At 37.1% G+C, this 72089-nt stretch overlaps 2 protein-coding genes and 1 long non-coding RNA gene across 6 annotated transcripts; 2 read left to right on the plus strand and 1 right to left on the minus strand.

The window, feature by feature from the left end:
* The first annotated feature begins 14789 nt into the window (after positions 1-14789).
* On the plus strand, positions 14790-23267 carry LOC110903156. Of its 3 annotated transcripts, XR_002571701.2 has the most exons (4): positions 14790-14954; positions 15435-15488; positions 22401-22454; positions 22957-23267. It is a non-coding gene; the product is annotated as an uncharacterized LOC110903156 (long non-coding RNA). The 3 variants fall into 3 exon arrangements; XR_004875698.1 differs by lacking the exons at positions 22401-22454; positions 22957-23267 and adding an exon at positions 15991-16301 and having other exon boundaries at positions 14797-14954; XR_002571700.2 differs by lacking the exons at positions 14790-14954; positions 15435-15488 and adding an exon at positions 21769-21920.
* A 14138-nt stretch (positions 23268-37405) lies between these two features.
* On the plus strand, positions 37406-40260 carry LOC110903157 (replication protein A 70 kDa DNA-binding subunit-like). The gene is made up of 8 exons (XM_022149304.2): positions 37406-37650; positions 37726-37810; positions 37885-37997; positions 38080-38161; positions 38309-38402; positions 39297-39460; positions 39546-39895; positions 39987-40260. Exons 1-8 carry the CDS (start codon positions 37500-37502, stop codon positions 40022-40024), a joined length of 1077 nt encoding a protein of 358 aa, XP_022004996.1. The 5' UTR covers positions 37406-37499; the 3' UTR covers positions 40025-40260.
* A 1476-nt stretch (positions 40261-41736) lies between these two features.
* LOC110899107 (berberine bridge enzyme-like 8) lies at positions 41737-50117 on the minus strand. Of its 2 annotated transcripts, XM_022145984.2 has the most exons (3): positions 48971-50117; positions 46206-46211; positions 41737-42388 (listed from the first exon to the last, which is right to left on the minus strand). In XM_022145984.2, exons 1-3 carry the CDS (start codon positions 50096-50098, stop codon positions 41906-41908), a joined length of 1617 nt encoding a protein of 538 aa, XP_022001676.1. In that variant the 5' UTR covers positions 50099-50117; the 3' UTR covers positions 41737-41905. The 2 variants fall into 2 exon arrangements, with proteins under 2 accessions (XP_022001676.1, XP_022001675.1); XM_022145983.2 differs by lacking the exon at positions 46206-46211 and having other exon boundaries at positions 41737-42418; positions 48995-50117.
* Positions 50118-72089: the final 21972 nt, after the last annotated feature.

A 72089-nucleotide genomic window follows, 5' to 3' on the forward strand; every position in this document is an offset into this window, starting at 1 on the left:
TTGGTGGCCTAGCATGAAGGCCCGCATAGCAACTTACGTCAGCAAGTGTTTGACTTGTGCGCGAGTCAAGACAGAATACCAGAAACCCTCAGGTTTACTGCAACAACCAGAGATACCACAATGGAAATGGGAGCAAATTTCCATGGATTTCGTTACTGGCTTACCTAGATCTCAGCGCGGAAACGATACTATTTGGGTGATCGTGGATCGACTCACGAAATCCGCACACTTTTTGGCAATTAAAGAAACGGATAAATTCTCCACTTTAGCGGAGATATACCTCAAGGAAGTTGTTTCGAGGCACGGGGTGCCCACCTCCATCATCTCTGATCGAGATGCACGTTTTACCTCAGAACTGTGGCAAGCAATGCACAAGTCCTTTGGCTCACGATTAGATATGAGCACAGCGTATCACCCACAGACGGACGGGCAGTCCGAGCGCACTATTCAGACCTTAGAGGACATGCTTCGAGCATGCGTAATCGACTTTGGTAACAGCTGGGAAAAGCATCTGCCACTTGTGGAATTCTCGTACAATAACAGCTACCACACCAGCATTAAAGCTGCTCCGTTTGAGGCATTGTACGGACGTAAATGCCGGTCACCTCTTTGTTGGGCAGAGGTGGGGGATAGCCAAATCACAGGTCCGGAACATGTGGTAGACACTACTGAGCGGGTTGCTCAAATACGACAACGCATGGCGACCGCTCGTGACCGTCAGAAAGCCTACGCCGATAAGGGCAGGAAACCACTTGAGCTCCAGGTTGGGGAGCGGGTATTACTCAAAGTTTCACCCTGGAAGGGTGTGGTTCATTTTGGTAAACGAGGCAAACTCAACCCACGATACGTTGGACCTTTCGAAATCATTGAGAAAATAGGCAAGGTGTCCTACAGACTGAACTTACCAGCGGAACTCGGTGCGGTTCACAACGTTTTCCATGTGTCGAATCTGAAGAAGTGTCTGTCAGATGAGACCCACGTAGTTCCTCTGAAGGAACTCACGATCGACGAACAGTTGAAATTCGTCGAAGAACCAGTCGAAATCACGGACCAGGATGTTAAGGTCCTCAAGAGCACTAGAATACCTCTCGTTCGAGTTCGTTGGAACTCACGTCGCGGCCCAGAGTTTACCTGGGAGCGCGAAGATCAGATGAAACAAAAGTATCCCCAACTGTTTGCAAACGGTACGACCACTACTGAGGCTGAAGCTACGGAATTTCGGGACGAAATTCCAGATCAACGGGGGGAGGATGTGACACCCCAGGAAAACCGGGAAAACCATACAACTTAACTAGCTTCCTCAGTGAGTGCCATCAAAATTTCGGGACGAAATTTCTTTCAACTTGGGGATGATGTGACAACTCGAAACTTAGAACCTTTCGTTGTGTCTCGATGTAACATGCTTGAACGTTATGTGATTAGTTAACTTGTTAACTTAATAATAAATGTGAACCTTTATGTGATGTTATGTGTGTATGTCACGAATATATATGTATGAATGAGTGTGAGTATGTGAGTCGAGAACACAAGGACCCGACTCGAGACCATGTGGTCTCGAGTGAACAGTAATCGGTTGGGCCATTTGGGCCGTAAACCCCTTTAGCCGACTTATAAGCCCTTTAGGGTGAATCATGAAGAACTAGTATATATACTACACTCATGGCCACACTCACCATTTCTTTTGACAACACCCATACTCCTCTACACACACTCTTCTACTTTCCCTCACAAACACTCCCTCATTCTCGGATTTGGACTCTTGGATCGGCTCACACACACAATCGGTTGGAAGCTCACACACATCCTCGAAACCCATCAACCGGTTAGTGTTTATGATGTTTATTGTTGATGCTAGTATGTTAGAATGTTTATTATGTTTGTGGTGTTAAATGATAGTATGAATGATAAGGATGTTTGCTTGATAGAAAATAGTTACTTGATATCATATGTATGATGATAATAAATCGGTTAACATGTCTTGGTTTCGGTTATATTGCATGATGAATTGATGATATTTTGTGTCTAAATGAAGCTTAAACCACTAGTTGTTGATGTTCATGAAACCGGTTTACATGTGTCATATAATCGGCTTAGTATAGAACCGAGTTTGTAGTGTTATGTTAAATGTGTTGATTTGTTATTCATGATTATGTTGGTGATTGATGCAAAATGTGTTTGAATAAGGGTTGTTTGTGATTTGAACATTTGAAGAACATGATGAATACATGAAGAACAACTTGAATGTGCTTTGAAGGTGCTTTGAATATTTGAAATCTGAATTGTTTGATCCATTTTTGGTAAATGTTAGACAACAAAACATGTTTAGTGGATAGTACATAATTCTGCATGAATTCCATTGGATAGTACAATCTGCGAAGGATCAGCAGCTGCTGGGGAGTCGAAACCTCTGGTTGCGACTCGAGACCACAGCCTTACAAGCCGAGACCACAGGTTGCGAGTCCTGTTGCGACTCGAAACCACAGCATGATGAGCCGAGACCATAGTTACGACATAGATTGCGACTCGGAACCATAGCATGACGAGCCGAAACCATAGTTGCGACATAGGTTGCGACTCGCAACCACCTATGATCAACACAAACAGCATGACTCGAAACCACGCTTGCGAGTCCGGTTGCGACTCGAGACCACACTTATTGGGCTTGCTTAGTTATGGGCCCAAGTTAATGGGCCGGCCTTATGGACTCCTTGTGCTACTGTTTAATGCATGTTTTGGGCTTAAGTAATTGGGCTGAACATATGGGTCATACGTGCTACTGTTATTTGAGTATGTTATTGATAAACTGCCATGCCATGATTTCTACTTGTATGAGCACTGCTTGGTTCGAATCTGATATAAGTGGTATCTATGTTAGGACGTAGTTGACTACTTGCAACTTGATTGACCTTTCTGTGATTAACTGCCGAGCAAACCAAGGTGAGTTCACACCCTCTACAAAGCATGGGATTCCCTGGGTTGGGAATGGGGTTAAGGAACATGGGTTCCTCGTCCTCCTTGGGTAGGACAGCAGTGGTTCAGGAATGTGATTCCTCGTCCGGACGGACGGATAACTCGTACTAGACCAAAACTCTATCACGAAGTCCCTCCTTTTTATATCGACTTAATCGCCGGGCCAATGGCGAGCGGGTCATTAGTTAGATAGCGCTATTTAGGTCTGACAAACCTCACACCGTGCCGCAGAGGACGGGCGTGAACTAATGGATCTGGGGCACGTCAATGATGATAGACATTGACAGTTTCAGGGCACATAAACATGACTACAGTCAGCAGTCGATATGGTAACGAGTCTAGTGTACGCATGGGGTAGCCCCCACGGCCGAAATGCCTGATAACTAACATGGGGTAGCCCCCACGGCTGGAATGCCAGAGTAACTGGGAATGAACAAGACACGTTTTTTAAACTATGGGGTAACCCCCACGGCAGGATGCCAGTTAAAGGAAACTGTTTTCGAAACAACTAAAACGAACACCCAACTGTGAACTCACTCAACTAGTTGTTGACTCGTTACTACATGCTTTGCAGGACCTTAGGTACTCAGCTGGAGCTTGCATGGAGGAGAGTCGTTGTGGGACACGGATTGCTGCGTACTATGTTAAACTTGAAACCATTTGAACTTATGTTTTAACTTTAAGACTTATGCTTCCGCTTGCAACTTAAACTTTGTTTGTTTGAAACACCAATCGTATTGGTTAAACTTTTATAACTGTTTATATGCTTGTTCAGTATGATTGGTGGCTGGATCCTGGTCAGTCACGCCTCCAAGCGGTAGTACTCCGCAGGTGGGATTTTGGGGGTGTGACAACTGTGGTCATATCACCATTGGCTGCCCCAATGAATGACGTATATCACTGTTAGGGCTTATTTGCCTAACCTGTGTTAGGGCTTATTAGCCTAACCCTGTGATACTTCACTATTAGGGCTTATTTGCCTAACCTATGTTAGGGCTTATTTGCCTAACCCCGTGAGAAATTAATATTGTGCACAATACCCCACATACCGGCTGTAACTTGGTGATTACAAAGACTTAATCCCTGTAATTATAACTTTGAAAAATAACTTGGAGTATTGTAAAACAGTTGATAAAAAGAGAATGACTCACTTTATAAGCATGCAGGATTGAGTTAACAAGATTCTTGATTCTACTTCTTCCGATAATTAAGCATGCACTTTATTATTCTGGATCTTCTGATGATTTAATAGTTTGTTTGATTGTGAGTGTGTAGTGGGAAGTATTTTCGGTAGTTAAACATATAGTTTAACAGAATGGAATACGTATTTGTGTAAAACCTAAATCAAACCTTAACGATAGTCACGAGATTCGAACCTTAACGAACTTCACAAAGTGTAGTCTTATTCAGACAGTACTTTGGCATCCGTTTAACGAACTCACAAAGTATAGTACTTTGGATTCCATTTAACGAACTCACAAAGTATAGTACTTTGGATTCCGTTTAACGAAATTCACAAAGTATAATACTTTGGCATCCGTTAGTTGGTTCCTGAATCGACCGAACAGAATATCGTATCGATGATTATTGGTTAGAACACCAACGTATAGAGAGAAGAAGAAGAGAAATGAGCAAAGAAAAATGAATCCTAAGCTTCTTATTTATAGCAAGCAAGCAAGCACCTCAAATAATCTTCTTGATCGATGTGGGATAGATTTGACGTGCCTACCTACCTGCTTGACATGCTAGCTAGCTTGCTTATATATATATTAATTCAGCTGCTTCACTCGTTTTTCTCTTATAACTTTTAAAATATGACGTTTTATAAAACGACGAATAGGTCTTTAGAACGAGCATATTTTTATCTACGTTTTAACCTAAGTTTCATTAAAAACGGAGTAAGGAAAAAATATATAATATATTTAATTATTAATATTAAACGTTCTCATACGACCCCATATATATCTATTTTTAATAAACCTTACTTAGTTTAATTAATCTTGTTAGCTTAATTAATATTGATTAACTGATTAATTAATCATACTAAACTTAATTAACAAATTAATTAATCTACTCAGCTAACTTAACTGCTAAGTTTATTTAACTTATTAAGTTTTACTTAGCTTTTAAGTATTTTAGCAGCTCCCTGCTTACGAGTTCTAATTTCTAGATACAAGGGAACCCGTATTAGTGTATTAACTCAATTCAACTTTAACGATAATCACGAGATAGAAACCCTCACAACGATTTACAAGTGCAGTACTTAACAATTCAGCGGATTCACAACGAATGACAGAGTATAGCCCGAGTTCGGACAACACTCAAACATTCAAGTCGAAATCACGATGAATAACAAAGTATAACTCAATTTGAGCAGCACTCAGACAATCGTTGGATAGTTATAATCGATCGGAGATTGAATCGTAGCAGCGATTAGAGTTATTACCCTGATAACGAGCAGAGTTTAGGGATTTAGAGGGTAAAATCCCGAGCTATTATTTACAAAAATAAAAGCTGACGGAAAGAAAAGAATTGAACAGCGATCGAGTTAATACCCGGCATCGTAGCAGCACTTCGTGACCCGTGTGTGTTTAATTGCACTACTACTACTCTAATTCGACGTACATAGTGAGAATTGACGTCGTTTCAATCACAGAAAGCAAGTGCCAATGTCTGCTATTTATACACGAAATTTGGCAGGCTTACGGACCGTAAGCCATATCCCTTACGGTCCGTAAGGGAAGCACTCTATTTATAGGCTGCCTAGGTTCGGGACTAGCCTTGCTGACTTGATGATTTTGACAAATAAGAATTAAACAACGTTTTATATTGATAATCGTTAGCTGTGGGTTACCCCCTTTGAGTTTTAGGGGCCCTGATCCTGATTCCGATTGTTCTGGAAATTTTAGGGTTTATGCAGAATCACTTGGGTGTCTCAGTTAGGGTTTCCTTATTGGATAATTATCATATTAAATATTAATTTTAGTGAGAGTTGTTACATCCTCCCCACCTTAATAAAAATCTCGTCCTCGAGATTTGGACTAAGATATTTTCTTGGGGTTATGTTTCTTCTTTTAATTAAGAGAAGCAATGTATCGTGGAATGGAATCAAAAGATATTTTGAGGGGTATGAATTTTGAAAATAAAAATGATTTATAGGAACAATTGGATTCAATATCCGAAATGAATTTTCTTTGATCAATTGAGGAAGGTTCCGAATTGATAAATATCTATTTGTGAATGGAAGTATGGAAAATGATTTGTTAATGATTATCTGAAAATCAATATCGTTTACTTAAATGGTACTGGACAATAGAATTTAGTGTATCGTAAACTGAGTACATAATTATACCAAGAATATGACAAATCAAACGAATGGCGTATGAATAGGATTTAGCACAGGCTACAAATCTATTCGGACGCTACAAAGTGTTTGTAATGATTGAAAGAATTCAATGATGACCGAATAAATTTATCGTTTTCGAATTTGAGAGTTTCAAGGAAGCGAATCTAGATATTTCGAAAGATGAGACATTCCGATGAAATGATATAGTTTCCAAGGTGATTATGTTTAAACCAAAAGATATATGATCTATAGATTTTTAGAATGAATGTGAAGAACTTTTTGAAATTAGTAAAATTCTTTGTTAGAAGAAAACTTACCTTGATTGGTACCTAAGGAAGACTTAAGATTGACTGGGTCAAAATGAGATGAAAACATGAAAATGTTTTGTCAAATATTGAATTATGATATGAGAAAATCAATGTGCTGAGATGGGTGATTTGTAAGAATACATGAAAAGATAATAAAGTTAGTGTATTTTTTTTTTATTCAGATGACTTTCATTAAAATGTTTGATTAAAGATAGGTGATATTTTGATTTATTCAATACCTTTTCTTTTTATGCTATCATAAAGTAGAATAATAAATAAATATAGATAGGTTTAAAATATCAAAACCCGTGGTAATTTTGACAAAATAATGATATATGTTTTTATAAATAGGTTTACCCAATATTCTAGAACTCGCGATTATCATTTTTTTTAAAATCAAGTATGTTTAACTATAAGATTTTGTAATAGGGTATTTTAAATCGTAAAAGTAAAATAATAAATGTTTATTTTACTATCAAGCATACTTAAATATTGGCTTGCGCAAATAACATTTGATATTTTAATATATATAAAAGAATATTTCTATAAGTATTTAATGGTTGTGAAATATTAATCAAGATGAACATTTATTTATAATATGTCTTGTTTATGAATACTTAGACGATTATTTAGATAATTTTATTCGTCCTTTTAATTGTTTTATGAAAATATGTTTTCTCTTTACAGTACGAAGTATATATATATATTTCTATATATATAATATAAAAATATTTTTATATATAACTAAAATTTACTAAATAAGTATGATGACTTAATTTATATACATTAAATAGTTATTATCATGGTTGAATATTGGTTAGTGCTGCCTTGTTTAAGCATAGGTGGCCAGTCCATGCCTAACTAAGGCTAGGCTATTCAATACATGCCCCTGATAATAACTCTAGTATCTAAAAATAATACTAACACTATTACTATTTAATATATTATTACTAATAATAAAACTAATATTAATCGCCAATAATAAATGCATAAACTTAAATGAGAATATACGTCAAACAAAATTTTATACGTAAAAATATAAATTCTTTATCTTAATGGTTTTAACAAAATTTTAAATACAGGAATACTATATTGTAAGTTTCTATATATAATCAATTAAGTTTATATAATGTTTTGATCAATGATGATAAGGTAAGAAATATCATGAAAGGCTCGATTGAGGTTGTAAGGACTACGGAATTAGGACATGAAATGGTGGATCATTATCTTAGCACACAATTGTGTTAAGATTGCTTTTATAAAATAAATCAACAAAGCGGATTCAATAGAAATAAATAAATAAATAATTAAATCCTAGATTAGCGCAATCTTCAAATTTGTAAAAATGTCATCACGAAGTGATCGTGATCAAAGAAATGATTTGATTAATTCGAAGACTAAACAAGCATGTTATAGTTCAAGAGAATTGAAGTGCTTGTTGGGACTATTTTGAATATGATGGTTTCAATCCATCATATGGGACTTCGAATTGAGTACGTATTGTGAGCAAGTTAACTGGGTTTGGGTAAAACGAGTTTTAATAAGGAAGTTCGGACATGATCACAACAGAAACCATGTATACCCTTTTTTAAAAAGAAAATCGAGTTTATTTTTTTTTCAAGAAATTCATTGATTTGATATTAAAGAGTTATCGCTTTGTAAAACGCGGTTTACAATGCAAAGATCAAGTATAGCAAAACGAGATTTGAACTTTTGATAAAACAACAAATTGGAATAAAACCCTCCTATGGTCTTTGTAACTCAAATGAACCACATGTACAACAAACAGTGCGTGTGTACCTTGTAGATTTACCAAGAAATGAAATAGATCAATATTTGCTACTATGAAAGAAATCTTTATGGTATGATGACCATTAAAAGAAGTAGAAACATGAAAGTCAACTTATTTATAGGCAGAAGTCAGAATTGCAACGAAGGAAATATAAGAACTTTATCTGGAATTTCGTGTGATAACTTTGGTAAGTGACATTACCAAGGAATGTCGAATGAAGTGAAATGAAATAGGGGATTTGCAAAGGTAGATGACTTCTTTTGTAGTGCCAATAATTATGACTATAATTAGACTGTGCACCGATGGTTGTGAAATATTGTTCCAATGTACCTCAGCGATATTTTGATTGTTTGTAAGATTATGTGGCAAAGTGCCGCTTTTTGATTAGGAGTTCTTTTACTGACGGAATTAGTATTGGTATCATTGTGCCTAATTTATATTTTTCAACGGTCTTGCCTTGGAAGTCGTGTGTGATAAACTTCAACGCCTGTGGACATATAATTTAAGTTTCATGTGTTTTCTTGTGCATTATCACAACTTTACATGCTTCTTACTGGCGTTAATAGTTTATGGTAATGTATTGGAAATTCTTATATTTTTGATGGTGTTCCAGCTTATAGAGTTTCCACTGTTTTATGTTGACGCTCGAGTTACGAGGTAGATGATCAAACGAAATAATGTTTGATATCGATATATGTAAGAGATTCTTGATAAAGGAATCTAGATTTGTTATTGACACATATACTTGTGCTTTATCAATTTTTATGGCTTTTGGAATTTCTTATAGATATACATATCTATATAATCGTATATTTCACATGCTGTAATATACATACCCTTTATAAGGTTAATGTATTTATCAGATTCATATTTCCAAGAACCAGTCAGATATTTGGTCATGATACTATTTAGGGAAATCTTGTCACTTGTTTGACATACTATGTACCCCGTCTTATCCGGTTCGCGCCGGAGAGGTAATCTCAGTATATCCGGACAAGCTGGAGAGTCTGCTACTCTATACCCAGTTTTGCCGGAGAAAATTTTCTATTTCCCATAAATAGTATCTTTTCAAGATTTTTAAAAGTGCCTCTTTTATTAGGACTTTTATCCAGAATCAAGGAAATTTGTAATTCCAAAACATATCTTTATTCTAGACCAAGTAATATCAATAAACAAGAATTTATTGTTTCTTTATCATATCTTGCAATACTCTAATTACTATTCTTATGGTATACCAATATCCATTACATTATACTTGTATAAGTAATTTTATTTTGAAGCTTATATTAAGGCAAAGTTCTTAAGTTCAAGTCTAAATATTATCCTGAGTGCTACCAGATAATATTAAGTTCCTAATTCTCTGTTTAAACTTAGGTATTATTATAACACCTAATTGCGTAAACCGGTGGCTTAGCTTATACTAAGGCATCTTTTCTTATGTTCAAGTCTAACTGCTATCAGCTGTGCTATCATTTAATAGTAATCTCCTAACTCTTTTATTTAAGCTTAAGTATTGTTATCACAACACTTATAGGCTTAAAGCAGTGGCTCTGATACCACCTTTACTGTCACGGCCCCCGACCCCATCCTGGCCGGAATCGGAAGCCGCGAGCAGTCAAGTGGTACCGGTGATTATTTTGAAAAATATTGCAGCGGAAATTTCATCAGGACCGTGAGTTAGGAAAAATATCAGAGTTTAGAAACACCGGATTTAATTTAAATAGATGGAATAAATTCCATGTTTTACAAAGGTAACTTTTAATACGGGATAAACCCAAAAACAATATTTCTTAAGTTGATTTAATTAATAAAATAAGCCACTTCTTGAAGTCCTTTAGTGCTGGATCCAATCTTTACTCCAATCTACTGTAATTACCTGAAACGCGTTTTAAAAAGGTTTTGTCAGCGGGAAATACTGAGTGAGTTCATTCAGGTTTGATAAAAACAGATTTGTTATAAGTTACAGTATTAAGAACGATTACAATGTTTCTGACATCAACCAACTACCCACAGTATTTGTCACTCGACTGGATCTGTGACTGTGGTCATATCACCATTGGCTGCCCCAATGAATGACGTATATCACTGTTAGGGCTTATTTGCCTAACCTGTGTTAGGGCTTATTAGCCTAACCCTGTGATACTTCACTATTAGGGCTTATTTGCCTAACCTATGTTTGGGCTTATTTGCCTAACCCCGTGAGAAATTAATATTGTGCACAATACCCCACATACCGGCTGTAACTTGGTGATTACAAAGACTTAATCCCTGTAATTATAACTTTGAAAAATAACTTGGAGTAATGTAAAACAGTTGATAAAAAGAGAATGACTCACTTTATAAGCATGCAAGATTGAGTTAACAAGATTCTTGATTCTACTTCTTCCGATAATTAAGCATGCACTTTATTATTCTGGATCTTCTGATGATTTAATAGTTTGTTTGATTGTGAGTGTGTAGTGGGAAGTATTTTCGGTAGTTAAACATATAGTTTAACAGAATGGAATACGTATTTGTGTAAAACCTAAATCAAACCTTAACGATAGTCACGAGATTCGAACCTTAACGAACTTCACAAAGTGTAGTCTTATTCAGACAGTACTTTGGCATCCGTTTAACGAACTCACAAAGTATAGTACTTTGGATTCCGTTTAACGAAACTCACAAAGTATAATACTTTGGCATCCGTTAGTTGGTTCCTGAATCGACCGAACAGAATATCGTATCGGTGATTATTGGTTAGAACACCAACGTATAGAGAGAAGAAGAAGAGAAATGAGCAAAGAAAAATGAATCCTAAGCTTCTTATTTATAGCAAGCAAGCAAGCACCTCAAATAATCTTCTGATCGATGTGGGATAGATTTGACGTGCCTACCTACCTGCTTGACATGCTAGCTAGCTTGCTTATATATATATTAATTCAGCTGCTTCACTCGTTTTTCTCTTATAACTTTTAAAATATGGCGTTTTATAAAACGACGAATAGGTCTTTAGAACGAGCATATTTTTATCTACGTTTTAACCTAAGTTTCATTAAAAACGGAGTAAGGAAAAAATATATAATATATTTAATTATTAATATTAAACGTTCTCATACGACCCCATATATATCTATTTTTAATAAACCTTACTTAGCTTAATTAATCTTGTTAGCTTAATTAATATTGATTAACTGATTAATTAATCATACTAAACTTAATTAACAAATTAATTAATCTACTCAGCTAACTTAACTGCTAAGTTTATTTAACTTATTAAGTTTTACTTAGCTTTTAAGTATTTTAGCAGCTCCCTGCTTACGAGTTCTAATTTCTAGATACAAGGGAACCCGTATTAGTGTATTAACTCAATTCAACTTTAACGATAATCACGAGATAGAAACCCTCACAACGATTTACAAGTGCAATACTTAACAATTCAGCGGATTCACAACGAATGACAGAGTATAGCCCGAGTTCGGACATCACTCAAACATTCAAGTCGAAATCACGATGAATAACAAAGTATAACTCAATTTGAGCAGCACTCAGACAATCGTTGGATAGTTATAATCGATCGGAGATTGAATCGTAGCAGCGATTAGAGTTATTACCCTGATAACGAGCAGAGTTTAGGGATTTAGAGGGTAAATTCCCGAGCTATTATTTACAAAAAATAAAAGCTGACGGAAAGAAAAGAATTGAACAGCGATCGAGTTAATACCCGGCATCGTACCAGCACTTCGTGACCCGTGTGTGTTTAATTGCACTACTACTACTCTAATTCGACGTACATAGTGAGAATTGACGTCGTTTCAATCAAAGAAAGCAAGTGCCAATGTCTGCTATTTATACACGAAATTTGGCAGGCTTACGTACCGTAAGCCATATCCCTTACGGTCCGTAAGGGAAGCACTCTATTTATAGGCTGCCTAGGTTCGGGACTAGCCTTGCTGACTTGATGATTTTGACAAATAAGAATTAAACAACGTTTTATATTGATAATCGTTAGCTATGGGTTACCCCCTTTGAGTTTTAGGGGCCCTGATCCTGATCCCGATTGTTCTGGAAATTTTAGGGTTTATGCATAATCACTTGGGTGTCTCAGTTAGGGTTTCCTTATTGGATAATTATCATATTAAATATTAATTTTAGTGAGAGTTGTTACAATGACCATGTCCCGGATATCCTTGGCATCATTCAAAGAAATGGCCACGACCTAAGCACGGGGTGTAGGCGTACACTTGACAGATGCATTATGTAAAAACTGGTATCCCACTTTAAGGAATCGACCTTGTGGGCATTATACCTGTGGTGTGTCAGTTAACTTAAGTCCGACCTTACAAACCGGCCCTAATGGACGACAAATGAGTAAAACTGTATACAAGATTATTTTAATTGCCCCAAGTTATAAAAATATTTTGCCGAAGTGCATTCAAATCAATTTTTAAACTCTTTTCAAAATGAGTCAGTTAAGTTGTATTTACCAGTGTAAACTTGACGTATTTTCCAAAAAGGCTAAGTGCAGGTACTAGACGAAATAGGCTGGCTACTCCAGGCATCATTACTCAAGTCTCGCAAGCTTTAGATGTCAAAGTCTGTTGAACAATTTTCCTTTTTATTTGATCCGCCTGTGGTTCTGTTTCGACTGTTTTGTGATACTTAACATTACAATTTATTCAGTTGAAATAAATCTATCTTTTGCTTCCACTGTGCATTTATATGTTGTGTTGTTTGACTATGATGATATCAACTACGTCACGATACTCCCCACCGGTGAGACGTGGAAAACAGGGGGACTAGTTTCATGATTGATCGGAAAAATGGAAACGCGGAAACTATGTCAATCATCGAGGAATCAGCGATCAATTCAGAATGGAAACTTGGTTGACTTTGCTTTGGAAATCTCTTAAAATCTTCCGAAATTGAAATGAAGAAAACTTTATAGGATGATTGTTGAATGAGGACAAGGATATGGCATTGTTCATGATTGATACAAAGTTGGAAGGCTTCAATTACTTCAATCAAGAATCAGGAAAAAGGAAAGGATGGAGCTGTTAACGATTTTGGCGCCAAAAAGCTTAGGAGGTTAGTTTCATTACCTATTTTTGTTCAAGACAAAATAGTGATGTTTTAAGAAAGGGTTGTTGGTTAATTTAAAATAAAAGAAATGGATTTCTTAAAGTTGACTTATAAATCTTATGCTTTATGGTTTCGAAAAACTTGAATATTTATAAATCACAAATAGTCATAAGTTCATTTTAATAATCCTTATAAATGGGTTATCAAATAAAAAGTTTGTTTATTTTTTTTAAATCCTAAATAGAATAAATTTGTATAATAGTTTGTTATACTTGTATATATATATATATATATATATATAAGTATAACAAACTATTATACAAATTTATTCTATATATATATACGATAACTCTGATCGACATGGTTATAGAAAAAAAAATTCTCAATGTTCAAAGGTTAGGATTCGGATTTCAAAACGGGTCGGAGTTCTGGATATTCGTTTTTTGACGGATGTTACAGTCTCTCCTACTTTAGGAGATCTCGTCCTCGAAATCTAAGAGGAAAACTTTTGAAAAGATGACATCTAAAGATTCAAAAGAGAGAATAGATGAGACTTGATCATAATGTTTTGTTTAAGAAAAATTGTTTTCATGAATGCGTCAGATAACATATAGTTTCACATAACATACAAAAGGTTCAATTAGTTTCACGTAGCATATAAAAGGTTCAACTAGTTTCACATAGCATAATCATGAATTTCATGTAGCGTAACATATATAATGAAAGCATTGTAAAATTAGTTTGTTCGCGAGGGAATATTATTATTTTGTTAGATTGCGAAGATAGTGCGATTCATGTTTCCAAGCTTGAAACGAAAGTAACGTTCAAATATAAAGTTTCGTTGAGAAAGAAGAGGAGTTGGTAACTACCTCCGAGGTAAGGAAATCACCCCTAGCTCATTGGTGAAGTTGTAAAGTGAGCGGAGCTAATCGTCAAGTTAAGGAAATCACTCCTATCTTTACGATAAGCTTCCATTTTTGGAAATATGAGTATTAGCATAAAAATTTAGAACAATCCACATCACATACTTAGTTAACAAGATTAACGTATCACTGGCATGTGAATAAACAGGTCAACCCATCGTGTACCGCAATTGAAAGACTTAACATGACCTCACGTTCACGGTGTAACACCCCAAAATATGCTATTCGTTTATGCTGCTTTAAGTGTATAAAAGTGTAAGAAAATTTAACCCAGTTAAATTTAAAGTGATACTAGTTAATAAGAAAGAAAGTTAGTGTGATAAATGCCAACACTTATAACCATAAGGGCTGAATTTGTAAGTTGTAATAAAAATCTTACTACTCTAGAAAGTTCACAAAAACAAACACACTGGTGTGTGTTGTTGTTCGATCAGGCAGAGACCAAAAAGGGGGAAACCCTAGCTCTTAGAGATTATCAAGGTTAAGGAGAAATTGAGAGCCCAAACCAATGCTAGAACCCGAATTTTCATCCATCTAAGCTTGAACATCAAAAGGTAAGTCGAAATTCCTGTTTTTGGTGAGTGATGAAAAGTGGGTTTTTAACCCAAACGTGAATTAGGTGAATTTCTGATGCAATTGTAAGTAAGGAACTCATAATAGGTTGAGAATTCTGTCTAAATTCGATTATTGAAGGGGTTAGGGTTTATACCCATTTGATGTAAGATCTTGATGAATATGATGATTACTACAATATACTTACAATTGTGATTTGATGCATGATCTTGTATGTGATAGATAAATTAGATGAGTTAGCATAAAATGAAAGAAAAGATATGAATTAAATTGATTTTGTTAGACTAGGAAGTAAACAAAGTAGAATCCATGCTATGAGTACTTGTACATTATGCTTGTAAATATGATGCCCACCAAGTGTTTGATAAAATGCTTAAGAGATGATTATTTGTGTGGTATGAAAAGAAAATGCTGAAATGATTTGAATTTGACTAAGTAAGCAAACGAATGTTATATTGTAGGCGTGAAGGAAGAAAGCACGAACACTAATAGGGCGGAAGGTGTACAAGACCGAGGTATGATCCGTTTCATACGAAAGTTTACTTTTTATTTATTCGTTAGTAATTATATTGAACGACCCTTGTTACAAGAATTATCCTATGTTTTTAGTTATTGCGGTGTTAGTAAAAGAATGGTGAATCCCTTGCGGATTCGTTTATGCTAAAGAAGGATTATGCTAAGTTATGCAAACCGACCGGTTCTTACGACTAGGTCGGGTAATGATATGAGACATCCGTCTAGAACGGGTGGTCATGTAAGCAAAATCGTATGCAAAAAGGTTCAATCCGTTATACGGATAGAACGAAAGATTTTTAAGTTGAAAGCAATTAACCTGATGTTATCGGGTCGGATGAGAAATGCTTAAATCTCATTATGAGATTGTATGCCATACCCACTAAATGGGTAATCGAATGCGTATAAGAAATGGAAGTATTTAGATGATTGTAAATACCATGTTGGTATTGTGGACTAAATAAACGCCTTTACTAACTTTTTAAAGTTTGATGTTTAATGTAGGTAAATCCTCGACTTAGGCGATTGGACGGCTTGGAACGAGCACACTTGGTTTACGCCCGCCTCACGCTTCCGTTATAAATTACTTTTGAAAGGGGTCAATTTTGTGGTCGTATGTACTTTAAGTCCATGTAGTATGTTGTTGTCTTGTTGTAGGGTAAAAACTTAGTAGTTGTAGTCATATCGGGTCTAATGTAAGCTTTGCCCGTTTAGGGAATTGTCAAGATGGTTAGACTTTGAAGTTTTGTTGTGTAAACAGGTAGTTAATGGTTTTAAACAAATGGGTCATGCCGAAATTTACAAAAATTTTCCTATTTATTTTGAACGTCGTATACGGTGGAAATTGGGGCGTAACAAGTTGGTATCAGAGCCAAGGTTTGAGGGATTCGAGCGAGGATGATAATGCTTGAACTCAAACTATTGGCTCACGCAAAAGTGTGCTCGCTCCGAGATCGTCAACGAGGTAAAGCTTCGACTATTCGTTTAGTATAAGAATGTATAATGTATTCACGGTTTAAGGTTTTAAGCTATGCAAGCTATAAAATGATATTGGGGTAGAATAAGAGGTCTCCAGACCAGCGCGGCTGGAAAACGGACTCAAAAAAAGAACCAAAATGATAAAAAAAGAAGCTGCAGCGAGTTAACAAACGGCTGGCCGTCGCCGACGGCCAGACACCCGTCGCCGACGCCATGCTCCTGTCCGACGCCTTAACACCCTGCCGACGGGTAAAAGTCCCCGACGCCCATTTCACGAGCCCGTCGCCGACGGGCAACCTAGCCGTCGCCGACGGCTTACACAATGTCGAAAGCTGATTTTTTCTTGTTTTTCATATTTTGTGATGCCGGGTAATTTAAGAACTTATTTGATGATTAAAAAGAATTCGTTAAAGACCTGTTGGGCGTGTGAAATCACAATTAGTGAATTCAACAAGAATGAATTCGTGAAAAGTAGGAAGCGATGAGCCGAATTATGTGAGGTGGATTAAGTAAATGTGGACTAATGTACAATGATATACTAAAAGTTTGCAAACTGTACTAAACAAAAATATGCTGTTGTATAGATGGCTGATGCAAGCAACGTTAATGATGGTGATGATGCGATTAGACAAGAAGCACTTGAGAACAAAGTCACGGAAGTAGCTGAAGGGGTTATAGAGGCCAATCTTCCACGATTAGCTCAAGAGGTAGAAAGTAGAGTCTTGGGAATTGTAGATGCTATGATGACCAGTAAGATCGAGGAATTGAAAGAACTAATGGAGGGGTCTAGGAGTAAAGGCAAGGAACGACGATGCACGTATAAAGACTTCATGGCGTGCAATCTGGCAACGTATGATGGTAAAATTGATCCGATCGCATGCCAAAGATGGATTTCAAACATGGAGGCAGTGTTTATACGAAGCCGGTGTGATAGAGAAGATCAAGTGATGTTTGCTACGGGTCAACTCACCCTTCAGGCGAAAGATTGGTGGGATGCGCATAGCAAGGAAATAGGCGAAGAAAGACTCCAAACGATGACCTGGCAAGAGTTTAAGGATCCCTTCATGAAATATCACTGCCCTCAGTCAGCCATTGATAAGATTCAAGAGGATTTCTTACGCCTCCGACAGAAAAACGAGACGATAAATGAGATATCAAACACTTTCTTGGATAAGATGAAGTTTTGTGGAGAGTTTGTGCAAACTGAAAGGATGAAGATTAACCGCTTTTATGGCGTATTAAAGGCAGAATTTAGGGAGTTCATCACTCCCTCGAAGTGTGAGACTCTTGATGAGCTCATCAATCTAGCGCGGGATAGAGAAATTGAGATCAAGAGGCGAAGAGCGTGGAGAAAAGAGACCAAATGAAAAAGGTGGAAGTTCGACCCCGACCAAAAAGGGGAAGTATCAAGAGCAAGGAAGGAAGGATAAGTCGAAGAGTGGTATCACGCCGTGTAAGACTTGTGGAAAACTTCATACGGGGGAATGCTTGTTAGGCAAGAAGGGGTGTTATAAATGCGGTAAGGAGGGACACTCATCTTATCAATGCCCGAATAGCCCAAAGACTTGCTTCAACTGTTTCGAAAAGGGGCACATCAAATCTGAATGCCCGAAACTCCAGCAAGAGTCAAAGAAGGAAGATAAGAAACAAGATAAGAAACAAGAAGGTCCTAGGGCCAAGGGTAGAATGTTCCAAATTACATCCGAAGAAGCCAAGTCTCATCCGAATGTGATTTCAGGTATCTTTTTACTAAACTCCATACCGGTTTATGTTCTGTTCGATACCGGAGCTACTATGTCATTTATTTCGAATGAAATTATACAACATCCGTCCTTTAGGATCGAACGAATGTCAACGCCACTAGAAGTAGAAATAGCCGATAGTAAGATCTACATGTTACACGAGGTTTGTAGAAACTGTAAATTCACTATAGAAGATGAGGAATTTGTCATCGACCTCATACCTATGGTTTTGGGGGAATTTAAAATGATTGTGGGGATGGATTGGTTGGCGCGACACCATGCGGAGATTGACTGCGAAAATAAGGTAATGTTCATCCAGGCACCAAGTGGAAGACAGTTGAGTATTCAAGGAGAAAGAAACGTGGAAACCAAGTTGTGTACCTTGGTCCAAGCTTACAAATACGTACTTAACGGGAGTAAAGCATACTTAGCTTATGTAGGAAATGCCCGACAAACCCTACCGAAGCTTGAAGACGTTGAAGTCGTGAACGAATTTCCGGATGTATTTCCGGAAGAATTGCCGGGACTTCCTCCCGAAAGGGAGATAGAGTTTCGCATCGAATTAAATCCGGGCGCGGAGCCAGTTGCGAAGGCTCCCTATAGACTTGCTCCCACCGAGATGCGAGAATTAATGACACAGTTGCAAGATCTCCTAGATAAGGGCTTCATACGCCCAAGTGTGTCGCCTTGGGGAGCACCCGTCCTTTTTGTTAAAAAGAAAGACGGATCGATGCGTATGTGCATCGACTATAGAGAATTAAACAAGCTGACCATAAAGAACCGCTACCCTTTACCTAGAATTGACGACCTTTTTGATCAATTACAAGGGGCGAGTTGGTTCTCCAAAATAGACCTGCGTTCGGGGTACCATCAAGTTAGGGTACGGGAAGGGGATATTCCAAAGACTGCATTTAGAACCCGTTATGGGCACTACGAATTTCTAGTCATGTCGTTTGGGTTGACGAATGCGCCGGCTGCATTTATGGATCTTATGAACCGGGTGTGCCGACCCATGTTAGACAAATCAGTAATAGTATTCATAGATGATATCTTAGTTTATTCGCGAAGCAAAGCTGAGCACGCAAGGCACTTGCGTGAAGTACTCGAAACTCTCCGCAAGGAGAAACTTTACGCAAAATTTTCAAAATGCGCCTTCTGGCTCAGGGAGGTGCAGTTTCTAGGCCACGTGATCAATGCGGAAGGTGTTTTAGTGGATCCATCAAAGATTGATGCTGTAATGAAATGGGTTTCCCCGAAAAGTCCGACTGAGATAAGGAGTTTCCTTGGCCTCGCGGGATACTATAGGCGGTTCATACAGGATTTCTCGAAGATAGCTCTACCTCTAACCAGACTGACGAGAAAGAAAGAAAAGTTTGTGTGGGGTAAGGAACAGGAAGAGGCTTTTCGTATACTGAAGGAGAAATTGTCGAGTCCTCCGGTCCTGACATTGCCAGATGGAACTGAAGATCTGGTTGTTTATTCAGATGCTTCCCACCAGGGGTTAGGTTGTGTTTTGATGCAAAGGGGAAAGGTTATTGCTTATGCGTCGCGGCAACTAAAGCCTCACGAGGTGAACTACCCAACACACGATCTGGAATTGGCAGCAGTAGTGTTTGCCTTAAAGATTTGGAGACACTACTTATACGGTGCGAAATGTACGATTTACTCGGATCATAAGAGCCTCAAGTATTTCTTTGAACAGAAAGATTTGAATATGAGGCAACGAAGATGGCTGGAACTCATCAAAGATTATGATTGTGATATCCTTTATCACCCGGGAAAAGCAAACGTGGTAGCCGATGCGTTAAGCAGAAGAGAGTACCCGTCTCCTCTCCGTGTAAAGTCCATGAAGATGATAGTTACGCCACGATTACTTGAAACGATACGTGAATCTCAAATTAAGTCGCTTGGAGCGGAAGATTTAAAGAAAGAAAGGTTAAAAGGCGTAATCGATAAACTAGAAGAAAATTCGACCGGGATCAAGACGCGATTCGGCCGAATTTGGATACCCCGATTTTGTGAAGTCAAGGTCGCACTACTCGACGAAGCACATAAGTCACGTTATTCGGTCCACCCTGGGGCTACGAAGATGTATCGAGATTTAAAAACCAATTATTGGTGGCCGGGCATGAAACGCGACATCGTCAAATATGTCGCAAAATGCTTAACGTGTTCTCAAGTGAAGGCGGAACACCAAAAGCCCTATGGAGAATCTCAACCATTGGGGATACCGTTGTGGAAATGGGAAGAACTAACGATGGATTTAGTAACCAAGCTTCCAAGAACGAAAAAGGGGCATGATACAATATGGGTAATCGTAGATCGACTTACGAAAAGCGCCTACTTTCTACCCATCAAAGAAGCCTATTCTTCCGAGAAGATGGCGGAAATCTACATGAACGAGGTCGTGTCTAGACACGGGGTACCCGTGTCAATCATCTCGGATCGTGATACTAGGTTTACCTCTCGCTACTGGCAAAGATTTCACGAGAGTATGGGAACGAGATTGCACATAAGTACCGCCTACCACCCTCAAACTGACGGCCAGTCAGAGAGAACCATACAAACACTTATCGATATGTTGAGAGCGTGTGCCTTAGATTTCGGGGGAAATTGGGATGACCATTTACCACTAGTGGAATTTTCGTATAACAATAGTTACCACAGTGGCATTCAAATGGCACCATATGAATTACTATATGGGAGGAAATGTAGAACTCCCGTATGTTGGGGTGAAGTGGGGCAGAGGGAGCTCGCGCCAAGTGAATTAATAGCAATAACAAATGAAAAGATTGAATTGATTAGGGCTCGCCTGAAAGCAGCCCAGGATCGGCAAAAAGCTTATGGAGACAAGAGAAAGCGTCCCATTGAATTTCAAGTTGGAGATTTCGTTCTGTTGAAGGTGTCGCCATGGAAAGGCATAATCCGTTTTCGTAAACGGGGCAAATTAGGCCCTCGGTATATTGGGCCGTTTAAAGTCTTGGCTCGAATTGGAAGGGTTGCATATCGATTAGAATTACCGCCTACTCTAGACGGAATTCACAATACCTTCCACGTATCGCAATTGAGAAAATGTCATGCGGATGAAACAGCATTAGTACCTCTCGATGATATCGAGTTAGATGAGGGGTTGAATTATGTCGAGAGGCCAATAGCCATTAAAGACGCAAAAGTAAAGAACCTTCGTAACAAAGCCGTTAAACAAGTGTTGGTGCAATGGCAGCACCGAAAGGGGTCGGAACTTACGTGGGAATCAGAAGATGAAATGCGAAGATACTACCCTTTCCTCTTTGGTATGTCAACATTTAATTTGTTATGTATTCAGGTTTCGGGGACGAAACCTCTTTTAAGGAGGGTAGAGTTGTAACACCCCAAAATATGCTATTCGTTTATGCTGCTTTAAGTGTATAAAAGTGTAAGAAAATTTAACCCAGTTAAATTTAAAGTGATACTAGTTAATAAGAAAGAAAGTTAGTGTGATAAATGCCAACACTTATAACCATAAGGGCTGAATTTGTAAGTTGTAATAAAAATCTTACTACTCTAGAAAGTTCACAAAAACAAACACACTGGTGTGTGTTGTTGTTCGATCAGGCAGAGACCAAAAAGGGGGAAACCCTAGCTCTTAGAGATTATCAAGGTTAAGGAGAAATTGAGAGCCCAAACCAATGCTAGAACCCGAATTTTCATCCATCTAAGCTTGAACATCAAAAGGTAAGTCGAAATTCCTGTTTTTGGTGAGTGATGAAAAGTGGGTTTTTAACCCAAACGTGAATTAGGTGAATTTCTGATGCAATTATAAGTAAGGAACTCATAATAGGTTGAGAATTCTGTCTAAATTCGATTATTGAAGGGGTTAGGGTTTATACCCATTTGATGTAAGATCTTGATGAATATGATGATTACTACAATATACTTACAATTGTGATTTGATGCATGATCTTGTATGTGATAGATAAATTAGATGAGTTAGCATAAAATGAAAGAAAAGATATGAATTAAATTGATTTTGTTAGACTAGGAAGTAAACAAAGTAGAATCCATGCTATGAGTACTTGTACATTATGCTTGTAAATATAATGCCCACCAAGTGTTTGATAAAATGCTTAAGAGATGATTATTTGTGTGGTATGAAAAGAAAATGCTGAAATGATTTGAATTTGACTAAGTAAGCAAACGAATGTTATATTGTAGGCGTGAAGGAAGAAAGCACGAACACTAATAGGGCGGAAGGTGTACAAGACCGAGGTATGATCCGTTTCATACGAAAGTTTACTTTTTATTTATTCGTTAGTAATTATATTGAACGACCCTTGTTACAAGAATTATCCTATGTTTTTAGTTATTGCGGTGTTAGTAAAAGAATGGTGAATCCCTTGCGGATTCGTTTATGCTAAAGAAGGATTATGCTAAGTTATGCAAACCGACCGGTTCTTACGACTAGGTCGGGTAATGATATGAGACATCCGTCTAGAACGGGTGGTCATGTAAGCAAAATCGTATGCAAAAAGGTTCAATCCGTTATACGGATAGAACGAAAGATTTTTAAGTTGAAAGCAATTAACCCGATGTTATCGGGTCGGATGAGAAATGCTTAAATCTCATTATGAGATTGTATGCCATACCTACTAAATGGGTAATCGAATGCGTATAAGAAATGGAAGTATTTAGATGATTGTAAATACCATGTTGGTATTGTGGACTAAATAAACGCCTTTACTAACTTTTTAAAGTTTGATGTTTAATGTAGGTAAATCCTCGACTTAGGCGATTGGACGGCTTGGAACGTGCACACTTGGTTTACGCCCGCCTCACGCTTCCGTTATAAATTACTTTTGAAATGGGTCAATTTTGTGGTCGTATGTACTTTAAGTCCATGTAGTATGTTGTTGTCTTGTTGTAGGGTAAAAACTTAGTAGTTGTAGTCATATCGGGTCTAATGTAAGCTTTGCCCGTTTAGGGAATTGTCAAGATGGTTAGACTTTGAAGTTTTGTTGTGTAAACAGGTAGTTAATGGTTTTAAACAAATGGGTCATGCCGAAATTTACAAAAATTTTCCTATTTATTTTGAACGTCGTATACGGTGGAAATTGGGGCGTAACACACGGGTGGTGCGCTACTCCTATAGCACTACGCATAGTGCTATACATGTTAAGGTGTGGGTTCAAGGACAAGTTCATCACATAAGAATAACCCAACGACACGAATCCAATATAACGTATTGGCATGCATGTATTAGATTGAAATGACATATCACACAAATGTAAAACACATTAAAATTGAGATAGCATAAAAGAGATTTATCGTAAAACATGGATTGTCACGGAACGTAACATATGACTATTCCAAAGTAAATCGAAGTCCTTTTCGAATTAAGGAAGCGTGCTTTGGCCTAATAGACAAATACTCTCATCGAGGAGCGACTAACGATATTTGTCCTTCCAGTTACTACACGTCCTTAATCGATTGGGAAAATCAAAACTTTGGCGAGATTGAAAATTGAAGAGTGGGACTAGTTAACAAGATGCGAGTTTCACCTCTAACTTGATAACATCGTACCCTAACGTGGTTGGTACTTATCAAAAGATAAGGGTCCACTAGAGTATGAAATGGAAAACTCCCTTCGAGATTTGGACATCACTCCTAACTTGAGGGTAGATTTCGTGCAAAAATCAAAGTATAGCTGAGTGAAAGTCATCACCAAATGTGGAAATCACCCCTATTTTGGTGAGTCATTTCGATTGTGTTATAAGAGTGTCTTCAAAGCCTCCAAGTGTGTATTGTGTTAGCCTTAGGAAAGGCATGCATGTTAAAAGACCAAGGAGAATAGAGAGAAGCAAATGAGATAGAAAGGAAATTGTTTTAAACAACATATAAGGATAAAGCCCCTAAACTATAGACTAGGTAAAAGCATCCCTACTTTTCCTAATTCCCTATAGTTATGGCTCTGATACCAATCTGGTATCAGAGTATTCCTACTATAGACTAGGGAAAAGTATGGCAATCTTTCTAATTCCCTATAGTTATGGCTCTGATACCAATCTATCACACCCCAACCGATGGCGGAAACATTGGGATGAGACGAACAAATTGCTCAAAACAACATAACACTAAATGTGACAATATGAATTAAATCATTTTATTAAAACTAAAGAATAATACATTGTTTCAAATAGTAAACATAAATTCAAATATTGTTTAATTGCTAAAATGGGTATCTAAAGCCATCCTAGCTTGTTTCTTGAGTCTTGTACTAATCAACCTGCAATATGTATTAAAATAAAATCAACAAAATATGTTGGCGAGTATACAAGTTTGATACATAGCATAATAAAATGTTTGAAGTTGCTCATATCCAACGTGAATAACATGATTACACATTAACAGTATATACCCGAAACGATGTTACTCTATGTGTCCAAACCAAAGTTTAACGCAATTAAAGTGGAAACGCGGAAACTATGTCAATCATCGAGGAATCATCGATCAACTTAGAATGGAAACTTGGTTGACTTTGCTTTGGAAATCTCTTAAAATCTTCCGAAATGGAAATGAAGAAAACTTTACAGGATGATTGTTGAATGAGGACAAGGATATGGCATTGTTCATGATTGATACAAAGTTGGAAGGCTTCAATTACTTCAATCAAGAATCAGGAAAAAGGAAAGGATCGAGCTGTTAACGATTTTGGCGCCAAAAAGCTTTAGTTTCATTACCTATTTTTGTTCAAGACAAAATAGTGATGTTTTAATAAAGGGTTGTTGGTTAATTTAAAATAAAAGAAATGGATTTCTTAAAGTTGACTTATAAATCTTATGCTTTATGGTTTCTAAAAACTTGAATATTTATAAATCGCAAATAGTCATAAGTTCATTTTAATAATCATTATAAATGGGTTATCAAATAAAAAGTTTTTTTATTTTTTTTTAAATCCTAAATAGAATAAATTTGTATAATAGTTTGTTATACTTGTACTTATATATATATATATATATATATATATATATATATATAGGGGATGGATCATGAGAAAACTAGTTTAAATGAGAAAATCAAAAAACTAACTAAAAAAGCCTAAAAAAACGTAAAAAAACATACCAATTTTTTTTTTTTTTTACAATTTTTTTATAGAAAAATCACTACTTTTTATGTATGGAAAAAAATTTTCAAAAAAAAAAAAATTTTTTTTGGTTGTACTGCACATGTGCACTAATACGGAAAGCCTAAACCACTTAACCCACCCCCCACTGACACCCCCAAAAAACCTAAACCCCCCCACCCCCCAAAAAACCTAAATTCTCCCTCCCACCAAAAGCCTAACCCCCCCACCCCCCAAAAACCTAAACCCCCCACCCCCACCCTCCCGAAAACCTAAAACTAAACCCTAAACATAAACCCGAAAAAAACCTAAACCCCCCACCCCCATCCCCAAAAACCTAAACCCCCATCCCCCCCCCCCCCCCACACCCAAAAACCTAATCCTAATCCTAAACCTCCAAAAAAACTAACCCTAAAAGCTAAACTAGACTCAAAAAGCTAATTTTAAGCATGTAATACACATTGTAGTACATGTTTTATTGCACATGTGCACTACTATAATAATAGTATTGAAAACAAAACGATGCCATAAATCTTTTTTTATGTCATAAAAAATATACTCGAATGAAAGATAAGAAAATTTGTGATCTTATGGTGCCATTTTTGTTTTAAAATGATAACGTATGGAGAAATGGGAAATGTTTGAAAAGTTATATATTTTTTGTTCCAATTTTACCCCTCCTTCATTAAAAGAGCCCCCTCCTTCATTAAAAGTCTCCACCCTCCTTTTTAGTGGCTTTTAGTTAGTTTTCTAGTTTTCTCATATATATGTAGTTTTCTCATGATCCTCTCCCTATATATATATATATATATATATATAGTGAAGGGTTCAAATGAGAAGAAAAATTTTGTAAGAATAAAAAGAATAACTTTTGAACCAATAGAAATTCTCCATTTTACTTCATTTAATATGTATATTTAATGTTATTTATAAGGGCATATAGGTAAATTTCTAATTGTAATTAATTAGCTAACTAAATAAAGTTGTAACTCACTTTTAAATATACTCTCTCAAGATAAAATAATTTAGGGTAAATGACAATTTTCGACATGTGTAGGATAAATTTTAGTATATGTGTAGGATAATTTCTTAAATGTGTAAGATAAATTTAGATATGCGTAGGGTAAATTTCGGTAAGTGTAAGATATATGTAGGATAAATTTTGAATGTGTAGGATAAAATGTTTTTTGCTTTATTAATTAGAGATAACATAATTAATGGAATGAGTTACAAACTATTTAATGTTTTACCATTATGCCTTTTCTTCTTTTTCTTCTCACATTAAATTTCTTCTCAAATGAACCTCCCTCCATATATATATATATATATATATAGGGGAAGGTTCAAATGAAAACCACTAGTTAACGCGAAAACTCGAAAACTAATTAAAAAAAGCCAAAAAAACATGCAAAAAAATTTTTTTTTTTAAAATTTTTTTTTTCAATCAAATTTTCGCAGGTTTTTTTATTAAAAAAAAAAAAAAATTTCAAAAAAAAAAAAAAAAAAAATTTTTTGTGTAGTGCACATGTGTAATACTGCACATGTGTCTGTGTACTACACATGTGTATTATTACACATGTGCACTACACAAATTTTTTTTTTTTTTTTTTTTGAAAAAAAGTTTTTTTTTATATATAAAAACTAGCGATTTTTATTAAAAAAATTGAAAAAAAAAAAAAATTTTTTTTTGTGTGTTTTTTATGCTTTTTTTAGTTAGTTTTCGAGTTTTCGCGTTAAAAGTGGTTTTCATTTGAACCATCCCCTATATATATATATATATATATATATATATATATATATATATATATATATATATATATATATATATATATATATATACGATAACTCTGATCGACATGGTTATAGAAAAAAAAATTCTCAATGTTCAAAGGTTAGGATTCAGATTTCAAAACGGGTCGGAGTTCTGGATATTCGTTTTTTGACGGATGTTACAAGTATGTTATCTGAGGATGATCTAACATGTTATATGGCAATGAAAGTATTATGTGCAATATCGTATGCTTGCTCTTGAGTAGCTATAAGTGGAATGTTTATATGGGCGTGAACTATTAAAGTGAGTGCATGTTATGTAGTATATACGTGTAGGAACTTTGTGCTCTATTTGAAACCACTAAATGACTAACTAGTAATCATATTAGGACGTGATTGACCAACCTTGACTGGTAGCTATTTTTGAGAGTCAAACCGAGCAACCAAAGGTGAGTTCACACTTTCTACAAGGCATGGGATTCCCGGTGGTTGGGAATGGGTTAAAGAATTAAAACGGAGCCTACATATCCTCCTTGGGTAGGATATGTACCTCCATCCTCCATGGGTAGGATGCCAATATTAATCCTGCGTATTCTCCTTGGGTAGAATACGTACGTTCGTCCTCCTTGGGTAGGACAACAACCTTAAAACTCACTAGACAAAACTCTATCATGAAGTCCGTCATTTTTATATCGACTTAATCGCCGGGCCAATGGCGAGCGAGTCATTAGTTAATAGCGCTATTAGGGTTGACAAGCCTCACACCGTGCCGTTCGGACGGGCGTGTACTAATGGATATGGGCAAACTGTCAATGATGATAGACATTGACGTAGGGCACAACTATTGTTCGTCAGTTGTCGATATGGTAACGGTCTAGTGGTTCACATGGGGAAGCCCCCCCACTAATTATGGATATGGTTTGGGGGAAAACAAAGATACTGGTTAACACGCGGTTTATGAAACAACTTACGGTTTTCAAAACAAACTTGCAAAACTAAACAACCAACTGTGAACTCGCTCAACTTTATTGTTGAGTCGTTGTTACATGCCTTGCAGGTCGTTAAGTATCTAGATAGAGCTTGCACGAGAAGGAGTGGTCGTTGTGGGACATGGACTGTAGAGTTCCATATTAAATAATTAAACTTTATGAACTTATCGAACTTACATTTTCGTTTTACGTCTTATGCTTCCGCTGTTTAATTTGAACTTGGTTAACTAGTTTTTGAACACCAATTATATTGCGTGGTTGGATTTTATCTACTTAAATACATTGTTCAATATGATTGGTGGCTGGATCCTGGTCATGTCACACCTCCAAGCGGTGATACTCCGCGTGTGGATTTTGGGGGTGTGACATGATCAGTCCATGCCTAACTAAGGCTAGGCTACCCAGTACCCGCCCCAACAATAACCCTAGTACCTAAAGGTAATACTAACTAACACTACTACTAATAATATATTACTACTAATAATAATAATACTAAATTAACTATTAACTATTATAAATTAGCATCAAAGGTGTGCATTTGTGTGTTGTAACTTGTGCAGAAAACGTTTCATGGACTTCAAAACTTTATAAGGTGGGATTATCAGTTGCCATGTGTCCTAATGAGGTGTCTTTTCCTCCCCCTTTTATTTGCTTTTGTTGGGTTTTTATTTTTCTTCTTGCATTTCTACTGAATCGGTGTCCAAAGTCCAGGTAGTTCGCCCGATGTATAATTCCAGTTCTTCTTTAGCATTGCAGGTTTTTTATGGTCTAAAAGGGTCGCTTATCTCTTTTTTTTGGTTGTTGTGCAGGAAAATGGTTTAGCTTTGCTTGGACATTGTTCTGATTTGTTGGGAGTGTTAATTTGGTGAGTTTCTTGGTTTGTTGTTTGTGTATTTGCTTTTGTTTATTTGAGGGTTTTTGAATTTTAGGGTTATATTTGATGCATGTTTGCTTGGCTATTTTTTTTAGATGTATCTATTTTTTTACCAATCCTGTGTTAGAATTGTTTCTTCCATTTGGAGTTTAAATGGATTTTCACATATCCCACTGTAGATGCTTGATTATTTTGTGAAATTTGTGATATGTGTTAAAGTTTAATTTATGACAATTTTTTGACTTTTGTATGTCAGTCGACTGAGTTAGTCTCCTTCCTCTTAACTAATAATCAAAATATAAATGCCATCGTTGAATTCATGTCTAGAATTCATGTTGCTTAGTACAAGGATTAACCATAAGACCTAAGCTTATGCAAAGAAGATAGCACATAGGTGAAAGAATGGAACAATTTATGGATTTGGGGTTATAGATAGATATGGAAGATGTGGAAGTTAGAAGAATGCCATTGGAAGGGTAGGATGGTTGTTCACACAAGGGGTAAATCTGAATTGCAAAGTGATGTACAAGGGTTTAAGCAAATTGTACAACACCAAAAGGCATAGAAAACACTTTAAACATAACATACAACTACAACAGGGAAAGTGTTGGGGTGCTTGCTTGGTAAAGTTACAGAGAGAGTGGGTTATGACTTTATGAGAGTGATATATGATAATCCTTCAACAATATACAATTTTGATGTTTGGTACTTTCTTTTAGGAAAAAAAAAAACAAATTATGAAGGGTATACAATATATTATAAAGAGCCAGTGAATGAAGGGTGAGAGCAGAAATCATGGAAGGGAAACCTGGGGTTTTATAGAAAAGGTTGAAAGATGATGGGTCGATGTCCTCATGAGAGTTTGAAGTTTTCTAAATAAATTAAATTAAAAATAAAATTTAAAAGACAGACATAGATGACGATAGTGATGGGTGTGGACTTATGGTTAACAATGTGTAACGGTAGCAGAGAACTTCGGCAAAGGAATATGAATGGTTCTAGGAGTTGGCACGTTACAGCGGTGTGCCTATCTTTTTTCGATGCATAACGTTGGTTCCAGAGTCTTACTAGCGTCGGAAATGATGTCGGAAGTGATGAACAGGAACATCGCTTGCTGAACGGGTCACCGTTAGGGAGACTATAGCGGGAGGCCCCGGCGAGAGAGACCGAGAGTTTTTTAAGGGTTGTTGCCCCTCTCTTGCCACGTCATCATCGGATCTCTGATCTTATGATGCTGAGCCCATGATTTCATCCCCATTTTGACTTAAAATTAAGAATTCCGCGATTGCGGCAAAATGCCAGTAAATCAGAAGCGTCGAAAACGATGTCGGAAGTGATGACCAGGAACATCGCTTGCTAAATGGGTCACCGTTAGGGAGACTAAAGCGGGAGGCCCTGGCGAGAGAGACCGGGAGTTTTTTAAGGGTTGTTGCCCCTCTCTTGCCACGTCATCATCGGATCTCTGATCTTATGATGCTGAGCCCATGATTTCATCCGCATTTTGACTTAAAATTAAGAACCCTTTCCGTCCTTTTCTTTTCCTTATGATCTTGTGGTGTACCAATAAGATGACCCTTTAATTAGTTATTTGTCCACTTCTCCTTTGGTATCTACCTTCCCTGTTATGAAAGTATATATGTTACTGTTTGTTTGTTTGTTTGTGTATGCACAAATTCTAAGATGAATATGAGAAGGCGATGATGATGATAATGATTTCTGTATCCGAGCATCGTAATCAGTCATGGGGTTAGACCGTAAACACTGTATATCTCATAGAGCTCTTTTAACAAGTTTTTGCACAGTCCTAAAACATTTCAACAGTATTGTGAAAAAATTATTTGCATGTCTCATCCTACCACACAAGTACACAACTTGGATGATGGTGACTGTGGTCCTTATATAGTCTATCACTATGTGACATTTGTCACTATTTTTTATAAGTGGAATAATGTTATTATTACAAGGCTATGATTTTTTTTTATCAAATTAATGAAATATATCTAGAGATATTAACAGGGATTGCAATGGGTATCGTGTCATTCAAATGGCACCATTTATAAAACTGTAACTGTAACTTAAGTTTATATCTCCATCTCCATGTTTGTATGATGAGCATCTCAATCTTTGATCATTTTAATAATTAGAAATAAGTGCATTTTAGGTTGAAAAATGCCTGCTATTTTGTAAATTCTTTGCTGGGTTGTGCGAAGGTGTATAGTGGAATAATGTGTTTGTTTTGATGGAACGTGAATCTGTTTTGATGGGTACCGATACCGAAAATACACGGTACGGTTCGGTACGGGAAATTCGGTAGATGAAACGAGAGTTGTTGGTAATGTTTACCAAACATGAATAACGGTTTGGGTTTGTTTTCACCCGGTTTTTTGCTAAAAAAAGGTTTTTTAACCGATTTAAGCTGTGTTTTTAAAACCAGTTTTGGTTTCCGAACCAGTATATAAACTGCCGGTTTGGTTCGGTTTTGGAAATGGTTTAAAAAAAAAAACACTTTTGATTCTTTGGTACCATGCCGAACCATACGGTTCGGTACGGGAAATTCGGTAGATGAAACGAGAGTTGTTGGTAATGTTTACCAAACATGAATAACGGTTTGGGTTTGTTTTCACCCGGTTTTTTTGCCAAAAAAAGGTTTTTTAACCGATTTAAGCTGTGTTTTTAAAACCAGTTTTGGTTTCCGAACCAGTATATAAACTGCCGGTTTGGTTCGGTTTTGGAAATGGTTTAAAAAAACACTTTTGATTCTTCGGTACCATGCCGAACCATACGGTTCGGTACGGGAAATTCGGTAGATTAAACGAGAGTTGTTGGTAATGTTTACCAAACATGAATAACGGTTTGGGTTTGTTTTTAGCCGGTTTTTTGCCAAAAAAAAAGGTTTTTTAACCGTTTAAGCTGTGTTTTTAAAACCAGCTTTGGTTTCCGAACCAGTATATAAACTGCCGGTTTGGTTCGGTTTTGGAAATGGTTTTAAAAAAACACTTTTGATTCTAAAGTTGATTCTTTTATAACTCTAATTGACTCAGTGAGATAATTCAGCTTTCGGTTTGGTTCGGTTTTAAAACCAGTTTAAAAAACCCGGTTATAATAATATGTTTCGCTTCTTAGTTTGGGTGAGCACCTCTACTTGTGTGGACAAAAGTTTTTACACTTAGACGTATTTAAATAATGAGAAAATAGTTTTAAAAAGTTTGACCTTTTTTTCTATAGATAATAATTATCAGTATCAAATTGACTCCTTTGGTGTGTGTTGTTTAGGTAGAGTTGTATGTTTATATATGCCTTCTTTTTTTTATAGCTATTACTCTTAGACTAATGGTTTTTTTAATGCTTCTCTATATCACCTGTTTTCTTTATAGGTATCTTATACGCTGCTGAATTTCTATATTTAGGAGAAGTTTGCTATCCAGGTTAGTATTACTATTTTTTTACTTTTGTTTGGTGTTGTTTGTATATGGTTTTCTGTTTTTTTTAAGATATTGTTATAGTTCTTTTAGGTTGACTTATGTGCCTTTGTGTTTTTTTTCCACGTTTTAGAGTATTAGTTTTTTAGAATAAGATGTTTAGTCAAAAAAAAGAGAAGACTGTCGTCAAATGTTACTTTTGATATTGCTTCTACGTCTGCTGAAGCGCCGGGTTTGCCGTCTTATGTAGACAATGGTGATTGCCATAATGTGTGTGAGTTTTGTGGTGCTGTATTTTGGTCTGACGAACGTGTTGCTTCAAGGTCTTTTGTGGGTGGTGTTGGTTATACCCAATGTTGTCGTGCTGGGTCAGTCGCAATGCCATTTCCTCGCAGGCCTTATACTACTCTTATGCATCTTTACGAGCAGCCAGATTTCTTAGCAAACATTCGGGCATATAACTCTATGTTTTCGATGACATCTTTTGGTGCCAATATTGATGATCGTATAAATATAGGTTCTGGACCATACGTATTTAAGATTGCTGGGCAAATACACCATTGGATTGGTAGTTTATGCCCTGAGAATGATGACAAACCAAGGTTCCTACAAATGTATATCTATGATACTGAGAATGAAATCGCTAATAGACTCCGTTTCTTTAGTAATGAAAGTCAGTCTGTTTTGTCCCCTCAAACTATAGGTCTTATTCTTAATGTATTAGAAGGTTGCAATCAATTAGTGAAGCTTTTCCGGACAGCTAGAGATCTATGTTCATCTGCTGACACCCCGTCGTTTTATGTTTGCCTTTATGGATCTCAGTTTGAGCGTTGCTACGAGAGGCCTTCTAACGATTGTATAGGCGCCATTGTCACTGACGCTGATGCTATGTGTGGCAAGTTTGATATTATCATTCGTGAAAGAGATGGCATTCCGAAGCGTATTAGTAAGCTTCACCCGCTCTATATGCCTTTGCAATATCCTTTGCTATTGCCATTTGGTGATAAGGGTTGGTCGCCGGATTTATTACTTCGTACAAAGGATGGTTCACGTCAAAAGATGACAGTCAATAAGTAATATAGCTATGTGTTACACGACCGTGCTAATATATACATGTTACTTTCGCGTGGAGGTAAGCTTTTCCAGCAGTATATTGTAGATGCATATGTTTGTATAGAAGAAAGTCGACTTGATTACGTGAGACGAAATCAAAATGAGCTACGTTGTGAGTTCTCACAAGGCATTCATGATGCTATTGAGCGTGGTGATACTGAGGGCCGCGAAGTAGGTAAACGAACTTTTCTGCCATCTTCTTTTGTTGGTGGTCCGCGCTATATGTACAAGCATTACCAAGATGCTTTGGCTATTTGTCGAGTACATGGGAACCCGCAGTATTTTGTCACATTCACATGCAATGTAAAATGGCCAGAAATACAGAGATATCTTTCTCAGTTCCCGAGTTTGAAAGCTCAGGATAGGCCAGACATCATTGCACGGGTTTTCCAAATCAAGGTCAAATCTTTGATAAAATTTCTTAGGAACTCTCGAACATTTGGTGATATAGTTGCTGGTACGATACTGTTCATTTCTTTTTGTATTTTAGTCTTTGCGGGTTTTGCTTAGTTAAAGATTTTCTTACAGATCTTTACACTATCGAGTTTCAAAAAAGAGGTCTTCTACATTGTCATCTTCTGTTATGGGTTGCCCCGAGTGACAAGATTCGTGAAGCTTGTGAAATTGATGAATTCATTTCCGCAGAGATTCCAAATCCGATAACTAAGCCTGATTTGTATAAGGTGGTCACCGATCTTATGATGCATGGGCCGTGTGGAATTGCGAAACCTGATTCGCCATGTATGGAGTCTGGCACATGCACTAAGAACTTCCCAAAGGATTACCATGAACAGTCTTCGTTCGATAGTAACGGTAATGCGCATTACCGAAGGCGTTCAGTTGGTTTTAGTGTGAACAAAAGTGGCATCGAATTAGACAATCGTTATGTTGTCCCTTATAATCCGGTTTTGTGCTCTAGATTTATGGCACACATAAATGTAGAGTATTGTGGCTGGAGCATGCTTATCAAGTACCTATTTAAGTATATTTCAAAAGGTGCAGACCGTGTTCACTACAAGATTACAACTTCTCCTACGGACAGCTCAGCTGGTGACCATAGCAATTCTGATGCAAGGAACGAGATACAAAACTTCTTAGATGGTCGTTTTATATGCCCACATGAGGCTGCTTGGCGTATTTTTAACTTTTATATACATGATAGAAACCCGCCTGTTCAAGTTCTTGCAGTGCATCTTGAAAACATGCAGAATCTCAGCTTTCGTGACAAAGATGTCCTTGATAATATAGCGACAAATCAGTTTAAAAAGCGTACCACATTGACAGAATGGCTGTCCAATAATGTTCATGACAGTAGTGGTCGGCATTTATGTTATGTCGACTATCTTAAAGAGTATAGATGTGATTTGGCTTCAAAGCGTTGGTTTCGACGAGCAACAAACAGGATCCCTGCAATTGGAAGACTAATATATGTACATCCTACTTGCGGTGAAATATTTTTCTTACGAATGTTACTAGGCCATCAAAAGGGTTGTCAATCATATTCACACATCAGAACTGTTAACGGTCAAGTATACCAGACTTACCGGGCTGCCTGTGAGAAGTTGGGGTTAATTGGTGATGATAGAGAATGGTCGTCCACATTCGAAGAAGCATCAGTTTGGGCCACTGCCAAAGAGCTACGATCTTTATTCATACAAATACTATTGTATTGTGATATTTCAAATCCTACCCAACTTTGGGATCAACATTGGTTTAAAATGGCAGATGATGGACAAAGAACTTATGGCTTACTTAATGACGATGACATGATGCAATACGTTTTGTATGAATTAGAACTTCTACTCCGATCTGGATCGCCAGATTCATCATTAGTAGACTTTGGCTTGCCATTGCCTAACCCAACAATGCTTGCACAACTAACAAATAGACTACTAATGGAAGAGAAAAACTACGATAGGCATCTTCTTGCATCTGAGCATCAATGTTACCAAGCAAAGCTCAATGCTGAACAAAGATTGGTATATGATCATGTTATTTCTGGTTTTACATCAAATGAACAAACTCTATCATTTGTATATGGCCACGGTGGTACTGGGAAGACATTTTTATGGACAACAATACTTGCAGCTCTACGTTCTTTAGGCAAGGTAGTCTTAGCTGTTGCAGCCTCAGGAATAGCGTCACTTCTATTACCCGCAGGTAGAACTGCTGATTTTAGGTTCAAGATACCTTTAGATCTAACAGAAGAATCTGTTTGTCATATTAAGAAAGGCTCACAACTTGGTGCGCTATTAACCGAGACTGTTCTAATCATTTGGGACGAGGCACCAATGAGTGATCGTCGGTGTTATGAGGCACTAGACAGAGCTCTTAAAGACTTAACTGATAATACAGAAAAACCTTTTGGTGGAAAATCAATACTATTGGGTGGAGACTTTAGGCAAACGTTACCTGTTATACCAAAGTCCAGTAAGGCAACTCTTTTGTCTTCAACGTTGCCAAGATCCTACTTATGGAGGCACTTCAGGTTATTCAAGCTTAATGAAAATATGCGTCTACAAAGGCCTAATCTAAGTTTTGAAAGACAAAGTCAAATATCTTCATTCTCCTCATGGCTGGTAGACATAGGAGATGGCCGAATTGGCGAGACAGATGTCAACGATCCAGTTAACACAAAGATTGTCTCTATACCGTCTGAACATCTAATAAGGCATACAGAAAGTGCGTTAACAGAGCTCATACGCTTTATCTATGATGAGAATACTCTTGAGCATCCAACAGCAACGACATTATCAACTAAGGCAATTGTATGTCCAAAGAATGATATAGTGGATGAGATTAATACAAAGATAGTGGCCATGACAGCAGGTTCCTCAACAACATATCTAAGCATCGATTCACTCATTCCTACCACAGTAACTAATGCAGAAATTGAATCTCTTTATCCACCAGAGTACTTAAACCTTCTCAATTTCACCGGCCTACCACCTCATACTCTTCAACTAAAGGTGAATGCACCTATCATTCTACTTCACAATCTGAACCCACTAGAAGGGCTATGTAATGGCACTAGAATGATAGTTACACAACTGCTGCCACGGATCATCGAAGCACAAATAATGACCGGCAAATTTATCGGCAAACGTGTTTTCATTCCAAAAATCTCTTTAATACACAAGGATAACGAATTACCATTCGAGTTTAAAAGAAAGCAATTCCCTGTTAGGCTATGCTACGCAATGACCATTAACAAGAGTCAGGGACAATCACTAGACAAAATCGGTGTGTATTTACCTCACCCAGTTTTCAGCCATGGGCAATTGTATGTAGCCTTATCAAGAGCTACCGCACCCGAATCTCTAAGAATTCTTATAGTTCCAGACGAAAAAGGAGACATTAACACAACAAAAAATATTGTATACACTGATTTTTTAAATGAAGTTAGCAATATACATTGACATTTTTGTTCTTGAAAGATATATTTGTTAAAATTGACATCATACAATTCACAGAGAATATACTGATTTTTTTATATAAACTTAACAGTACACATTGACACCTTTATTCTTTTAAAACTCTGGTAAGGTTTACAACTGTTTCCTCTAGGTTATTTAACTACATAGATATACAAACTATTGAAGTTTCTAACATGTTTCGTTACCTTTTATTACTCAACTTATAATTCTGTCTACTGACCTTTCTTATTTCTTATTGATCAGGTTTAAAGGCAACATGTTGGTTATACCTCTAAGAAATATCAGGCCTAGCCAAAAAGCAGAGTCAATTGAAATCAGAGTCGTAAAAAATGGATTGCAGTAAGTAAGTCGGGTGACCGTGATGTGAAGAAGAGCGATCTGTGTTACCAGTTTGTGGACATCCATGTAAGTGACAGAATCAATTATATGGCCTCGCTGGTATGCACAACTACTCAATGTTTAATTCCAGACACAGGGTGACGGGATATAAGCTGTAGGAAAGGCTGGTCAGGTTGAGTACTTTGACTCCATCATAAGGTTACAGTCATGTTACAAAGTAACCGGATACGTTTGCACCAAGGCACGTGATTTTATGGCTACTGTCAACCATTCTGCATCGCTCATCATTGGTAAAAAGGCACGCTTCATACCCATTGAAGGTCAAGAAATACCTAAATTCTGCTTTGGTTTTGCGCGCTATGAGATGCTTCAAAACAGAATTAAGAACAACAAAGTTCTAACAGGTACATTTAATTGCATATACACATAAGTTAATAAACATATAATTATTTGCTAAAGTGTTTGCAAAATATACACAGATTACATTGGTCGTGTTGACAAGAATTACTTACAGCCAACTACAACAAACAAGATTTTGAGAAAGGTCGCCATGACAGATGAATGGTATGAATCCATCTGGTACATTTGTGATTAACACATTTTATTTCTAACGTCCCAAATTAAATATCGTCAAATAGGAAAAACAAAGTTGAAATTACTCTCTGGCCAGAAATGATGCATCTCATTGGGGACGAAGTTGTAGTGGGAGACATAGTGGCAATCATGTGCGCACAAATCTCTAAACACAATGGTATGCATTTGTAGTTTAAAAGTTTAAGAAACTGCGCATTTCTACAATTATTTATCAGTCAGCTATGTATTATACCAAACAGGTCGGTTTCAATTAGAGTCAACACACCTAGCCACTGTTGTTGTTAACCCAGAATGCCCACACATCGCTGATAAGATAGCCAGGTTCTCCGTCCAATACATTTTTATTGTTTTTCGCTCAGCTCACATAGAATTTGGGAGGGTTAATTAAAGCTTAGTATACATTACACGTTTTTACCAAAATCAGTGTTTATACTAACCAAACTGAGTTTTGCCTTCATCGCTTATTAGGTTGAAAGCTCTTCCACCCCTAGACGAAGCAGATAACAACGATCCACTAATCACACTACAAGAACTGAAATCACCAACTAGCCGAAAGCATGAGGTAACTACCTTATTTCAATACAAATATATACATCAATAGTATTACTAATTTTATTATCATCTTCCATCTGTGCACCTATGCATCCTAAAAGTTGACCATATGCTATTTATTTCAATATAAGTTTGAGTTGCTGAAGAGTTTTTTAATGATATCTAAAATGATAAGGCGCCTACTAAAATAAAAAAAAAGTTACAACTTGGTCGATAATCATGTTAAATAAATACACTATCATTCAGATTAATGCCAAAATTATATGACTTGGTTTCTTTTTTATTATCATATAGCTGAAAAATTAAATGGCAACTACATGAACTTAGTGGGTATTTTGTATGAAGTAATTGAGGGAATGGAATAATCCATTCAAGGTTAATGAAAATGTAGATTAACAAGCACATATGTAATTGCCGATTAAATAATTTAAAATCACATTGAAATCTTAAAGTATGTTGAAAGGGAATGGTTTTGCATCAATATTGATGAGATACTTTTTGCGTGACAATGTGACCATTGATCAAGGGCGGATCCAGTTGTGTTGGTAGGTGAGCGAGCGCAAAAATTAGTGTATTTTTAGGCAGAAAAATGTTGGATTATTCGAGTTTGTTTACGGGTCACAGGTCGGTGCGTTATCGGGTCGCGGTTTAACGGGTCACTAGATACGGTTCAAAAGGGTCATATATTTAGATCAGTAGGAAGTGGTGAGATTTGACTGAGTCTTTAGCACACGTGATTATTGACATAACAAATAGACCACCATCAAGAGCTACATAACTGCCATGGTAGTTATGTAGATAGGAGAACAATTTTCACAGCTTTAAACCATTAAGTGGAACATTGTTTCATTGATCTATATGTGTTTATTACCATAATAACATGAGTATATGTACTTTGATCCAGGGAGTAACCCGCTTCAGGTGTCGTTCATGGATGGAAAGCATCGATATAAATCGTCGTTGGTACTACGTCTATTGCTCAACGTGCGATGAGAAAGTATATCCGGAAGAAGACGGAGAACTTCACTTCGTTTGCAAAGATTGTGAGGATGTCACGCCAATATTCAAGTACAATTTCCTTCAATTACCTATGTATACAAACAATAATCCTATTAAAAAACCTAACATTGTCCAACCCTTTATGTGTTTACAGGTATAGTGTTAACGCCATTATTAACGACTCCACCAAACCCATAGAGGTCGTTTTCTTCAACGAAGGAATGGAAGCACTTTTGAAGATAACCTGCAAAGACCTCATAACAAAGCATGGTTGCACTGATCCCAAAAAGCTGCCCCAACAAATGGCATTAATGATAGGCAAGTCAAAGATCATGCACCTATCACTCAGAAAGGAAAACAATGTGGTGGTAACAAATGTCTCGGAATCAGAGACAACTGTCCAAGTCGATTCACCGGCTCAACATGTCGCGTCCTCAGCCTTGCCTCCAGCAACGCCGAATCTGAAGGCCAACAAGTTCAAACGTCCGCATGCTGAGTCAGGAGGTAAGTTACATTATATCTAATACTTAGTCACATAACAATGAAATAAAACCTCCACTACTAATGAAATCTTGCTATTACTTATTACTCACAGAATCAACTCAGTGCGCCAAAAAAACGCACGAGGACTGATTTACCAACAGCAAGCATTTTGATCAGCTGCACATAATGAAGACTAGGCAGCCAGAAGCATAACCAAGTCATTGCCTTAATGAAGCCTATACACAACTTTTGTACAACTTATCCACATAACACACTAGGTGTTAGTATGCTAAGTTATAGACAACTCTAAACTGTTTTGTAACACACTAGGTGTTAGTATGCTAAGTTGTAGATAACTCTAAACTGTTTTGTACATCTTTGATATGTAGGCTAGGCAATGTAACTAATGCTATGATATATATGATATGTTAGTTTAGTAACCAGGTGTGGACCTTATCCATCCATGTGCATTCGCCAAGCTATTCTTCATGTTTTCAAGTTTACACAAGTTTCTACGCCGTGATTTTACGCCGCCGCAACGCGCGGCGGGTAACAAACCTAGTAAAAATTAAATAATAACATAAAATTAAACGAGGACATACCTTAAAACTATCCACGACACGTAGATGTAGAGTTTCCCTACTCCTGCTCCTGCTCCAAAAATGACTACTAACAACACCCAACGGGGTATTGTATGCTCGTGATTCTCTTTATACTAGAGCGTTCCCGTTAAAAACTAAAACTCTAAATAACAACTGGGACTTCTATTTATAAGGAAGCAAGCAAGCACCTCAAACCATCTTGCGTCGATGTGACGTGTTTGCCTGCTTGACCTGCTTGCTTGCTTATATATATTAATTCAGCTGTTTCACTTGTTTTTCTCGTATAATTTTCAAACTATAACGTTTTATAAACGATGAATATGTCACTAGCAGAAGCTCATTTTTATCTACATTTTAACCTAAGTTTTGTTAAAAACAGGGTAAGGTCAAAAATAATATATTTTATTATTAATATTAAATGGTCTTCTATAATAGCCAAAGCCCGTCAAGATATTTTATATTTCACATAACCATCTTACCTATTACTTACTCGTTCGACAACATATGAATTAAAAGTTTCATATATTTTTTATTTTGTCTACAGAACGGGGGTGTTACACTTTTGTTGTCGTTAGTTCGTTTCCTTTATAATTTTTGGGTATTTACAGCGATGCTGACCCCGTTCTGTAGATCATAAAAACTTTTTCCGTTAAAAAATATAATGTATAAATACTTGGTGATGGACCGGCGACTAGTGTTCATTGAGTCTTTCAATATGTCAACTTTAAACCCATAGAGTTATCTATTCTTCTAGTTAATTAATTTATTGGGTATTAACATCGAGATAGTTGGTAAACGGGTAAAAGTTGCATAACTGTCTCTTTTTGAATAGTAAAACTAAATCTTTTAAAAACTACGTCCGTAGATCTCGGGTCATAACATTACCATGCATGACCCTTTGAACTCGACTAGGTAGGTCCACAGCCTTTGACGCTATCAAAAGCAAATGGGATAACCACGTGCTGGTTGTTACTTAATTAGTTTCACTCTTTAAATAATTATAAAAAAAGTCATATATTTATATTTAAAATAATTCACTATATGTAATAAGTTAGACAAGTAAACTCATATTCTAGATACGGTTGTTTAGTTGTTTAATTCCTGAACGATATGGAAGGATCAAGAAGAACCTCTTAGAGAAAAAATCGCGAAAATGAACAAGAAAAACGAATCAATCTACCACAAAAGAATGATTTATTACAAATATTATTACACGATTACAAATTACAAAGAGAAATTCAAACAAATAATCAACATCAATACGACAATACTAATATGTATTTTTCAGAATTAAAAAGAGAAATTCGGAGAACCATACAATTTTGATTGTATAAAATACAAGTCAAAATTCTATCATAAATATCTGAATATCACTTTGACACCCTGAAAATACCATGCACAAAGGTATTTATTTATATATGTACGTTCTTCAAGATGACAAAGTTGGGATGCTTTGCTCATTCCTAAAGAAGTTGTCAGGATCAACTTTAGTCTTCACACTTACTAGCCTCTTGTAATTTGTCTCTTTGAAATATTTGTGCCCATAAACCATTCCTTCAGTATAAGCATTCCTGCCATGGCTGTTGATACCAATATCCAAATCCCTATAGTTCAAAAATGCTTCTCTAGGGTTTTTCGACACAAATGGAGTCATGTAATCATACATCAGCCTTGTGAAATTCAAGTAACGATTTTCGGCTTCATCGCTAAGATCCTCCCAGTTTACTTCGTATTGAATCTTCGCTATGTTACCCGATCTATGTGGGAAAGGCTTTGCGAATTTGGATATTTCACTCATTCTACCACCATATGGGTTGAAAGCCAACATTTGGTTTTCAAGTTCTTTCATCCTTTCGAAGATGAACTCGAACTGTCGTTTAGAAATAGGATTTTGCACATAATCGGATTTGATCTTGAATGGGTTGAGTCTTTGAGGAGTACGTGTAAGATTAAATATATTATGTTTAATATTTAATCTATAGCCATCTTAATCATTTACATTATAGAGATCAAAATATATTAGAACCTATTATTTAATTAGTTGGTAATTGTTGATGGACCATATTACCCTTAGTAACTAATTAGGTTTCCTCCTGGTGCTTATATAAGGAGAGTTATGTGGAGGTTTAAGGGTTACTCAGTTGCACAATTCACACACCCCATTAGCCATAACATCATCACGAAACCTCCTCTCCATAACCGATACCCTTTTCGGTTTTCTAAGTCCCCATCATCAGTCAGCACCCTAAGGAGGAACCAGATCAAGATGACAGGCATGTCGAACTCTCTCACAGGATTCTCCTCTGCACTATCTGCTGTGACAGGTATGATTTATATTGTTTTCCTTCATGAACAAACAGAACTGAACCAACATGTGGTATCAGAGCATATGTTGATTAGTCAGTTCTGTTTTCGTATCCATAATTCTGGGATTGAAACTTGGAAAACGGATTATTTTCTTTATAATTTCAAAACCGTCACAGCCGGTTTCGAGTCATGAAAATCGACTCGAAATCATGATTTTCGGAAAAAGATCAATGATATGTTCATTCGGAATTAACTTGTTTATGTTTAACCGAAATCTGTTTAGAAAAAAAAAACTATTAAAATTCAGGTTTCGGGTTCCAGAATTTATGTTTTATGTTTTAGGGTTCATCATGTTCTTGAGAAAATTCGAAGTATTCTGTTATGATTTGGAATATGATTTGGATTATTAAGTGTTTTTCCTGGTTTTGATCTAATTTTGTCCTCTAAATTTTTTAGAAAATTGTTAAAAGATAAGTAGATTACAATTTCGAAATATGTTGATAAAATTAGATCAGCTTATAACAGGAAAGCATATCTCTTAATCCCTTAGATTTCGAATTTTCGGTTATGATATCACAATTAACAGCTGTTAGCGAGGTTGCTACTCGAGACCATGAGGTTGCTACTCGCAACCATGAGGTTGCTACTCGCAACCATAACGTCATTACTCGCAACCATGAGGTTGCTACTCGCAACCATGAGGTTGCTACTCGAGACCATGAGGTTGCTACTCGCAACCATAACGTCATTAGTCGAGACCGTAGTTGCGACTCGCAACCATAACGTGATTAGTCGAGACCGTAGTTGCGACTCGAAATCTCATTATTTTAAGCTGTTTAAATGTGAACTAAATGGTTTTGTAATTTACTTAGTTAATTAATCAGAATCAGATAATGTTTTGCAAAACCAGAATAGCTTAACTTGAATGAGCTTTTGATATATCATTTCTGGCCAAAGCTGACTTGATACATCTACTTATCATTCAAGTATTACGAAAGCTATGCTAAGTGTGCATCATAAGCATGAATGTTTTTAATATCTGGCCAAAGCTGATTTAATTCTTTCATAGATGGCATACTTAGCAAGTGCATAACTAAAGTGATTGTTTCAATTTCTGGCCAAAGCTGATTTGTTACAACCACTTTGCACAAATGCTTAAATGATTACACTTCTGGCCAAAGCTGTTTTGTTTTCGTTTAAGTAGAATTTTTTTAGTTGAGTCTATTATTTTGATGTTAGTAATAGACATTATCACAGCTTCATTATGTAAAATGGTCATTTTTTTGCCTGCCTTAGTTTAACGTGCCCATAGATCACATTAGAATTTCTTCCTTAGTATCATAACTTGCTCATCTTATTTCCACTATCAGCACCCAACTGCGGGATTCCACCTTTGACTGGTGATAACTTTGCTGCATGGAAGGATGCTCTCATGCTTACTCTCGGATTGCTTGATTTTGATTATGCTCTAAGAGAGAAAAAGCCAGCGGACCTTACCACTCAAAGTACTGCTGCTGAGCAGTTAACTCATGAAAAGTGGACTAGGTGTAACCGCATGTCTCTCATGTTTATGAAGCAATCCATAAGCAATGCAATCAGGGGAGCTATTCCTGATTCTGAAGATGCTAAAACCTACTTGGAACATGTGGAGGCGCAGTTCAAAGGGACGTCTAAGGCGCACGCTAGTACCCTTATTCTCAAGCTGGTGACAACTAAGTATGATGGGAGGAGCGGCATTCGCGAGCACATCATGATGATGAATGACATGGCCAATAAGCTGAAGGGGCTGGAAATGGAAATCAGTGATGGTTTCCTTGTTCATTTCATCATTACTTCGCTTCCTTCATCCTTTGAAGCATTTAAGATCAATTACAACACTCAGAAGGAAAAATGGACGATGAGTGAGCTGGTCGCCATGTGCGTACAGGAGGAAGAGCGCATGAGGATGGATCGCACTACTGATGTTGCCAATTTCACTACCTCCAATCCTAAGAAAAGGAAGCACAATTATCAGAGGAAGGATGCTTCTAAAGTCCATAAGTCTAATCCTAACCCTAATACAAGTGCACCTTCCAGCTCTAAGAACTCCTTAGGCAGTATCCGCTGCAAGTTCTGTAAAAAGACAGGACACATGCAGAAGGAATGCCCTGACTTTAAGGAGTGGCTGGCTAAGAAAGGTAACGATTATTTTATGATACTTGAGTCCTATAATTTAAGTGTTCCTGCTAATTCTTGGTGGTTTGATTCTGGTTCTATGGTTCATGTTACCAATTCTACTCAGGGATTCCTTTCAATCCGGAAGCTGGAAAGAAACCAAAGAACGCTTAAGGTTGGGGATGATCGAGAATTAGAAGTGAAGGCCATTGGAACATTACAATTAGTTATGAAAACTGGTTTATGTATTAAACTTTATGATACCTTATATGTTCCTGAGGTAACTCGGAACCTTGTATCAGGACCAAAGTTAGACATGGACGGTTTTATTGTTTCCCATGGTCATCGCAAACTCTCTATCCATTATGATTCTGTTCTTTATGGTACTGGTGTTCTGGATGGAGGTCTCTATAGATTAGAACTAGATGATGGCTTTTCCAAATCTTTGTTGTCATATAACATTAATGAATCACTCACAAAGATGGAAGAGAAACGAGACTTAGAGACTTCATCCATGTTGTGGCATCAGCGTTTAGGCCACATTTCAAAAGAGCGATTAAATCGTCTCGTAAAGGATGAAGTCTTACCTCCTCTCGATTTCTCTGATTTTGGAACATGTGTCAAATGTCTTAAAGGTAAAATGACATTAGCGAATAAGAAAGGTGCCACTAGGAGTTCTAATTTATTAGAACTCATTCACACTGACATTAGTGGTCCCTACCAAATCGCTGGCATAACAGGACATACTTCATTTATCACTTTTATTGATGATTATTCTCGTTACATGTACTTGTATCTTATTAAGGAGAAATCTGAATCTCTAACAACTTTTAAAGATTATAAGGCTGAAGTTGAAAAGCAATTAGATCGTCAGATTAAAGTTGTGAGATCAGATAGAGGCGGTGAGTATTATGGAAGACATACTGATGTGGGTCAAGCTCCTGGTCCATTTTATGAGTTTTGTAAGGGCCAGGGGATTGTGAACCAATACACCATGCCTGGTACACCTCAGCAGAACGGTGTCGCTGAAAGAAGAAACCGTACCCTTATGAACATGGTGCGCAGTATGTTAGCCAACACTAACTTACCATTATTCCTCTGGACTGAAGCGTTAAAAGCAGCTGTTCATATACTCAATAGAGTTCCTTCTAAGTCTGTCCCTAAAACTCCTTATGAACTTTGGACAGGAAGGAAACCGAGTCTTAAATATATGAAAGTATGGGGCTGCATTGCTGAAGCAAAACTTTACAATCATTTCCTAAGGAAACTTGACCCTAAAACAGTTACCTGTTTCTTTATCGGGTATCCTGAGAACTCTAAGGGTTATCGTTTCTATTGTCCTTCCCATGTCACCCGTATTGTTGAAACCAAGCGTGCCGCGTTCCTGGAGGATTTCAAGGTTAGTGGGAGCAGTACCAACCCTTACGAAGAATTGCAAGAAGTACAAGACGCGGGGGGGAGAGACTCGTCGCTTACCATTACTCCGATTACTCCTCTTGTACCCAATGCAATTATTACACCTGAAGCTACTGCACCAACTCCAAATTCACCTCTACAATCAGAACCCATTATACCTCATGACGAAGGCACATCAAACGCTCAAAACCAAGACAACGCTGAACCCGATAATCTACTCAGGAGGTCATCCAAGCAAAGAAGGCCTCCTAATTGGGATGATTATGTTACCTACCTGACTGAAATGGATCTCGGAAAGCTCAATGATCCTATCTCTTACAATGAAGCCATTAGCAGTGATCAGTCTTCTGAATGGAATAAAGCAATGATTGATGAGCTTGATTCCATGAAGAAAAATGACGTTTGGGATTTGGTAGAATTACCCAACGGAGTCAAACCCGTAGGATGCAAATGGGTGTTCAAAACAAAACTGGATCCGAATGGGAACGTTGAACGCTACAAAGCGAGATTGGTTGCAAAGGGCTACACTCAGAAAGAGGGAATTGATTATCAAGAGACGTTTTCACCTGTCTCTCGTAAAGATTCATTAAGGATCGTCATGGCCCTAGTAGCTCATTTCGACTTAGAGCTGCATCAGATGGACGTTAAAACTGCTTTCCTTAACGGAGATTTGGACGAAGATGTTTACATGAAGCAACCTGAAGGCTTTGAGCCTGAAGGTCAGGAGCATCTAGTCTGTAAGCTGAAGAAATCCATTTACGGGTTAAAACAAGCATCACGTCAGTGGTACCTCAAGTTTGATGAAGTCATGAAGAAGCAAGGTTTTATGAAGAATCAAGTGGATCAATGCACCTACCTCAAGATGAGTGGGAGCAACTTTACTATACTTGTCCTTTACGTTGACGACATTCTATTGGCAAGTAATAGTTTAGACATGTTGCATGAGTCGAAGCGGTTACTCTCGCATAACTTCGACATGAAGGATCTCGGAGATGCATCTTACGTCATTGGCATTGAAATTCACCGAGATAGGAACAAAGGGATCTTAGGATTGTCCCAAAGGGCCTACATAGATCGTGTCCTTACACGGTATAACATGCAACAGTGCAAACCCTCCGTCGCTCCAGTAGTTAAGGGAGATGTTTTCGGTTCGTTTCAGTGTCCGACAACAGAGGTTGAGAAGGAGCAAATGAGCCAGATACCTTATGCATCAGTAGTCGGGAGCTTGATGTATGCTCAAGTCTGTACTCGTCCAGATATCGCTTATATTGCTGGAATGCTAGGCCGTTATCAGACTAATCCTGGCTTAGATCACTGGAAAGCAGCTAAGAAGGTACTTCGATATCTGCAAGGGACGAAAGACTATAAGCTGACTTATAGAAGAAGTGATCATTTGGAAGTGGTGGGCTATTCTGATTCTGACTTTGCCAAATGCAAAGATGACAAGAAATCCACTTCGGGCTATATCTTTATGTTAGCAGGCGGCCCTATCTCTTGGAAGAGTCATAAACAACAGTTGACCACAACTTCCACAATGATGGCAGAGTACATTGCTGTCTATAACGCAACCTGTCATGGAATGTTGATTAGAAATCTGGTCACTGGACTCAAAATCGTTAATTCCATTTCTAGACCATTGAAGCTTTACTGTGATAATTCAGCTGCCGTTAGTTTCTCGAACAGTAACAGTTCGACTGGAGCTGGTTTATATCTCGATACGAAATATCTATTTGTACGTGAACGTGTTGAGGAAAATAATCTTTGTATCGAGTATATTAGTACTAAGGATATGCTTGCGGATCCGATGACTAAAGGTCTCCCTCCTAAGGTTTACGAAGAACATGTTCGGAATATGGGATTATGTAAAGACCTTATTTGAGCATATTGTACTAGCTTATGTTTTATGTTTAATGAAATTTCCTCAAGTTTGATTTTGTATGTCTGTTAGAATATGTTCAACCGGTATAATGGCATATAGACAAATAAAAGTTACAAATCAAACAAAGGGCTTACGCGTATTTTGATCATGATGATTAGGTTTTAAATTAAGGCTATAGTATGATTAATGGGGGTCCTGAGTCGCATAATGATTCAACGGCTGTATTTTTCTGCTATAGTACTTGTTTAAGGCTAAAATGAGTGTTAACTCCTGATCAGGCTTAGCTAATACTCATAGTAAATGATTACTCGGCTAAGTGGGAGAATGTAAGATTAAATATATTATGTTTAATATTTAATCTATAGCCATCTTAATCATTTACATTATAGAGATCAAAATATATTAGAACCTATTATTTAATTAGTTGGTAATTGTTGATGGACCATATTACCCTTAGTAACTAATTAGGTTTCCTCCTGGGTGCTTATATAAGGAGAGTTATGTGGAGGTTTAAGGGTTACTCAGTTGCACAATTCACACACCCCATTAGCCATAACATCATCACGAAACCTCCTCTCCATAACCGATACCCTTTTCGGTTTTCTAAGTCCCCATCATCAGTCAGCACCCTAAGGAGGAACCATATCAAGATGACAGGCATGTCGAACTCTCTCACAGGATTCTCCTCTGCACTATCTGCTGTGACAGGTATGATTTATATTGTTTTCCTTCATGAACAAACAGAACTGAACCAACAGTACGGCTTAAGAGCGCCGTGGTTGGAGTACCACTGGGGAAGCCCGTGTAGTAAAGCACAGACTCAACCCAACTCATTTCAGTACAATCCGATTCTTGCAACCCTAACTCGGGGAAATCTTTGTTCAAAAGTGTAACAAGATTCCTCGAGTTTCCAAGGTACAACGTTGGAAAGATAGCACGGACTGTCTTTCCACCGTTGGTATCGTTTATGACACTAAAGGTCATTCGAAGAAAAAGATCTCTATCTAGCTTATCAGCAACTTGTACCCATCGTTCCGCGATGGTGCTGAGGTTTTGTTCCTCTCTTCTTTCAATGGTAAACACGGTCACAACCTCCGGAACACGAACTAGTTTGATTTTGTAGGCTAGAACCACACCAAAACTAACACCACCACCGCCGGTGATCGCCCAAAACAAATCCTCACCCATACTCTTTCGATCCAAAAGCTTGCCATTCACATCTATTATTTGAGCATCAACAATATTATCAACCGACAAACCATATTTTCTCATCAAATTACCATACCCACCACCACTAAAATGCCCACCAACGCCAACCGTTGGACAAACCCCTGCCGGAAAACCATGCTTGTTACTTTTCTCCGCTATTCGATAGTACACTTCACCAAGAGTCGCACCGGCTTGGACCCATGCGGTTTCTTGTTCGATATCTACGTTTATGGACCTTAAATTGAACATGTCCACAATGAAGAAGGGTTGGTTTGTGTTTGTAAGGTAGGAAAGACCTTCATAATCATGACCACCGCTTCTGGTTTTCAGTAGCAACCGGTTTTGTTTGCCACAAACCACAGCTGCCTGAATGTGGGAAACATGTTCGGCTGTGATGATTAAAAAGGGTTTTGGTGTGGTAGTTTCATTGAACCGAAGGTTTCGGATGTAGTTTTGCAATACGGTGGGAAAAGATGAGTTTCCGGGAGTGTAAACCTCTCCGGTTATCGGAAATGAAGGGTCGGCCCGGTTGTGTAAACATTGAATGAAGCGATCTGTAATGGAAGCGGAAGTTGCAGAAGATTGGGTTGAGAGCAAGAGAAGAAGGAGAGTAAGAATGGAAGTTTGCATGTTGAAAGAAGATGTGATATTTGCCATTTTGCATGGTTTAGGGTTGCTTGATGCATGCAATTTATAGGCAATTGAAAGTCGTAATGTTTGACCTTCAAAAATGACATACCAAATATAACTAAATTCAAAGTTGAAAATTCATATTGGGTACTCATCATATCGTGTCATTGGTCATATGTTTTGAGTGTCATTACCTAATTTGGATTTTTATAGATTAGAACATTGATTTTAAAATAATTTCTCCTAACAAGAAATAAATTTTAAGTGAAGGTGCATAGGTACATAATTACATATGCTTGTAACTTGTTAAAGATATAAAGAAACAGAAATAAATTAAAATCTGGAGATATACATATGGATAATCGAGAAAATAGCAAGTTGCATAAGGCCTACTTTTCAAAAAATGAAACACGTTTTCTTTCAACTTTTCAATTTCGAGTTTGCGTATATTTATGTATAATTTGAAAAAATACACATGTCAGCTATTTCAAACATATTTTTGATTCAAAGTAATTTAAATCCACGAAGACTTTTGAATTATACAAGTACATATCAACTAAAAAGAATTAAACAAAAGTAAAAATTTTGGATAACCAATGAAATCATTTTAAAACTGTATTATATGGTACCTTAAACAGAATCATCTATATATACTATAGTGTATAGTGGAAGGTTACTCTAGAATGATTGTTTTGTGTATGATAATAAGTATTTTAAAAACTCAATATTAGACTAAAAAGAACTTCGACTCCAGCATTGTTGGAATCAACTCATTGAATCTTGAACCGTAAACTCTAAATCTAAACCCCAAGGCTAAAATCATAAAGCTTAATTCCAAAAGCTAAACACTAAAGGCTAAACGATAAAAGCTAAACCCTAAAAGCTATGTTGGTTTTGACGAGCCGGTTCATGACTCTGAAATGAGTTCAATCAGAGTTAATTTAAGCAAATTACGATAAAACTAAAAATATACTTATTATAATACATCTAAGGAGGACAAGAAGGTAATTTAATATATTTCCAAGACTTTAAGTAATAACAAGTTTTAAAATACATGGTACAATTTCTTTAAAATTAAATCTTCCGAGTACATATAAGTCACATGCAAGTTCAATTCAACCAATAATTTTTAAATGGTCATAATTTTTTCACGCCTTAAAATTTTTTCTTTTTAAAAGTAGACCATAAAACGAGCATTTTAATCCCTTTAGTTTGATTATGGTATTGAAATAATTATTTTCTACTGTAAAAAAAATAACATGTTATGTTATGTGATTATATATCATTACATTATTACACCCTTTTGCCAATATATGTTTATGTCTTGTGTTTCTTACCACAACACGAAAACAAACCTATGATTAATTCATATGTAGAAAGGTGAGGGTGATAAAAAAAAGTGAAGAAGCAGATCAATATATAAATTGTAGAAAACATAAATAAAGCTTTCGTAAGAATGAACTTATTTTCGATTCATTATTTGTTTATTTTGATTAATTAGTTTAAAATTTAAGTTGATTAATTATAACGGAAATTGATATTTTAGCTACATTTTTTAATTTATTTAAACGTCTAGTCAATACGACGGTTACTGTGACAACTGGTACTAAACCGGTAATTTCCGTACAATTTAATTAATACTTGATGACTGCAATTATGTGCTTAAATGTCAACATTGTCTGATACATACCACACAAGTGAATTCATGCACATTTTATACTACAAGAATTACTTTATGCATTAATGAACAGCGTTGCGTCAAAAATACTAGTAAACTCACCGGTAAGACACATTGTGTCAACAAGTCTGCAGAAAGCAGTTAGACAATATAGTTGGGGCCTAGGTGTAGGACCAACGACAAGAATACATTAAAACTCAAGAGAATATACAAGGGTTAACATATAGACGTTCCGAAAGCTAGAATATGCACTAAAAAGCACCCGAAACGCACTTTAAATGCAGAAATCTGCATAATTCAGCTATAATCAGCTTTTTAACATATAAATATTATGCAGAATTCATGTTTTATTATCCAGAATTCCATCCTAAGTGTTGGGAATTAAAAAGGTTACAAAGGATACTTAAAGGACACTAAACGGTGCAATTTAGCACTTTAACGAACCGGTATTTAACCGAACAACCGGACATTACCCGGAACATCAAAATATTACTAGAAGCATTGTTTTAATGTTTCTGAACTAGTTATGGTCCCCGAACACCATAACACCCCTTATAACGTAATAACACATCATGTCCCTAAAAATTACACTTGAAAGCTAACTTGTTTATAAAATTAAAGTTTGAAGTTACACTTCCCCCCCCCCCCCCATATTGTTCACGGTCACAAGGGGTGGACCCACTTTTGATTTGTGAAATCTTACTAAATCCTCCAAAATCTTGCCAAGATATCTTGTAATCTTATAAGATCTCAAAAGATTTGTAGGAAGATATGCAAGTACTATAAGAAGATATGAACACACTACATCTCATTTCACCACTCAACACCACACCCCTCCTCCCTTCTCCCATCTACGGCCGTGAGCCACCACCCACACCACCACCATCTTCAAACTTAGTTCATCCATTCCAAGCTTAACATAAGGTGCTAGAAGGTGATTAACGAAGTGTGGAGCTTGTAGATCTTGAAGAACCTTCTTCATTTGCTTTTACCCACCATCTTTGTCATCTTCATCTTCAAGTGTCCTTCCCTGGCCCTTGTGCTAGTTGTAAGGTTCTTATCACTTGTTTACTTCTATTTTGATGGTTAAAAGATGATGAACAATATTAATCTTGAAGAACACAAAAGAACATGATCATGATACTTTAACATAAGCTTAAATACATAAGAATACATGTAAATATTGTTGATTTGCTTCTTGATGAATGATAGCTTGTGTTAGTGATGTTAGACATCATAAGAAACCTACTAGATTGTGATTAAACACATGGTCTAGTAAGTTAAAGTGGTGATCTTGTGAAAGACCAAGATCTTCATGCTTTATGTCTTCATGAACTTGAATAATGAAATGGGTTTTCTTATGTAAAGATGGTTTAAACAAAATATAAATCTTGTAAATAGATGATTACAAGAATAATTTTCCCAAGAAACCAAGTTTATTTACAAGACTTTCAAAGTTATGATCTCTAAATAAACTAGTCATATTTTCAGTGTTTAAATAAGACTAGAAACATGATTGTAACAAGAAAAATATAAAAGAAATATTTTTAGAAAAATCATCTTACAAGTTGTAAATGACCAAATCCTTTAATAAAGTGATTTACAAACAAATAACCGTATTTTTAAGGGTAACTAAACCTACTAAATGACATGGTAAGTTACTACAAGTTTTTACAAAAACTTCAAGTTCATGATGTAGTGAAATTACTTGATTTTGACACTCGGAAAGTGTTGAATAAGTTGATGATTGTTGTGTTGATTTTAAAAGAAAATAAACACATGTTTTGAAAACATGGGAAACCACCATTTTTAGGGGAAACTATACCAAAATTTTTATAAATTTTGACACTTAGAAAAATATAAGTTTTTGAGAAACTTATTCCCTAAAAAGATTTACCAAGGTTTCCCTAATTTTTGTGTAAACTTCAAGTAAAGAAATAATGATTTCTTCAAGATAAAAATTGATATTTAGTATGTATATTTTTGAGAAAAATATATATATATTTGTTGATCACCAAATTTTGTGCTAAGTGCATGTAGTATGTATTATACGTAATAGTGTATTAGGACTTGAAAATACACTAAGTACTCCCAAGGAGTAGAAATACAAAATACACATACAACATGCTTAGACAAATACGAGAAAATATATTTATGAAAATATATTACTAGATAGAATAAATAACTTGGGCAAGTTATAAACATGAAATGAAGTTTTGGACAAAATACATAATTCGGGTGAAAAATACAAGATACTTATATTTATTTTTGAGAAAATAATATAAGTAAGACACATAGTTAAAAATATAAATTATTTTTAACACAAGAACAAATACATAAAAGATAGTGACTTGTACTTGTGCGATACAAGTCTAGTGACTAACGTTAATAAAACACGTTTAGGTCACGACGCTAGATAAGCAAATCCGGTGAAGTTTACGACGCAGGAACGCAAAGTTGTGAGTTCATGCTCCCCCTTTTCTTTTAACTGTTTTCAGTTTTATAACTTCGGGGTGAAATACATGTTACAAATATTACGATGTTTACAAATGGTATGACGATACGAGAAATGATACATGATACGAGAAATCGTTTCACGAATAGGGTACCATAAGCACCATTAATCAACAATATACCTAGACCGCAGAACAAAAGGTTAGATCTAACGGGTTTTCGGGCAGCCACACTCTTGGTGAGAACGAGTACCGAGTAGTGCTTTTGTGTCTCAGTCGTGAATTGACAACTAGAAAAATGCCTATGGTTTGGATGCTTCGTATGTCGTGTCACATGTTAGTGGCCTTGCAACCCATTAACAACCTAGATACATACAGAAATACTTGATTTATACAAGATACATACAGAGATACTTGATTTATACAAGATACATACCATGTTTTCCATACAAAGTATACAAATGTTCAATACAAGAACTGCATGAATTCACACCAACATCATGTTGACGTTTTTCCAAAACTCACATGTATTTCAGGTAACTAAAAGTGGATGTGCGCACGGTCTTACTCATGCTCCAGGATGTTGTTATGTTTATCCTTAAATAAAGTTGTAAACTTTCAAACAAAATGTTGACTCGTGATGTAAACACTTAAACTATGTTTTCCGTTATGTAATATTAATGGTGTTTGAAGTTATTTTTACGAACATGTAGCATGTTTACCTTTCGAATGCAATGAGAACCTTTCATGATCACACCTCGTGCTTCCGCCTAAGAAAGGGGTGTGACAGATTGGTATCAGAGCTGTGATTGTAGTGAACCAGGATTCCTTCTCGAGTCTAGACTACAATCACTAGGATCCTTGCACGAAAACAATGTTTTAAAAAAAGTTTTCATTGCATAAACTTTCCGCGACATCCACTACCTGAAACTGTTTACAAGAATCAAGAAAAGACACAACGAGACTTAGGGTGCACTGGAGTAGCACTTGTCTGTGATTAAGAATTACTTGCAATTATGTGTGATAATTGATATATGCGTATACTAGAAGTAGAATGTCACAGGTATACGTGACTTCGTCTGAAAACAACGGCCTATCTAAAGGAAGAGATACGAGGATGAAACGAACTGTGCGGACTGTGCAAGGAGTTACGTAATTATGGATGCATACATAATTATGGAATTCAGTGCACAGAAAACACAGTGAGTCTCGTCACGTATAGATTCCCTCAGTGCAAGAAAAAGGTCAAACGTGAACACTCCTCCCCCAGACTATTAAATACTCTTTTGGAGTAATGACTTAGGGTATAAAGACAAGGACCGCCAATGTAAATACCTTATAACACAACAGTATTTATCTATTTATGCATGCTTGTTGCTGTAAAAATTGATACGTTTGGCGGATTGTTTGATGTCACTTATGTGGTATATGCCTATGTATATATACTAAACATGCATTGTCATTGTAATGTAAACATATCAAGAAAAATGTTTTCAAGTACTGTGCTAGGTATGCTAAGTCAACATACTAAGCAAACTGTATTTGAAAATAGTGTACTAAGTATGTTAAGTTAACATACGAAGCAAAATTGTATTTGTAATCATGTACTATACATACTAGACAAACAATTCATGTATGTAATGCCATGATCACAAAACAGTAGTAACTTATACATAGTATTCGTATCGATCGTGTTGCCAAGTTCGTATGAATGCACTAGTGTGCAATCATAGTATGCTAAATTACAAGATTTAGTTCCTAAAGAATGGAATCCTCAAAGTCAGCATGTAGTTGTAATCACACATAGTGTAATCACATTGGAGTTTGTAATTTAAATACGAATAACAAGGATAAAGAAAAGACTTCTTGAAATTTATATTGTCATTACAATCATAGTTGAAATATGTACATTGTTTTTGAAAATAAACAGAAAATGTAGAGGTCCAAACGATCATAAGTGCTTGATCATTAGCTTGAGCCTCATTGACGTTGAACGCTCGTCCATTAGCATTGGCAAGCTTAGGGCAGTTTCGCTTGAAATGATTTAAATAACCACAATAGAAACATGCTCGGGGGCGAGTTTGAGTAGGGGCTGCTCGGTTCTGGACACAACAGGTCGCAGCTAGATGTCCATATAGACCACAGATTGTACACTAGCGACAAGGAGAATTTGTTGCATGATGATAGTTGCAATGATTGCATCGAGGTTGCTTTCCACGATAAAATCCCTTAAAGGGTATTGAGTTTAGTGGAACTGGTGCAGGAATTGCAAAATTCTTTGAACTCTTGCGCTTCTTAGAATTTTTAGAAGATTCAGCCTTTGTTCCTTTTGAATTCTCATTAGTAGTTTCGGTGTTTTGTTTCTTGTCTCCCTTTCGAAATAGTTTCCCTTTTCTAACCTGGGAGTCGGTTAAGGTAGCGGCTAATTCCTTAGCCTCCCTAAGCGTTGCAGGTTTGCTGCCAGTGACAATGTCTTAGACAAGATCAGGAAGGCCATCAATGTATTTCTCAATGGCCCGATCCAAAGGTGTGACCATAGTGGGGCAAAGTAGGCTTAGCTGTTCAAATCGGTCAGTGTAGGCACGGTTTTCCCTGCTATCTTGTTTTAGATGATAGAAGTCGTTTTCAAGTGCCCTTATTTCGCTTCGTGGGCAAAATTCTTTCTTCATAAGATTTTTAAATTCTTCCCACGTTTGTGCCATTGCTATATTGGCACCTTGGTCTCTCATGATACCGTTCCACCAAGTGAGTGCTCTCCTTTGAAAGACACTCGAGGCAAACTCCACCTTGCGTTCACTGGGACACTGAACATGGCGAAATGTGCTTTCTATACTCTCAAACCATTGTAGGAGCGCAGTTGATCCTTCAGACCCATTAAACCTGAGTGGCGTCGCGGTGAGGAGGCATCTTGAAGGTATAGCTATAGTGAAAATCAAATAAGTTAGATCCATCAAATTGTCATGAGTTTGTAACATCATTGTGTAGTGAAAACTTTGACATAGTAAAATCTTGTTCTTAGGTCTCGTTCTTATACTTAGAAAATTTAATGTTGACTTTGACTTAGTAAAATCTTGTTTATAAGTCTCGTTCTTGTATTTAGAGAATACAGTGTTGTGGATTTTGTTTTGAAACAAGAATTGTTTGAAAATAAACTTTTGCAATATTTTTGGATGAGAGGATACAAACCAAGTTAATGGTTTGTGTTATAAATTCCTTACCTTTTAAAATTTATTGTTTTTAGGATAAAATGTTTTAAATTAAAAAAATTTAAAATAAAGAAACTTTGTGTTTGAAATTTTGAAAATTCTCATCCAAATGGTATAATTTTGAAATTTTTGAATGACAAAGGTAGTGTTTTGAAAATAAATTAGGATTACATAGTGTCGTGAAACGAAATGAAATTCATTTCAATTGTCTCGAACAAACATATCACCGAAGGTAATATGATGAAATAGTATTGTGAAAGGAAATTTGTTTCGATTGTCGTGAATAGCAAACATATTACCGAGGGTAATATGAATGAGTAGTGTCACAAAGATTGTAGTATCTAGAAGTCGTTCGACATGGTTAGGGTGGATAGGTTTTTATAATGATTCACAAAGACATGCTTTAGCCTATAAGTGGACACTCACCCTAAGAGTTCCCAGGTAAGAGTGACTGGTCCGATAATGCGGATTTGTACGAACACTCTAGCCTTAGACAGAAAACTCGGGGTACAGACATCCACCCTTATAGATTGCATGTGTTCACATTATTAAAACCCAAGATTTCGATGAAAAGTGTTTGAGGAAAACATTTTGAGGAACACCTTAAGGCATGAAGCCTAAGGTTTAGGATAAATCATCTAGGGTTAGATGATTCGTAATTCATAGAGTAGTTGTGGCACGAAGAGAGATGAGGATTTAGGATAGAGATCCAAAGTCTACTCATGTTTGGGTCCCTAAGAAGGTTACAGACTAGGTTTAAGGCATGCTAATATCCTAATTCCCTATAACCAGTGCTCTGATACCAATCTGTAACACCCCAATCACATAATACAACAACACGCGGCGGAAATATCGGGGAGTCACGTTACAAATTGCTCACAACTACTGGTACTAAATTGTTTCAATATTGTTAACATTGTTTTACAAACAAAGAATACATGTATTTGTCTTTTGATTAAAGAAGGGTCTAAGGCCCGGATGCAGTCCTATGCGTTGCATACTTGAATAGTTGAAAACATGAAACATATGTGAAAAATAGTCAGCATAAAAATGCCGGCGAGTACATAGGTTTTGTTAGCCAAACAAATGGCAAAACGTTTGGTATTGCAATACTTTGGCAACTACGTGAGTTGTCGATTTGAAATAAATCTTGAAGCCAGAGAATGGCAAAAGTTTAGTATTGCAATACATAATCTTGATTGTGAAAACTTGTAGTAAACAGTTTTGTATATGGCAATATGATTATTACTAAGTAATTTTTATGTAATTTGAAATCGTACATTGTAACCTCGTTGAAATCGTCGTAAAACTCGTTAATGTGTCATTAGAAATCCAATCAAGGATTAATAATAACTGTTTTGAAATAAATCAAAACTTGTGTGAGTATTATATAAATCAAAACTTGTGTGAGATTCTAAAAGGATTTGGATAATCGAACATTGGATCAATCGTACACAAAATCCTAAAGTGATTCAGATAACGTTACAAGAGTAATAAAATAAGAACACTTATATATAGGAAGTACCAGCGGTGTATCCACCATGTTCTTATTTTATTACACCCGTTTCGTTATCTAAATCACAACTACCACATAAACACATAAATCGTCAACTTGTCACCAACTTGTAAACACGCATTAAAGTACACAATGAATCCATACAAGGACTCCAATATTAGTACATTAACATCCTATAAGAATCATTCTATGAAGATAGATAGATGTTATAAGGATTTGGTTTCTGTCATATCGTCTAGTCAAACACGCATTAAAGTACACAATGAATCCAAACAACGACTCCAATATTAGCACTTTAAACATCCTATAAGAATCATTCTATGAAGATAGATAGATGCTATAAGGATTTGGTTTCGGTCACATTGAATCATTGCATCACAACACTCTAAATCCTAATGGTGATTCGGCATAACGCCATGAAGGGTAATACAATAAGCACACTTATATATAGGAAGTACCAGCGGCGTATACACCATGTGCTTATCGTATTACTCTAGTTTCATTATCTAAATCACCAACAATCTACACATAAACCATAACCATTGTCGTGTAAAATACTTATTAAAAATCTCACTATGAACATAGGAAGATCTAATACTGTACTTCAAATATCCTATAAGAATCTAACTATGAAGACAGATAGATCTTTTAAGGATTTGGTTAAACATCGTATTTTCATAATCGGAAAAATACACATAAAAGCACTTAGTAACCACATATATGCCATACATTGGAAAACAAATTGGTTACACATATGACTTACCCCAAAACATTTGAAAACGGTAAAATAGGTGACTATGTACTCACTTGGGATTGCGTATAGGTCTTGTTCAAATGAAAAAACAAAGCTCAAAGGACCAAGAGTTCAAGTGTTGAAGTGGTTCCTAGTGCATCGGATACTATTTTAGCGTAACGGAACATAAATCGAGGAAACGGATAGAATGAGGTATTGTAAACCAAACGAGTGTTGGAACTCATATGATATGGTTTTATAAAGCCTACAATCTGAATCGAAACCTATCCTAAGTGTTTACGACCTGTTATGACCCGTTAAGGTAGTCTACGCAACTTTAACGCGTCATTTGCGCAAAAGCGCATTCGAGATGCCTAACTAGTCCTATGACAAGTATTATATGCCTTAACATGTTTAATTATGTTGCATAATCAGTTTAGGTGTCAAAACATGTGTTACATATACTTAAAATGAAATTATGTGCAAAATGGGCATTTTGGTCATTTTCCTAACGCATATAAACTACTTATCATACAACTAACTAAACGAAGTGACCATAAGGTATAACCTCGGAAGGTTATTCCCTATACAACTATGGTCACCTAATATGTTTGGTCGGACCCTAATGATCGACGAAACGGGTCGGGTTCGAAAGTCTAAGCGGTTGTTTACACTGCTTGACTTACGACCCTAAGCAAGCACTAAACTAAAAGTGACGAGTTAAACATGTTAAAACATGTTTAACTAAGTTAGAAAACAGATTTGATATCAAAACAAAGTGTTTTGATACCCGAAAATAGTTCCGTTGCAAAATTGTCACACCCCTAATTTCCACGTATCACCGGTGGGCCCGGTGGGGGTTCCGTGACGTAGTTGATATCGTCATAGTCAAACATACAATATAAAAATGCACAGCGGAAGCAAAGAAAGATTTATTTCAACTTAATAGTATTGTAATATCCAAGTATCACAAAATAGTCGAAATAGATTCACAGGCGGATCCAAACAAAAGGGAAACTTTATTTCAACAGACTTCATGCATCCTAAGCTTGCGAGACTTCTACGGATGCTAAGGAGTGTCCAGCCTATTACGCGTAGTACCTGCACTTAGCCTTTTTTTGAAAAATACGTCAGTTTACACTGGTAAATACAATTTAACTGACTCATTTTGAAATTGTTTGAAAATTGATTTAAATGCCCGTGGCACAAAACTTTTTATAACTTGGGATAATTATTTTCTTAATAATCTTGTAAAAGAATTACATGTCTGTTATGCGTTAGTTGCCCGGGTCATGCCGGGTTAAAGATTAATAGACACACCACTTAATATAATTCCGCCGCGAGACTTCTGTCGACCGACGATTATACTTTATTGAAATGCACTACGGGTGTACGCCTACACCCGTGTGCTAAGGTCGTGGCCATTCTTTGAATGATGCCAAGGATATCCGGGACATGGTCATTAAACCCCCAAAGGCGTTAAACAAACAAAACAACATTTTTAAACGGGTTAATTTGACAACACTTAGCCACCGACTGGTTAAGGTCAATTCCCCGACCAAGCGGTATTTTATATACCGTACCCCAAGCCCGTATAGGGAAAATAAGTTAAACGTATTTACCTGAGCAAAGTATAAATCAAATACAGCGAGTGCACATAGCTTTTACTGGGCTCCTAGATCTGGAAATTAAGGTTTTAATAACCTATTAGAATCCTAACGGGTCTTAAGCTTAGACCGGTCAGTTTTAGATAAGGACTACGGTTTTAAACGCATGATAAGGCGAAGACCGTTTTAGAATGTGGTTTTGACCCAACAAGCTTGCATGCTTGTTTAATATGGGTAACATAATCACATTCTGAATTTTGAGACCAAAATGATATGGTTTGACCCGTTTCGGCTAAAATGGCCAAACTAGTCACATAAGCCGATCCGAACGCGTATAATGCTTAACGAATAACCATAAGAGTTATATACATGTTTCTGAAGTTAATATGCCTAAGATATGTTGTGATATCAGAATGATACCTTCCATTATGCCCCAAATGGTTTTAAACCAAAACTATGCCTCATAAGGGCATTTTGGTCATTTTAAAGGGTGTAAAAGAGTTTAATAAATATTCTGAGTTACAGGTCTGATTAAATTAGTAAATATGCTTAATTTTACTAAGTCATAACAGTAGGGTATCCAATATATATGAAATTTATAACTTATAACCATACTATGCTCCGTAGGGGCATTTTGGTAATTTCACATATGCTTAAAGGGTCAAAACTGCTATTCTGAGTTGAAAACATTAGCCTACTATTAAAATATAAAAATCTTACTGAGTACATCAGTAGGTTTTAACCCCATATGCTTAGTAAGGTTCTAGTGCATACTTATGTGCTAAAAACGCTTAAAAAGGCGATTTGGAGCCATTTCCGGGTTTTCTGTAAAAAGCTGATATTTTTAATATTCCACCAGGCTCAAAATAATTTATTTAACATAACAAATCAGTAGAAAAAAGTTTGGGGTCAAAAGAAACTCATTTTATAGCCCAAAAGGGCAAAACCGGCATTAACCGAATTAGTCTTAGAACACTAAGTTATGCCCAGCCTAAAAATAAATAAAAATCTCCAAAAATCCCAAAATATTATTTTATAATAGTAGGTATAAGGTTTTGTATAAAAATTTGGGTTTAGATAGGCTAAATGCAATTTACGCCATTTAATTACTAAAGAAGCTTCAATTTACGCTAATGAGCATAACTCTTAATCTATACCTCAAACTGATCTCAAATTTTAGATGCAAGTTTATAAATCAGTAACTAAGGTGTCTACCCTTTTACATTTTCAAAAATCCCATTTTAAGGTCATTCGGGCATAATGGTCAACATATAGGCGATTAACGGAAACATGCATGTGAATAGGATATCTAATGCACCAAGTTGTATAATCACAGAGGGTTATACTAACATGTAAATAGATCCAAAAGAAGCTCTAAGGCAATCCTAATCTTGGCTTAAACGGGTCAGAACTGAAAGTCAAAGCAGAAGTCAAACTTTGCGACTTTCGGTTACAAACCGAGCCTAAACTGAAAATTGTCGAGTTGAACATGTTGAGACATGTTCTTACATTAATTACCAAATTATTTTAATGATCAAACAGGTTGCATGTATCCTACATTGCTAATTATGCATTAATTCGCAAATAACCTTTCTGTTGACTTTTTATAATAAGCTTTGACTCGACAATTAACATAGTTTGAGTGGGAACCTGGAAATACCCTTTTAAGGGTTTGTTACCCACATAATTACCTACTTAAAGGTATTTTTAATTCGGGATATTAGTGGGTAATTATTGACTAATCCCGAAGTCAAACCTTAATTACGACGGTTTGACTTTTAGCTAATTAACTAAGCTAAAACGAATTTAGAAGGGTTAAGGACACTTACAAGAGTCCTAGTTATGCTTAGGGACCACTAGGAATGTTGCTTGCTGTCCAAAAGGCTCGAGGAGTGAACTTGAGAGAAGTTGTGAATGCAAGTGAGAATGGTTACAACTTCCCTTCTCTTATATAGTGAATTCAAGTCCCTTAGATGATGCCAAACAAGTCTATGCATGTCCCCTAATCATCACAACTGTCCCTAGTGCATGAAAACTGGTTGGGGCAGCCCCTGGTATGCAAAACAAGCCTTTAAAGTCGGTTAACAGGTCTGACTGGCAGCTGTGCACGTTTTTCTATTACTGGCACTCTGACGCGGCCCGTGTAAGGTCATAGGCGACCTTTACGCGGGTCGCCTGGACCTGCAAAACCTGCCAAACAAGTTTCACAATTTGCATTTTCGATCCTTGGTCCTTTGTAACGTGGTTTTAAGCCCTTAAATTGCATTTCTAGCCTTCTAACTTGATTTTTAAGGGCCTTGGGACTTTTACTAACTTGGTTAAGTCCTTGACTAACCTTGTAACCACTCATAAGGCCTTAGAATTCAACGTTGACGCTTTTAACCCCTCGTACACGAATTTGATCATAACTTTCTCATACGATAACGAAACTTTATGAAATTTTAACAACATATTCTAGTGAGTATATTTTATCGTTACAAAGCATCGGGTCTGCCAAAAGGTCACTCAGAGGTATACTTTGCACATGTTGACACATTTAGCTCATGTAGTTTGTAATTCCTCACTTTCTTTCATATTTACCTTCGTATGATCCATGATTTATTCGTTTGAAGGTATAAACATCTTGTGGGGCTATTTTCAAATATAATTATCCATCGTTGACACTTTGGACCCTTATATGTACATAGTTTCCCCGTTTGTCATAGTCCCTCTAAAGTATTCTTTCTCACGTTCAGAGCTTATGACACGTGTTTATACATTATTGAACATGAATTTTCGAGGTGTTACATCCTCACCCCCTTAAAAGAAATCTCGACCTCGAGATTTATGGAAATAATTGAGGGTACTTTTCCTTCATTGTGGACTCTAACTCCCACGTATATTCAGGACCTCTGCGGGCATCCCATTTCACCTTGACAATAGGCACAAGCTTCCTTCGAAGCCTTTTTACCTGTCGATCCTCAATCGACACAGGTTTCTCCACAAATTTTAAGCTCTCGTCTATATGCATATCTGTGTGTGGTATGACTAGCGATTCATCAACTAGACATTTCTTCAGATTGCAGACGTGAAATACATTATGAATACCACTGAGCTCTTCAGGTAGGTTTAACTTATAAGCCACTGATCCAATGCATTCAATGATCTCGAATGGTCCTATATACCTTGGGCTTAACTTACCTTTCTTACCGAATCGCATCACCCCTTTCCAAGGTGATACTTTGAGCAAAACCTTATCGCCAACCTCAAACTTAAGAGGTTTTCGCCTCTTATCTGCATAGCTCTTCTGCCTATCCCGGGCAGCTTTTAGGCGATCGCGGATCTGGACAATCTTGTCCGTTGTCTCGAAGACTATGTCAGGACCTGATAATTGAGTATCCCCTACTTCTGCCCAACAGATGGGCGTTCTGCACTTCCTACCATATAGTGCCTTGAAAGGTGCAGCCTGAATGCTGGTATGGTAGCTATTGTTGTAGGAGAACTCAACCAATGGTAGATGTCTGTCCCAACTACCACCTAGATCAATTACACATGCACGCAGCATGTCTTCCAACGTTTGAATAGTACGCTCACTCTGCCCATCTGTCTGAGGATGGTAAGCCGTACTGAAATTCAATTGAGTGCCCAGAGACTGTTGGAAACTCTTCCAAAAATGAGACGTGTACCTAGTATCCCGATCTGAGATAATAGATACCGGTACGCCATGTAAGGATACAATCTTATCCACGTACAGTTGGGCTAACATGTCGGAGCTGAAAGTCTCTTTAATGGGTAGGAAATGTGCTGGCTTAGTCAGTCTATCGACTATGACCCATATAGTATCATTTCCTTTCTTCGTCTTTGCAACTTGGTGATGAAATCCATTGTCACCATTTCCCATTTCCAAGTGGGAATTTCGGGCTGTTGTAGCAAACCTGACGGCTTCTGATGTTCAGCTTTAACTTGAGCACACGTCAAGCATTTAGCTACATAAGCAGCTATAGATTTCTTCAAGCATATCCACCAATAGTTTGCCTTTAAATCCTGGTACATCTTATTAGCTCCAGGATGAACGGAATACTTGGAACTGTGGGCTTCCTTGAGGATAAAATCCCGAAGTCCTCCATATACAGGAACCCATATTCGTCCATTCAATCTCAACATTCCGTCCTTATCGTAGGACAACTGTTCTTCAATCACTCCTAATTTTTCCTCAGGATAGTTAGCTTCCAACACAGCTTCCTTTTGTGCAGCTAACAACCTTTCATTCAAACTGTTCTTGATTTCAATGCTCTTGGCATTGATCCTTATCGGTTTCACTCTCTCCTTTCTACTTAAGGCATCAGCAACTACGTTTGCCTTTCCCGGATGGTATCTTATTTCACAGTCATAATCGTTCAGAGTTTCCATCCATCGTCGCTGCCTCATATTCAAATCCTTCTGATTGAACAAGTGCTGAAGGCTCTTGTGATCAGAGTAGATCACACACTTAGTCCCATACAGATAATGCCTCCATAGCTTAAGTGCAAATACAACGGCACCCAATTCCAAGTCATGGGTGGTGTAATTCTTCTCGTGCACCTTTAGTTGACGTGAAGCATAGGCAATGACCTTGCCTTTCTGCATAAGTACACAACCCATTCCGGTGTGTGATGCATCGCAATACACCACAAATTCTTCAATACCTTCAGGTAGAGTCAGCACTGGAGCATTACTCAACTTCTGCTTCAAGATGTCAAAAGATTCTTGCTGCTTAGGCCCCAGTTAAACTTAATATTCTTACGTGTTAACGTAGTTAAGGGCGCATCAATCCTTGAAAAATTTTCAATAAATCGCCTATAGTATCCTGCCAAACCTAGGAAGCTACGAATCTCTGTAGGCGTCTTTGGCTCTTGCCAGTTCATAATAGCTTCTATCTTTGCGGGATCCACTTGAATTCCACGTTCACTCACAACATGTCCAAGGAACTGGACTTCTCGAAGCCAAAATTCACACTTTAAAAACTTGGCATAGAGCTTCTCTTGATGAAGCAGCTTAAGAATGCATCAAAGATGCTTCTCGTGGTCAGCCTGGCTCTTTGAGTAGATGAGGATGTCATCGATGAAGACGATGACAAATTTATCCAGATAAGGTTTGCATACTCGATTCATGAGATCCATGAATGCGGCAGGTGCGTTAGTGAGTCCAAAAGGCATCACTAGGAACTCGTAATGACCATAACGAGTCCTAAACGCAGTCTTATGTACATCCTCCTCCTTGACCTTCAATTGATGATAGCCTGACCTGAGATCTATCTTGGAAAAGTAGCTTGCTCCTTGTAACTGGTCAAACAGATCGTCGATCCTGGGCAAAGGATATCTGTTCTTGATAGTAACCTTATTAAGCTCACGGTAATCAATGCAAAGACGCATTGATCCATCCTTTTTCTTGACGAACAAAATTGGCGCTCCCCATGGAGACGAACTAGGTCTAATAAAACCTTTAGCTAGCAAGTCATCTAGTTGTGTCCTTAATTCCTTCATCTCTGTTGGTGCTAGCCTATAAGGTGCTCTAGCAACAGGTGCAGCTCCGGGGATGATGTCAATCCTGAATTCCACTTGTCTATCTGGTGGCAAACCAGGTAGTTCTTACGGGAAAACTTCGGGATATTCAGAAATGACCGGGATATCTTTAATCCTGGGCTTTTTCTCGGCAATGGTTACCTGTGCCATATAAATGACACAACCCTTTTTCAGACATCTGGATGCTTTGAGCATAGCCACTTGCTCGGGTAATCCATGTTGAGTGTCTCCCTGAATGGTGAGTGGCTCACCAGATGGAGTCTTGATCACTATCTGCTTCTTGTTGCACATTATCTGGGCTTGGTTATGCGATAACCAATCCATACATATCACTATATCAAAGCCTGCTAGCTTAAAGGGTAACAAGGATAAAGGAAAAGAGTGGTTCCTAGGATAGGACACATCCATCTAATACAGTCGAAACTGTTTCTATTGTTCCATCAGCTAGTTCCACTTCATATTTCATACTTAGGGTTTTAACAGGTAATTTCAATAATTCACAGAACTTATTATCTATAAAAGATTTATCCGCCCCAGAATCAAATAATACTCTTGCGTAGACATCATTTATGAGAAAAGTACCTGTTATGACATTGTCATCCTGAACAGCTTCCTTCGCATCCATGCGGAAGACCCTTGCATTGGTCTTCTTTCCCTCCTCAGCCTTCTTTGCAAGTTTCGGGCAGTTGGGCCTAAGATGCCCTTTCTCATTACAATTGAAGCATGTGGCATCCTTGAGTTTCTTACAGTCTAATGCCTTGTGATCTGGGGACTTGCAAATTCCACACGCTTTCGGCTGGGATTGAGATCTGGACTCATACCTACATTTCCCAAAATGGTGCTTCTTACAAACCTTGCACCTGGGTTTATCACCCGTCTGTTGATCTCCCTTCTTGGATCCCAACCCTTTCTTATGGTCGTCATTTCCCTTGCGCTTCTTGTCAGAGCGCCGCGAACCATCATCTTCGCGTTTTCTCTTCTCGGCATCAGCAGCTCTTAGCGACCTCTGTCTAACTGCGTCCAGCGTGAGGGACAGAGATATGTCAGCTACTGATGTGTGTAAAATGCAACATATAAATTACATCAAATGAGGCATAAAAGTAACCTTTTTTAAGTACTAATGTTGGAAAAAGAGTGTTTTTGTCTTCCTTTTGTATTTTCAGGATTAAATGAGCTCAAATTAATAAAAGAAGCAAAAGGCAGCTAAATCTAACATAAATACAAGAAAAGGAACATAAGTGGATTGCCCGACCCCTCGACAGCATCCTCCCAAGCAAAACAGAGAAGGCAGAAGACTGAACACGCCCCGTGCTCAGCCAGCACGGGGCCGTGCCCAAGAAGCAGCAGATAAGACAAACCTATAGAAGCTTCTATTGCCCACCACGGGGCCGTGCCCAGTGAACACGGGGCAGGCGCATTAATTGTAATTGCGAATTACAATTAATGAGGAGAGAGATTGTCAGACAGGCACGGGGCCGTGCCCAGCGGACACGGGGCCGTGCCCAGGCTTCTGTTCAGCCTATAAATAGGAGTGCTTGGCTTCATTGCAACTCATCCCTTGGCACACCACCTCTCTCACACTTCATCCACCATCCACCACCATCACAACACCATCATCCACCACCATCATCCATTGTCCATCATAGAGTGTGTGAGTCGTCTCGGGATCCAAGATTGATCGTAAGAGTTCTTGACAATCAAGGCCATGTTTGCCTAAGTCTCTTACATCACTTGGTGAAGACAAGTGTTTAGTATAATACTTTTTATTTTTAATCTTTTTCACTTTTTATTTGGTTTTGTATTAATGACTTTAATAACTAGTTGCTTATGTTGAAGGTGATTCTTCCTTATCGTTTGTCTGTGGTGTCTTGGCATTATTTTACTGTCTATATAAAATAAAAGATTTTCACCATTTATATCCCCACGGTCTATATGGAGGTATGTTGGCTACCTGGTCGGGGGTTAAGGGAACGGTTTGGTAAGGGTCTTGCCCTTGTTCAGCGTTTAGAGGTCCTGCAAGGGACCTGGGTCAAATTTAGTAGGATCTCCTTCAATACCCAAAGGTATTGGATGGCGGGGATCCAAACTCTTTGACCCCCTCATAAGTTAACTACTATTAATACTATAACCCGGCTATTTAGGACTGTATCCCTGCTGACTCAGACTACTTAGTCGAGGGTAACGTCACCTCCAAAAGAGGGGCCTACCATAATTTGCATTAATAACTTAATTCATTATCTTTCAATAATCCGACCCTTTAGGATTGTATCCTTGCTGCCTCAAACTACTGGGTTGAGGGTAACGTCGCCTTCAAAAGAGGGGCCTACTACAATAACTAAGATAATCTCTTAAACAAGTGCAAAAGTGCGAAAATAATCAAAGGTTATACTAATACACGAGTCAGATCCAAGTGATTCATCTTGTCTATCTATTTTTATTTTTATTTTATTTTTCAGCATTTCGTTAGTTTTATTTTCTTAGTTTAAAAATCTTTTCTACAATTTTGATTTGGTTAGACGTTGAGGATAAACCGGTACTAAAAGCTCTTGTGTCCTTGGACGACCTCGGTATCTTACCAACACTATACTACGTCCACGATGGGTGCACTTGCCCATATGTGTGTTTAGTGTTAGTAAATATCGTGTTTTATAAATTTAAAACTTGGCTAAAAGTGTAAAAAGGGCTTAAAATATACATTTAAAATATAACACACTTCACACACATCAAGTTTTGGCACCGTTGCTGGGGACACAATGATTTTAAGAAAGCTTAAAATCGACGACCTAAGCAGTTTTTCAAAACCTTTTTAAAATGCGCGCACATTTTTCTGCATTTTAGTTTAGTTTGCATTTTACAGTAGCCTGAACACGGGGTCGTGCTCACTGAACACGCCCCCGTGCTGCATATTTTTAGTTAGATACCCAGATACAGAGTCTGAACACGGGGCCGTGTCCACCAAACACGCCCCCGTGCTCAACGAGACCAGTAACTTTAATTAAAACGCCCAGATACATATCCTGTACACGGGGCCGTGTCCACTGAACACGGGGCCTTGTCCAGCTTCTGTTTCCGTCTTTATTTTTGTTTTCTGGTCCCGAGACTTAGTTGTGGTCTGTTGAGTGATTCTTATGGATCAATACTCAGGAGGCTACAACCACACCTATGAGGAGGATGATTATATGAGAGACTATTGCACTAATTGTGGTAACCCGCACTCGGTACAATATTGTAACTTGTTTCAACCGGTCACTTCATACAACCATTATGAGGAACCCAGGTACGAGCCATCAACTTCATACACATCCTATGAAGACCAAAGGTATGAACCTCCTTCCTCATACTCGTACTTTGATGAACCAAGGTATGAGCCTTCATACTCATACTTTGAGGACTCAAGATATGAGCCACCACCTTCATACTCTTATTATGAGGAACCATGGCGTGAACAGCCCACCTCATATGAGTACTATGAAGAACAAAGTTTCGACCCTTATCCATCATATACTTATCATGAAGAACAATGGTGTGAACCATCTACTTCATATGAGTACTATGAGGAGCCAAGGATCGAACAACCGGATTCAAGCTTCGAGGATCCCGATCCTTACTCTATCACCGACATAGCCGATAAGATAATAGAAAAACTCAAATTTATCGAAATATGCATAAAAGAATCTCGTGCAAGGGAAGAGGAGTCCCGCGCGAGAGAAGAATTAAAAAAAGAAGAAACGATAATTGAGGAATTAAAAATGGAAGAACAAATAAGTGAAAAACCGACTCATGAGCTAAACAACGAAAAAGGTGAGGTCGATAACGATAAAATTCAAGAAGAGTCTAATTTAGAAGAAATTAATCTCTTGTCACCTTCTTTTGAAAATCATTGTTTAGTTACCCCTCATGCTAAGTTTTTAAAAGAGCTAAACACTAATACTAAAATTGAAGAAATGGTAAGTGTTAAGTTAACTAATGATCAAACTTCGCTAATAAAAGAAGATCCTTTTGAAATTAACATTACACCGGTTCCATGTTTCTTTCAAAATTCATTTATTAGTAATTTCACCATCGATAAAGATCTTTGTGTTAACATATTGCCTAACTACATTTTTGAAAAGCTAAGTATTAGTGATTTTGCTCCACTTCAAATACCCATTTTTCTATCCAATCGGAAGGTAATAAAATCAATCGGTGTAGTTGAGGATGTCTTGGTTCAAACAAATCAAATGGTTATTCCAACCGACTTTGTCATCCTCGATGACGCTCCTCTAGTCATGGGAAAACCTTTTGTGAAAACTCATGAAGCTTTGAAGAGCCGGAAATTTAACAATCTACCTCTTCAATTAGGGGCATTCAAAAGGAACATAGATCTTGAGCGTTCAATGAAATATCCTTTTGGCAATAATGACCCCCTAATTGAAGATGAAGATGAGCCACCCGATACAACTGAAGAAGATGACCACTTTGTTGAAGAAGAGGTCACCATAGAACAAACCTTTAAGGTTCTTGATCTAGATGAGCCACAAAATAAGGTGTCTCCTAAAGACCCACCCATTGAGCTCAAGAACTTCCTAAGGGTTTGGAATATACTTTTCTAGACAAAGATGGTAATTTACCTGTAATTATTTCGTCTAAATTAAGTAGCGTAGAAAAAGAAAAATTAGTTAATCTTCTTAAAAAAACACAAAAATGCGATCGCTTGGAAGCTTGTAGATATTAAAGGAATAAATCCTTCCATGTGCACGCACAAAATTCTAATGAATGATGACTACAAAACAGTAATACAACCACAACGAAGAGTAAATCCCAATGTGCAAGAAGTGGTTAAAAATGAGGTCATCAAGCTACTTGACGCCGGACTAATCTATCCTATCTCTGATAGTCCATGGGTAAGTCCCGTCCAAGTAGTCCCAAAGAAAGGAGGGATGACGGTAATAACTAATGAAAAAAATGAATAAATACCGACAAGAACAGTCACAGGATGGAGAGTTTGTATAGACTATAGACGATTAAATGAAGCAACAAGGAAAAACCACTTTCCTTTACCCTTCATTGATCAAATGTTAAAACGACTATCCGGTCATAAATTTTACTGTTTCTTGGATGGTTTTTCAGGTTACTTTCAAATTCCAATAGCACCTGAAGACCAAGAAAAGGCAACTTTCACATGCCCCTACGGAACTTTCGCCTATCGACGCATGCCATTCGGTTTATGTAATGCACCAACAACATTCCAACGTTGTATGGTGGCCATTTTCCATGACATGATAGAAAAGACGATGGAAGTCTTC

This window comes from Helianthus annuus, chromosome 13 (genome assembly GCF_002127325.2).
Source record: "Helianthus annuus cultivar XRQ/B chromosome 13, HanXRQr2.0-SUNRISE, whole genome shotgun sequence".
Taxonomy (NCBI): domain Eukaryota; kingdom Viridiplantae; phylum Streptophyta; class Magnoliopsida; order Asterales; family Asteraceae; genus Helianthus; species Helianthus annuus.

Excerpts from the sequence above, each read along its gene's own strand:
- LOC110899107 (XM_022145983.2), bottom strand. The coding sequence starts at position 50,098 with ATGGCAAATATCACATCTTCTTTCAACATGCAAACTTCCATTCTTACT. Across the intron at positions 42,419-48,994 it reads CAACCACGGCGCTCTTAAGC|CGTACTCCTCAAAGACTCAA; the intron begins CGTACTGTTGGT and ends TTTAATCTTACA.
- LOC110903157 (XM_022149304.2), top strand. The coding sequence starts at position 37,500 with ATGGCTACTGTCAACCATTCTGCATCGCTCATCATTGGTAAAAAGGCA. Across the intron at positions 38,162-38,308 it reads ATCGCTGATAAGATAGCCAG|GTTGAAAGCTCTTCCACCCC; the intron begins GTTCTCCGTCCA and ends ATCGCTTATTAG. Across the intron at positions 39,896-39,986 it reads TCCGCATGCTGAGTCAGGAG|AATCAACTCAGTGCGCCAAA; the intron begins GTAAGTTACATT and ends TATTACTCACAG.